Source organism: Mus musculus, chromosome 17, assembly GCF_000001635.26.
Source record: "Mus musculus strain C57BL/6J chromosome 17, GRCm38.p6 C57BL/6J".
NCBI lineage: Eukaryota > Metazoa > Chordata > Mammalia > Rodentia > Muridae > Mus > Mus musculus.
This window is the reverse complement of record NC_000083.6, coordinates 92,423,011-92,495,099: the sequence shown is the minus strand read 5'-3', so window position 1 is coordinate 92,495,099 and position 72,089 is coordinate 92,423,011.

Genomic DNA, 72,089 nt, shown 5'->3' with positions numbered 1-72,089 from the left:
GAGTGGAAAGAAGACAGCATCTTCAACAAAGGGTGCTGGCACAACTGGCAGATAGCATGTAGAAGAATAGGAATTGATTCATTCTTATCTCTTTGTACAAAGCTCAAATTTAAGTGGATTTAAAAGAACTCCACATAAAACCAGAGACAGTGAAACTTATAGAGGAGAAACTGGGGAAGAGCCTGGAAGATATGGGCACAGGGGAAAGATTCCCGAACAGAGCACTAACACTAATGGCTTGTGCTGTAAGAGCAAGAATCAACAAATGGGCCTCATAAAATTGCAAAGCTTCTGTAAGGCAAAGGACACTGTCAATAAGACCAAAAGGCAACCAACTGATTGAGAAAAGATCTTTACCAATCATAAATCTAATATGAGGTTAATATCCAATATATATAAAGAAATTGAGAAGCTGGACTCCAGAAAAAAAATAACCCTATTTAAAAAATGGGGTACAGAGTGAAACAAAGAATTCTTAACTGAGGAATATCAAATGGCTGAGAAGCACCTAAAAAATGTTCAGCATCCTTAATCATCAGGGAAATGAGTGTCAAGACAACCCTGAGATTCTACCTAACACCAGTCGGAATGGCTAAGATCAAAAACTCAGGTGACAGCAGATGCTGGTGAGGATGTGGAGAAAGAGGAACACTCCTCTATTGTTGGTGGAATTGCAAGCTTGTACAACCACTCTGGAAATCCATTTGGTTGTTCCTCAGAAAATTGGACATAGTTCTACTGGAAGATCCAGCAATGCCACTCCTTGGCATATAACCAGAAGACGCTCTAACATGTAATAAGGACACATGCTCCACTATGTTCATAACAGCCTTATTTATAATAGCCAGAAGCTTGAAAGAACACAGATGTCCCTCAACAGAGGAATGGATACAGAAAACCTGGTACATTTACACAATGGAGTGTTACTCAGCTATTAAAAAGAATGAATTTATGAAATTCTTAGACAAGTGAATGGATTTGGAGAATATCATCTTTTTTTTTTTTTTTTTTTTGGTTTTTCGAGACAGGGTTTCTCTGTATAGCCCTGGCTATCCTGGAACGCACTTTGTAGACCAGGCTGGACTCGAACTCAGAAATCTGCCTGCCTCCCCGAGTGCTGGGATTAAAGGTGTGAGCCACCACGCCCGGCCCGGAATATCATCTTGATTGAGGTAACCCAATAACAAAAGAACACACATGATATACACTCACTGGTAAGTGGATATTAGCCCAGAAGCTCATAATCATTCTTAGAAGGGGGCACAAAATAACCATGGAAGTATTTACAGAGACAAAGTTCAGAGCAGAGACTGAAGAAATGACCATCTAAAGACTGCCCCACTTGGGGATCCAACCCATAAACAACCACCAAACCCAGAGACTATAGCAGATGCCAACAAGAGCCTGCTGACAGAAGCCTTATATTGCTGTCTTCTGAGGACCTTTATCAGTGCCTGGCAAATACAGAAGTGGATGCTCACAATCATTCATTGGACAGAGCACAAGGTCCCCAATGAAGGAGCTAGAGAAAGCACCCAAGGAGCTGAACGGGTCTGAAACCCCATAGGAGGAAAATCAATATGAACTAACCAGTACCCCCAGAGCTCCTTGGAACTAAACCACCAATCAAAGAAAACACATAGTGGGACATGTGACTCTAGCTGTATATGTAGCTGAGGATGGCCTAGTCCATCATCAATGGGAGGAGAGGCCATAGGTCCCATGAAGTTTCTATGCCCCAGTATAGGGGAATGCCAGGACTGGGAATAGGAGTGAGTGGGTTGAGAAGCAGGGGGAGGGGGGAGGAGATAGGGAATTTTCAGAGGAAATTTTCATAGGAAAGGAGATAGCATTTGAAAATTAATAAAAGAAAATATCTAATAGAAAAAGAAATTATTGGATTTGTGCAATACTGTCAAAATTCAAACATCCAATGTTTCAATAAAAATTTCTCAAATAAAAAAAGAAATGTAATTGAGTAAGATCAATGTGGCTAATGCACAAACTTTTATCTCCAAGTGTTTGGAGAATAATATAATAATATTGCTTTAAACCATTACTAGCTTCTTGAAACTTATACAGGCAAGAACTAAACAAGGGTCAATTCAGATTCTCTTTTGAATTGAATGTACAACTGATAGCTGTGGACCTGGCTTCCGTTGGCAGTAACACCTTAGCCTATCAGTCAAGTTACCAATAATTTCCTGCCACAACCACAGAAGTGGAGAAACCCATCAAAATCATAACAGAACATAACCAAACCACAAATTAGTTTCTTTCCCATACCTCAGTTAACTGCCTGGAAATAGCATCGACTGAAACTTTGCATTATATTGATATTATTACTGTTTTCCCCTTTTTGCATCCCACTGGAGTTGCTTCTAATTGTTCAAACTGCACCTCATTAAAATCTGCTAGGATCTAGTTTACATACTCACTGCTATTTCTGGAATCTTCAGGGATCATTTCCAAGTACTAGATGACAGTAAGCAAATTAGTGATTTGATTATGATGAACTGAGTTCAGCATAACATCTGTTTGTCTCAACTTTCATATCACCAGTATGTGCATCATGTTCCTTGTGCCTGTGATTCAATCTTTCATGCAAGAGCATTCACAGTGACCTGGTACCTCTTGTTCCATGTCACTGTCCCTTTGAGGTGTTGACTTGGCACAAACTAATCAGAAATCTATAACTGTCTGGAGAGTTATTAAAATACTCTTTTAGTTCTACTACTTCAAACTTTGGAATAAAGAAAAAAAAAGCCAAGCAAAGACATTTGACAGAGTGAAAATAAACACTTTTATTAGCAGTCTGAGAAAAATATGTCAAAAATTTTGGCTATCCAGGTACTCTTGAAATATCTGCTGGTTGTTTATTCTTGAAATGTTTGTTGTTCAAGAGCTGATAAAGTTAGAAAAATTAGATATTTAGCGATAGCCATTAACTATATCTTTTTCAACAATCTTTATCATTTGTTTTTGTTTTCTACGCTAGGAGTGGAACCAGAGGCTTTTATAATGCAAGTGTGCTCACCCATTTACCAAGTGATCATCTAGCTAATGCAAAGTACTTTGGCTCATATGTTCATCCACATAGACATAGGAAATTTTCATTGTCATGTATTAAAAGGAAATTCAATAGAATTATGAGTGTAAACATAGTCTAGAAAGAGAATGGATATCATAAATAAAGATAATAACAAGAATCAGTTTCAATATGTAAGTAGGGATGACAAAATTCAAGATAACAAAAGCAACAAGGTGAACAGGACTTACAAGTGGAATCAATTTTAGCAACTATTCTATTGCTTCAAAGGAATGTAATCACTATGTCAGGTCCATTTCATGTTATGTTTGTAATCCCATTGAGAATCTAATTCTTAAGAGACTTTAACATGAATTAATATCTTATTTACCAGTTTTCTTCATTACATATTTTTTTGTTTTTATTCGTTGTTGTTATTATGCTGTGTTTTTATTTTGCATACATGCCTATATGGATGTGTAGAGGCCAGAAGTTGACATTGGGTGGCTTGTATCACTCTTTAATATATGTTCCAAGACAGAGTCTCTTAGTGAACCTGAAACTCATTTTTTTTTCAACTAGACTGGCTTACCAGAGTGCTCTGGGGACCATCTTTTCTCCATGTGTCTGGCAGTCTCCATGTCTCCAATGTCTTCCAGGAAGTGGGGTGAGAGTAGTTCATTGCCATGACTACCATGAAGGTTTCATATGGAGCCATCATTTCTGATCTTAATTTCTTATGTTTGCATATCTAGCACTATACACATAGCACCATCTATCAACATCTTATAAATCACTCTACAGTGAGTTGCTTGTTTACATGATAAAGGTAATGCTTTTCTTGTTAAACTTTTCTTTCCATTTTTCTCTTACTAAGGTTTGTAAAATCTAATGTTGCTTTCATTTTATCCGGCTTTGTTTTTTCATTTTAGAACCACATGCTTAACGATCTCACTTCATGATTCTTGAGCAAAACTTGACTTCCTTCTCTTAGGTATATAAGGTTATTTCCATCACAGGAATGAAATTCTTCTCAAATTCTGGGAATAAATGACATTAGTATTTTTCAGACCACTGATAAACCCAGGACAAGGGTAAGGGACAAGAAGGTAAAAATGCTTGTATCCTGTGACTCTCCACATGTCTCTCTGTCTCTCTCTCTGTATCTCTGTCTCTGTCTCTCTCTGTCTCTTTCTCTATGTCTCTCTCTGTCTGTCTCTCTGTTGCACGCGCCCGCGCGCGCGGGCGCGCACACACACACACACACACACACATACACACACACACACACACACACACACACACACACACACACACACACACACAAGGGAGCTGGGAGACAGAAAGACAGGAACAGATAAAGAACTCTTAGTTGTATATTATAATAAACAGTATGCTTCTATCTTCTATCACTGATAGATTTTCTTTTTTCTTTTCTTTTTTCTATACCATTTTGTTATCTTCTTATATCATTGACCTCCATTTATGATGTACAGTGTGTTAAATGCAGTTATGGGTCTACTCAGTCACTCAGCCTCCACCAGCCCACTCTCTCTGTTGCCTACTGAGGAGTAAACATTGAAAAGATGAAATCACATATCCCACTCTTGCCTAGTAGGATTCCAGATTAACATTAAATTATAAGGATTATTTTGAAAAGAAAAAGTGAATCCAAGACTAACTTTTTTTCTTTTATCTCTAGCAATTAAGTTTGAACAAAGGCTTTGTGATTCTGTATAGTCTCTATGAGTATGGACATCTGAAGCAATTGTGTGTACCAGGTACATGAGCCCAACTGGTGTCTTGGATATAAGAATACCAAGGACATTACTTTCACTTTCAAATCTGCAAACTCTGACCCATTATCTATGACCTTTCACTTACTTTGTTTTTAAATTGCTCTGTTTAATATATTTATAGTTTTTCCTGCATATCACAGAATACTGACCTACTATAGTATTGTTATTATCTGTGTCTTCTCTGTTGTTATTTATTGTTTTACCCATTAGAAGATAAACCCAGGGAGGAAAGGAATAGGGTTTCTTCAGCACAAGACCATATTTATTACAACAGTTCTTATCCAAAAATAAGGCCAATGAAGACTCAAAGGTTTAGTAAAATTTAGTACAGAGACTAACTTTCATTGAGCCTGGAAATAAGCTAAAGGTATAGAGACAACAATATGTATTGTGCCAATAATTCTGTGTTTATTTTGGCCTTATGTAGCATTAGGAAAATGAACCATTTTAGAGTGGAGTAGCATGCCTGTATTTTTGCTTTAGGATATATAAAGGTTAACAGTTGTCTTGTATTATGTTTTCATCTGTGTCAATAATTACCTGGGGCTAAGATCAGAATTGCTTTCAATAAAGTTATTGCTGCTCACACATTATGTATATTTATCCTGGTGAAGAAAATGTTTTTCTAACTTGTGTTTTGCATGAAGAATCTGGAAATATGTGGCATACTTAGCAATGTAGTATCTGACTTAGTTGCTCTATCTCAGGCATGCTATTTCCTTGGTTTCCTATGCATCTTTCTTCTCACATCTTGTGTTTTATCCTATTACATTTCAAAATACAAAGTGCTATCATATAATGAAGTAACTAATAAAGTCTTCAGTATTAATCATCTAGAAATGAGTTGGCACTTCTTTTCATTCTGCCAAGAAGCTTCAAAGAAATACTTCAATCAAGTATTGTGAAACACCTGACCTTCAGATGGAAAGAAGCCCCTTGAATCCAATGTATGATTTTCCTGTTTCTCATATGTAGCACTTAGTCATATCCCCGAGGACCTGCTGGTATTGAATATTATTGTGGTTCCTCTTTTTCATATAGATTATGAAAGGATAGGAACTTCTATTGCTAATGGATGCACAATAGAGTCTTTGGTATTGTTTCTTTTTATTTCTTTACTTTATCTCTAACAACTATAAAATATTTGTGAATCTCTCTCTCTCTCTCTCTCTCTCTCTCTCTCTCTCTCTCTCTGTGTGTGTGTGTGTGTGTGTGTGTGTATTTCTGTATAAAAGAGTTCACTTCCATTAAAGAAATCATAAAAGAAAAAAAAATAGCCAAGTCAGGCTATTCTACAAACTCTGAAAACAAGAAAAACTGTGAAGCCACATTTTCCATCTCATCAAGAAAGTTTGTAAGCTCTACAGGAAAGAAAAATTTTAGTCAATTAAATAAAAGACAAATGAAAACAACAACAAAACAGTTTCTCTCAAAGGCCAAAGGCAAATGTGACTCCTTGCAATAGTGGAGGAATCGAGAAATCAGAGGATTGATGATGCCTACCTCACAGGATTCTGTGAGTTTATTTTATGACCATGTGGTGTGTGTGTATATATATATATATATATATATATATATATATATATATTGAGAGAAGGAGGGGTGGAGAGGGAGTGGATAGATTTTAATGTGTAAAGTGTTAAAGAAGGATGTGTACAAAACCACTCCTCATCCTCCAAACACTGCCAGTTCTCTTACATCCTTCTTCATGTTGGGAGAAGAATGAACTTAGAATATCCGTTTAAAAGTTCTCTTTCTTTTATGTTGGAAGAAACAGAGAAAGGATATAGTGAGTAGGGAATTTTTGCAAACTAACAAGCCAAGGAGCAAAAGGAGAAAGCAGAAGAGCCCAAGGCAATACATTTCTCAAACACTGATGGAATTCTCACTTCATGTTCTTTATTCAAGGGAAGCAAATTTATTTATAGAGCTGATTTACTATTGCTGGGATGAAAAAAGTAATGTAAGAAAAAAGTGATTCTTGAAGATGACTAATTCTGAATACACAGCAACTGGAAAAATGACTTGATTAATTCTACTAATTTCCATTTAAATATTTTTTTCTCTCTCACCTGCTACTGGTTGAAATCTATAGATTATTGTTCATCCCATTCTATCCTCTTCCTTAACATATAAAGTATCAATTTATAAAAAAAATGATATAACCTTTTATGTTGTTAATTTGTGCATGAGTTGTATATAAATTCAAAGTAGGCTCCTAGATTTGTTTGCTCATTTGTTTGTTTTTCTTTGTCTGCTATACTACCAGAAAACATTATCATGCAAATATTCATATTCAAGTTTCTTTTTGGCACTAAAGTATCTCTAAGCATTAACTACCTTAATAGTTTCTTAACATAACTGATGATGACACAGTATTTTAAAGAAGCTTAAAATCCACGCTGATTTACAATGAGAAATCACACAGTCATATTTTTCTTTAGAAAACATAGATGGGCCACCTGCCACCAAGACCAGTTAGCAAAATAATTTATCATTTTAATTAAAATGTATTCTATGTCTGATATTTATGAAGTATAAAAACATAGAAGGTGAGTTCAACAACACATTAAATTTGCTGACTAGTGACCAGGATTGATGAGGAATGAAGGATGGGGTAGTGATCTGGAAGATCTTGTACTGTATATCTGTACTGGTAAATGTCTGTTCATGTGACAAAATGCCACAACTGAAAGTATCTTAAGTAAAAATCGTTTACATTGACTTATGGTGCCAGCAAACTATGGTCAACAACAACAGTGTAGACACTATAGTGTCTTAGTATTTTATTGATGTGAAGAGACACCATGACCATGTTTAACTCTTGAACTAGGATTGTTTTATATTTCAGAGGTTTAGTCCATTATCAACTAAGTGAGATCATAGGAGTATTTTAGAAAGTATGGAGGGAAGCATGTTGGAATGCAGGCAGACATGATGCTGGAGAAGTAACTGAGAGTTCTACATCTCTATGCTTAGGAAGCTGTAAGAACAAATGACACTGGACATGACTTAAGCATCTGAAATCTCAAAGCAATCCCCCTGACACATATCTGGCCGTAATAGCTTTCCTTGTTTATGGAGGGAGATTCTGTGTCCTTGATTCTAAAGCAGAACCATTGATTCTAAAGTCAGAACAATATGGCTGAAGCATCTAAATTATGCTGCTTGCTGGGAAACGAACATTTCTCCTTTGTAAAATACATTTTCACCAGCTTTCTGTTTTCTATGGTCTTTCACTGCCTAAGTTAGCAGTCTTGGAACTTACTTTGTAGAACAGGTTGACCCTGAACTCTGGCAGCTTCTGCCTTCCGTTGTACTGGGATTAAAGGTCCAGCAGTGGGGGGTGGATGGGGGTGGGAGGGATAAAGGTGGTGGGAGAGAACTTTGGATGCACCAGAGCTCCAGTGCTCTGGGCAGGCAGACACAAGGTCCTGCTGCATGCTCTCTATGCTGCCCGGGTGGGCATCTGGTTGTGGGAAGCCATGGAGCTCCAGTCGACAGGGATAGAGAGAGAACAGTCCAGAGTCTCTGGACTTCACAGAGCCCAGAGATGACAGGTTCTCGTTCTCAGACATCCCAGATGTCACTGTATGAAGTAGAAGAGCTGAGAACAAAGTGAGGGCCCCAGGGGCAACTCGGTTAGCCCCACAGCCAAAGGGAAAAGAGGGCAGGGGGAAGAGGAGCAGTGGGGCAGTTCTTATGAGGGCAAGAGTCCTTGGTCAGGCACGGCAACTTGAAACACTGGAAGGCCTTCTCCTGGGAGATTAGACTAACTCTTTAGGGGAAGGCCTATTCCATCTTTCAAATACTGCTGGTCTTGATGAGCAGAGACAATCCATGGTTTTAGAGCTTTATTGTAGAGAGGCAGAGAGAAAGAGAAGGTAGGAAAAGAGAGACTGACCCTGGCCATGTGGAGGGAAGGAGAAGGGGGAGAAGGAGAGCAGAAAAAGGAGAGTAGGAGAACAAGAGCTTAAGAGAGAAGAGGGGCCAAACAAACCCTTTTATGGTGGGATGAACTACATTGCTGTTGCCAGGTAACTGTGGGGAGGAGCAGACCTGGCTATTGCCAGGTTAACTGTGGGGCTGGAGTCTAGCCAGAATACCAGGAACTTGGGACATTGTCTATGTGACAGATAGTCCTAGGATTATTATAGTATTATACCAGTCACTGGTATCAGACACCTGTGTCTGGGAACATGGCTTACTGTTCTGTCCCTTGTAAAGTTTTCTACTGGGTCTCTGGAGTAAGCTTTGCTCAACAAAAAGACAGGCTGTCTTTCATGGTCCCACATTGACCAACATAAACCCCTATTTTAAAAAAAATGTTTATTAGACATTTTCTTTATTTATATTTAAAATGTTATACCCTTTCCTGGTTTCCTGTCAGAAAGCCCCCTATGACCTCCCCCCCTTCTCCTACTCACAAATCCACCCACCCCCCTTCGTGGCCCTGGCATTCCCCTATACTGGGGCATAGAACCGTCACAGGACCAAGAGCCTCTCCTCTCACTGATGACCAACTAGGCAATACTCTGCTACATATGCAGCTAGAGCCATGAGTCTCACCATGTGATTTCTTTGGTTGGTGCTTTATTTCCAGGGAGCTCTGGGGGTGCTAGTTAGTTCATATTGTTGCTCCTCCTATGGGGCTACAAACCCCTTCAGATCCTTGGGCGCTTTCTAAAGCTCTATTATTGGGGACCCTATGCTCCATCCAATGGATGGCTGTGTATATTCATCTTTATATTTTTCAGGCACTGGCAGAGCCTCTCAGGAGACAGCTATATCAGGCTCCTGTCAAGCTCTTGTTGGCATCTACAATAGTGTCTGGGTTTTGTGGTTGTATGTGGAATAGATCCCCAGGTGGGGCAGTCAATGGATGGTCTTTCCTTCAGACTCTATTCCATACTTTGACTCTGTATATCCTCCCATGGGCATTCTGTTCCCTCTTTTAAGAAGGATCAATGTATCTGAATGGCTGAGAAGCACCTAAAAATTTGTCAACATCCTTAGTCATCAGAAGAATGGAAATCAAAGCAACCCTGAGATTCTACCTCCCACAAGTCAGAATGGCTAAGATCAAAAACTCCGGTAACAGCAGATGCTGACAAGGATGTGGCAAAAGAGGAACACTAATCCATTGCTGGTGGGATTGCAAACTGGTACAACCACTCTGGAAATCAGTTTTGCAGTAACTCCGAGAATAGAACAAAAACCCTTTTTATTCCTATTTAGATGATGGAAATTGCGCTGCGTGGGAAAGTGCTTTGGAGCCACCACTCCCCTTATTCCACTCAGTATTGGGTTTTACTTTAATCTGGTTAGAGTTCCTGGTGCTCTTTTTCTTCTCCAACTTTACATTTTGTATTTTTCCATACTTAACTTGCTCCTTTTCATTATTGATATATGTAAGACTGGCCACTGATACCCATAAAACAGAGTTGGTATTAAGTTGTTTGGAAATGTAGTCTACCATAGCTAATAATGCATAATTAACTGAATTTACTCCCAGGCAGATTTCTTATACGTAGGCATATAGTAGCCACATTCTTTACCAAAATATGAGGAGACTTGTCTTTAGAACACATAATAACATTCTTTTCTAATACTTTTGGAACCATGTCCCTGTTATGCCAGATTTTGGAGACAACCAATAAGACAACCAAGGACTCAGTATCCTATGTAAACCCAAAAGGATTTATTTGCAAGTTAAAGCTTGGATCACAAACTGCCATGAGACAGCAGCAGCAAGGCCAGTGTAACAGGGTTTGTAAAGGAAAAAAGCTGCAAGTGGGGGTGTTTGTTCATTGACATTACCTGATTGGGAAAGAGTGCATGGAGGAATGGGCCAAACTGTCAGGGGTGTTTATACATTGAAAAAAAGAGAATAAAAAGGCCACAGATGTGGTAGAGCAGCACCAAAGGTAAAATCTAACAAGATGAACTCCCAATTCTGAATATCTATGCTCCAAATGCAATGACACCCACATTCATAAAAGAAACTCAAAGCACACATTGCACTTCACCAAAGAGAAGAGGCTTCAACATCACACTCTCAGCAATGGACAGATCATGGAAACAAAAACTGAATAGAGACACAGTGAAATTAACAGAAGTTATGAACCAAATGAACTTAACAGATATCTATAGGACATTTTATCCTAAAACAAAAGAATAAACCTTCTCAGCACATCAAAACATAATACAAAATTGACCATATATTAAGTCACAAAACAGGCCTCAACATATACAAGAAGATTGAAATCCTCCCATGCATACGATCAGTTCATCACAGACTAAGGCTAGTCTTCAATAAAAACTTAAAAAATAGAAAGCACACATACACATGGAAGCTGAACAACACTCTTCTCAATGATAACTTGGTCAAGGTAGAAATAAAGAAAGAAACTAAAGACTTTTTAGAGTTTAATGAAAATGAGGCCACAACATACCCAAACTTATTGGACATAATGAAAGCAGTCCTAAGATGAAAACTCATACCTCTGAGTGCCTCCAAAAAGAAGCTGGAGCGAGCATACACTAGCAGCTTGACAGAACAACTGAAAGCTCTAGAACAAAAAGAAGCAAATATAACCAAGAGGCGTAGAAGGCAGGACATAATCAAATTCAGGGCTGAAATCAACCAAGTAAAAACTGAGAGCTATACAAAGAATCAACCAAACCAGGAGCTGGATCTTTGAAAAACTTCAACAAGATAAACCCTTAGCCAAACTAACCAGAGGACACAGAGACAGTATACAAATAATAATAATAAAAAAATCAGACATGAAAAGGAAGACATAACAAAGGAAAATGAGAAAATCCAAAAAAAATCATCAGATTCTACTACAAAAGCCTATACTCAAGAAAACTGGAAAATCTGAATGAAATGGACAATTTTCTAGACAGATACCAGGTACCAAAGTTAAATCAGTCTCAGATAAAGGATCTAGTCAGTTCCATAAACTCAATAGAAAAATAAAGTCATTAATAGTCTCCAAACCAAAAAAAATCCCAGATCAGATGGGTTTAGTGCAAAGTTCTATCAGATCTTCAAAGAAGACCAAACTATTCCACAAAATAGAAACAGAAGAAACACTACCAAATTCATTCTACAAAGCCACAGTTATGCTTATACCTAAACCACACAAAGACCCAACAAAGAAATAGAACTTCAGACCAATTTACCTAATGAATATCAATGCAAAATACTCATTAAAATTCTTGCAAAATGGATGCAAGAATACATAAAAATGATCACCCACCATGATCAAATAGGCTTCATCCCAGGGATGCAGGGATGGTTCACTATACAGAAATCCATCAATGAAATCCACAACTAAAACAAACACAAAGGAAAAAGAAAAACATATGATCATTTCATTGGATGCTGAGAAAGCACTTGAAAAAATCTAAAACCACTTCATGATAAAAGTTGGAAAGATCAAGAATTCAAGGCCCATACCTAAACATAGTAAAGTAGCCAACATCAAAATAAATGGAGAGAACGTTGAATCAATCCCTCTAAAATCAGTGACTAGATATGGCTGTCCATTCTCTCCCTACCTGTTTAATATAATACTCAAAGTACTAGCCAGAGCAATTAGACAACAAAAGGAGATCAAAGGGATACACATTGGAAAGGAAGAAGTCAAAATATCACTATTTGCAGATGATACAAATAAATATTCCCCCAGAGAACTCCTAAAGCTGATGAACAACTGGATCAATGTAGTTGGATATAAAATTCACTCAAACAAATTGGTGGCCTTTCTCTGCACAAAGAATAAACAGGCTGAGAAAGAAATTAGGGAAACAACACCCTTCACAATAGTCACAAATAAGATAAAATACCTTGAGTTGACTCTAAGGAAGTGAAAGATCTGTATGATAAGAAATTCAAGTCTCTGAAGAAAAGAATAAAAAGATCTCAAAAGATGGAAATATTTCCCATGCTTGTGGATTGGCAGAATTCATATAGTAAAAATGCCCAACTTGCAGAAAGCAATCTTCAGATTCAAAGCAATCCCCATCAAAATTCTAACTAAATTCTTTACAGAGTTAGAAACAGTAATTTACAAATTTATCTGCAATAACAACAACAACAAAAATAAATCCTAGGAAAGCAAAATCTATTCTCAACAATAAAAGAACATCTGGTGGAATCACCATCCCTGACCTTATTTATAATAGTGAGAAGCTGGAAAGGACCCAGATGTCCTTCAACAGAGGAATGGGTACAGAAAATACGGTAAATTTACACAATTGAGTACTACTCAGGTATTAAAAATGATTAATTCATGAAGTTCTTAGGCAAATGGATGAAACTAGAAAATATCATCCTGAGTGAGGTATCCCAATCACAAAAGAACACACATGGTATGAACTCACTGATAAGTGTATATTAACTCAGAAGTTCTGAATACCCAAGATACAATTCACAGACCACTTGAAGCTCAAGAAGAAAGAAAACCACAGTGTGGATACATCAGTCCTTTTCAGGAGGTTGATCAAAATACCCATGGGACAAGTTACAGAGACAATGTTTGGAACAGAAACTGAAAGAAAGGCCATCCAGTGACTGTCCTATTTGGGGATCCATTCCATATACAGTTACCAAACTCAAACACTATTGTGTATGCCAACAAGTGCTTAGTGACAGTAGCCTGACTATATGAACCAACTAGTACCCCCAGATCTCCCAGGGACTAAACCACCAACCAAAGAGTACACATGGAGGGACCCCTGACTACAGCCACATATGTAGCAAAGGATGGCTTTGTGGGACATCATTGAGAGGAGAGGCCCTTGGTCTTGTGAAGGGCCTCAGTGTGTTACTAGGATAGGGAAGTGGGTGTGGGTGGTTTATTGAGCAGGGGGAGGGGAGATGGAGTAATGGAGTTGTCATAGGGGAAATGACGAAAGGGTATAAAATTTGAAATGGAAATAAAGAAAATATCTAATAAAAATTAAAAAAATAAAAATATAAAATGAGAATAAAAGAATCAAGTATTGATTTTCCAGCTAATTGATAGGCTACAGGTTAATTCAATTGGGGATATACATAGTGTGGTTGATCTTTGAACTTGGGTTTCACTGTACCTGAGATGTTGGGAAACAGCAGGGCCATGACAACCATCAATTTCCTCTTTCACCCTCATAGTTCAAAAAACCCTCAGCTTCACTGTTTTCTATGATCTGTTAAGGGTCCACATAAAGTGTTTAACAGTTTTTCTATATCAAAGATTCAACATCTACATTTCCTCCCCCCCAAAAAAAAAATCATAGTCTAGCCTATAACAGCAATATACCAGACCCTGGTACCAAATTTGGTTTAGTTACAGTTTCTATTGTTGTGAATTGACATCATGACCACAGCAACCCTTATCAAGGAAAACATTTAAAAATTAGGGTTGGTTAATAGTTCAGACTTAGCCCTATAATGTCTTGGCAGGAAGTATGATGGTAAGAGACCCTAAAGGCTTTTCTCGTCACACACCCTCCTTATAGACTCCCTTCCTGTCAAGAGTAGGCCAAGTTCCATTCTCCACCCATAAAAACATTCTTTTTTTTTAATTAGATATTTTCTTTTTTACATTTCAAATGCTATCCAAAAAGTCCCCTATACCCTCCCCCACCCTCCTCCCCTACCCACTAACTCCAACTCCCACTTCTTGTCCCTGGCGTTCCCCTGTACTGGGGCATATAAAGTTTGCAAGACCAAGGGGCCTCTCTTTCCAATGATGGCCAGCTTCATTCCAGGAATGCAGGGATGGTTTAATATATGGAAATCCATCAACGTAATCCCCTATATAAACAAACTCAAAGACAAAAATCACATGACCATCTCATCAGATGCTGAGAAAGCATTTGACAAAATCCAACACCCTTTCAGGATAAAAGTCATGGAAAGATCAGGAATTCAAGGCCCATACCTAAACATAATAAAAGCAATATACAGCAAACCAGTAGCCAACATCAAAGTAAATGGAGAGAAGCTGGAATCAATCCCACTAAAATCAGGGACTAGACAAGGCTGCCCACTTTCTCCCTACTTATTCAGTATAGTACTTGAGGTCGTAGCCAGAGAACTAGACAACAAAAGTAGATCAAGGGGATACAAATTGGAAAGGAAGAAGTCAAAATATCACTATTTGTAGATGACATGATATATAAGTGACCCTAAAAATTCCACCAGAAAACTCCTAAACCTGATAAACAGCTTCAGTGCAGTAGTTGGATATAAAATTAACTCAAACAAATCAGTGACCTTTCTCTACATAAAGGTTAAACAGGATGAGAAAGAAAGTAGGGAAACAACACCCTTCACAATAGTTACAAATTATATATATATTATACCTTGGTGTGACTATAATCAAAAAAGTGAAAGATCTGCATGACAAGAACTTCAAGTCTCTGAAGAAAGAAATTGAAGAAGATCTCAGAAGGTGGAAAGATCTCCCATGCTCATGGATTGGCAGGATTAATATAGTAAAAATGTCTATCCTGCTGAAAGTAATCTACAGATTCAATGCAATCCCCATCAAAATTCCAACTCAATTCTTCACTGAGTTAGAAAGGGCAATTTGGAAATTCATCTGGAATAACAATAACCGTAGGATAGCAAAATCTATTCTCAAAATAAAAGAACCTCTGGGGGAATCACTATGCCTGACCTCAAGCTGGACTACAGAGCAATTGTGATAAAAACTGCATGGTACTGGTCCAAGGACAGAAAGGTAGATCAATGGAATAGAACTGAAGACCCAGAAATGAACCCACACACATATAGTTACTTGATCTTTGACAAGGGAGCTAAAATCATCCAGTTGAAAAAAAGACAGCATTTTCAACAAATGGTGTTAGCACAACTGGTGGTTATCGTGTTGAAGAATGCAAATTAATCCATTCTTATCTCCTTTTACAAAGCTCAAGTCCAAGTGGATCACAGAACTCCACATAAAACCAGAGACACTGAAATTTATAGAAGAGAAAGTGGGGGAAAGCCTCGAAGATATGGGTACAGGGGAAAAATTCCTAAACAGAACAGCAATGGCCTGTGCTGTAAGATCAAGAATCGACAAATTAGACCATATAAATTGCAAAGCTTCTGTAAGGCAAAGGGCACTATCAATAAGACAAAAAGGCCAACAGATTGGGAAAGAATTTTTACCAATCCTAAATCTGATACGGGATTAATATCCATTATATACAAGGAACATTCTTTAGTAAAATATTCTCAGAATACACTGACTTGATCCTCTGGAAAATCCCAGGTTGAGTTCAAATGTGTGTCATGCTTGCTAGCCAATACATTTAAAAGTCAATATGCTTAGCCAGTAAGTTTGAACTGTAACACTGCTGATGTAACCTGAGCCCCTAAAAGGCATAAAAACTGCTTCTAATAGCCATTCAGGGCCACTGTCTAGTCACTCTTCTTGAGGGACTAATTGAAGGTCAACTCCGAACTCAGGAAGAAAACTACTTGATTTCCCATTGATTTGTGTTTTGATGTCTCATGGGAGGTGTCTCAAAGTAAGTACCACTGACTGAAAGTTGGGTTCTTACAATGGAAAACATGGCAATTTGGAGAGAGATGTTGCTGTAGAGGTACCTCAGAATTTTATATTTGACTCAGAAGGCAGCAGGAAAAACAGAGTGACCCTGGGCCTGGATTGTGCATCTGAAACCTCAAAGCCAGTTCTCACTGACATGCTTCCTTCAACAAGGCCATACCACCTAACAGTGCTACTTACTAGGTAAAACAGTGATTTTACTTATGATATATTAACAATTAAACTGAATTATAATTTTCTTTAGGTATTCATTGATCTGAAGATGGGTTAAGCCTGAATTCTTCAATGTGCTATAGCAGGAAAAATATTTATACATTGAAATTTAGAAAAATGGAATACTATATCAAAATAAAGTGATAGAAATGATCAGGAAAACCTTGTAATCCCACCCCTTGCCTCATAAGAAAAGAAAATATATAAATAAAAAGCCTAGAGGGAGTATCAAAAACATAAAGTCTAAAAACAGTTAATTTTAATATTTTGTTTGAAAATCAATTTTTTGTTGTCTCATTGATCTAAGATACCAAACAGTAGGCCAAACAATAAAAATAAATAAATAAATAAATAAATAAATAAATAAATAAAAGTTGAGTTAAGTGGACTATTATTCTGTAACTGTAGCAATATTTATTGGTAGATCTAAGTAAAACCAGGTTATTTCTTAGATATTTAAAGATTCTAACGTATTCCGTGTTACATTGTACAGCCCAGTTCATGAGAACCCCAAAAGATCATCAGAGACCACAACTTTGATTGTTACACGAGAGTCTTTATTCAAGCTTGAGCTTGAGGTACAAACCTTACTGATGGAACAGGAAGCAAAGTGACCCCAAGCTCTAGGTGAAGGGGATTTATAAGGGGAAAAAATGAAATCAGGGGCTTCTATGCCTTGGTATTACATGAGAGGGTAAAGGAATGTTGGTCTCTTGCCCAGAGCCCAAGGGTGGGGGCCTCTGTCTCTTCAAAGACAGCAGGTAGTAGATTTCTAGACAGCAGCTTTCTCCAAGGACAGCAGCTTAAAATAGAGTTTGGAGGAAATAATGGAATCTGTATGGCTGTTTTGGTTGATTGGTTATTTGTTTGTTTGTTTGGTTGGTTGGTTGGTGTTTTGTTTTGTTTTGTTTTGTTTCGTTTCGTTTTGTTTCATTTCGTTTTGTTTTGTGTTTTCATTGGCTGTGTCTCTAAGGGCAAGTTAACTTAGAATAGAGTCTAAGAACAAAATGGAACTTATGCTGCTACCTCAGTCCCTTCAATGTAATTTTACAGTAATTATTGTCTAAACTGCTATTTTCCTGATGTTGTATTTGAAAACCATAAGAGATCAATACATTTACTAAGTTAAGATTCAATTGCCATATAGATGCCTCTCAATAGTTTAAGATGACTCACATATTTTATTACTTTAAAAGCAAAAAAATAAATAAAGTCCCTACTGTATGAATTAATTATTTTTAGCAAGGCAGAATTTAATATTAGAATTTATTCTGAAGTTGTGACTCAGAAATACAATGATGAAGCTGTTTCTGTATTGAATCATAATATTTTGGTATTATGTTGATATCTAACTAATTTCATTGTTTCTAATTCATCAAAACACCCAGGCCTAGTGGCCAAATCTTGTACATTTATCTTCCAGAAAACCCCTGGAACCAGAGTATGATAATCCAATTTAAAATTATCCAAGATTAAGTCTCCAAAATCCTTCCTTGTATATACTTAACTCAGTCAGCAATAATGACTATCCAAATATATTCCAAAATTTCTAAGAATTTTAGTCAAAAATGAGAAGAGAACAAATCTGAACCAATCCAATCAACCAACCAACCAATCAAACAAACAAACAAACAAACAAAAACAAAAGTCAAACAAACAAACAAACAAACAAACAAAAACAAAAGTCAAACAAGCAAACAAACAAAGCCTATAAGGATTTTAAAAGTTAAAGTTTATGGAACTCCTGAATGGAATAGTTCTACGGATTTAAAGATGCTGAATCTCCATGAAACAGTGCAATGACAGATTATTCAAGAGGATTTCCCATGAGGATCCAGTATTGATAATATAGCAGAAGCCAGAGTCCTTGAACAAGACTCTATAATATCAATGAACATTTGCAAATAAGGATGTTTGTGTAAAAGGGTATACTGTGTGACAAACCAAACCTTCTACAGTGAAATGTTTGTTGTTTATTAGTTTGTTCTGTTTTTTGTTTGTTTGTTTGATTTTTTTTTAAAATAATTTTTATCAGGGGAGAGCATTTGCCAGGGCAGAGAATAGATATGAAAGAATGAGAGATGAGTGGATTGGAATGAATGATATGAAGTTCACAAAGAATTAATAATTTTTTTAAGTTAATGCTTATACTAGAGAAATGGATTACTGGTAAGGATAACAGGCTGTTCTTTCAGTAGACACAAATTCAATTCTCAAAATAGATATGGCAGTTCACAACAATCCCTAATCCCATTTCAGGGAAACCAAAGCCTTCTTAGTTTTTGTTTTGTTTTGTTTTGTTTTGTTTTGTTTTGTTTTGTTTTTTGTTTGTTTGTTTTTCTCCAGGAATGCATGGTACATAGGTACACAGGAAACAAAACACACATAAACTTTCAAATGTAATGACTTCTAATGGACCAACACTCTACTTACTCTGATTTCACAGTGAAACTAAAATCACTTCAAAGAGGATTATCAAAAGCCTTCTTTGACAAGAATGAGAAGATGTTCAAATAATTTTGTTCACCTCAATTAACCAAACCACAGGGATTCAAACTAAAGCAATTAGCAGACTTAACACAGTATAGAGGGTGCAATCATTTCTAAGACTCAGACAATTTTTTAAAGAATTGGTTAAGAACAAAATACTACTTCAGCCAATTTATGTGTAAAGAGATCCACTGTAATATAAAGTTATGTGTAGAGAGCCTGCTGAAATTCTGACATGTCTCTTTTTGTTATAATATTTTAATCATCTACTTATGCATTTTTATTTAAGTGCTGACCAAAAGAATGATGTTGATATAATAAGGAAGAATATATAATAAGGTTATAGAGCATTGGATGATAGAGATCAGGAGATACACTCATAAATATGACATCTTGACATTTAAGGACAAAAAAAAGGAAGCATGAAGGCCACATTTCCCCCAACCCTAAACACACACACACACACACACACACACACACACACACACACACACACACTTTTTCCAAATACAAACTCTAAGACAATTCTAAACTGTCATTTAAATTTCTTCACAAAGCAAGTATTTCATAAGTGTCCTCCCTCACCTGTAGAACATGAATGTTTTTCAGACACCAGATTGCCCCATAATAAATCTAAATAACCTTTGCTAAGAGTCCCATAGTTTAATATTCTATCACTTTTCTCTCTGATTAGACTTCTGCAGGACAATCCATGAAAACAGAATTTTCTTTGCTTCTCTAGATTATCTTTTTTTTTGGAAGCTGACTATATAAAGTAAAACCCTATTAAATAATTGTAAGTGTTTTCTCCTTTTAATCTACCTTCTGTTGAAGGAGCTTTATCCACTAACCTTAAAATGAATGGGATATCAATAGACTTTTTTGTAAAAATTTTTGGCTTTGTTTCTTTCAGTTTTGTTTTGTTGATGCATATATGCATTACTTTATGTGGGGTGCGTGTGTGTGTGTGTGTGTGTGTGTGTGTAATAGTTCTATTTTGTCACCTTAACACAAGTTAGCGGTATCTAGGAACAGAGTTCCTAAACTCAGAAAAAGTCTCCATCAGACTGAGCTATATGTAAGTCTATAAAGATTTGTTTTTCGATAAACGATTATTGTGGGAAGTCCCAGCCCATGTGCTGGATCATCAAAAGATAATCTTTGTTTCTAAAAGATAGATGACCGAGCAAGCCAGAAAGCAGAGATCCTCCACAACTTCTGTTTCAGTTTATGGTTCTAGCTTCTTGCCTAGAAATCCTGCTCTGATCTTGTTATACCCAGATCTTGAAACCTCAAATACTACTAGGACTTGACTCACATGCAATTTACAGGATGATATATTGGAGCTCCGGATACAAACCTTCTCTGATGCAGCAGGTTAGGTGAGCAACCATGAGGGTTTAGGGGAAGGAGTTTTTAAAGAAATACAGAAACAAAAACAAAAACAAAAGACTGTAAGTAGAGGTCTCTGAGTCTTGGCATTATATGATTGGGTAAGAAGTTTATGGACAAGTTGACTTTTGAAGTGATTGGTTCATTTTAGGCACCAAGGCCTCAACAGCTCTGACTTGGCCATCCGGAGAGCATCTTGCCATTGATTAAGAGCTGCAATTAGCAATTAACACATTCTGGTTTCACTGGGAGGTGTTGTTAGAGTTGCTAGAAAGGCTATCTGCTGAGAGGAAAACATGCAGGAGAGTGAGGGTTGCTAGAGAATGTTGTCTCCTTTAGTGCTGGAAAGAATGGAGTTGGGCCTCTAACTCTCAGCAGCTGCAGCTGTCCAGATATGTCTCACATTGGGACCTATTTTTTTTAATCTAAACTTAAGTCTTCAGGCCCCCACCTAGGTTTCTCATTTCTCAATCTAACTTTCCTAGGTGATGAAGTTTGTGCCATGGTATTTTCAATTCAAATAAACCCTCTCCTTACCAAGTTTCTTTTGGCTATGCTCACTATCATAGCAAGAGTGAAATAAACAGAGAACCGGACACCTTCTGGGACAGGCGGAAGCACAGAGCCTCTGAGGCAGCACCCTTGGCAGGCCGCAGACAGCCGGCCACCATCCGGACCAGAGGACAGGTGTCCGCCTGGCTTGGGAGGCGGCCTCAGCCTCAGTAGCAGCGGTCGCCATCTTCATTCCAGGTCTCCCTGGAACTTAGGAATTTAGTCTGCACAGGTGAGAGTCTGCACCACAGAAGCTGACAGCTTCTGGGAACTGCCAAAGCAACACAGCTTCTGAGAAAGTCCCTATTTTGGGCCTTCTTCTTCGGCCAGGAGGAGGTCCAAAAACAAGATATCTGCGCATCTTCCCTGTAAGAGAGCTTGCCAGCAGAGAGTGCTCTGAGCACTGAAACTCAGAGGAGAGAATCTGTCTCCCAGGTCTGCTGATAGAGGGTAACAGAATCACCAGAAGAACAATCTCTAAACAGAGTCAACTATAACTACTAACTCCAGAGATTACCAGATGGCGAAAGGTAAACGTAGGAATCTTACTAACAGGAACCAAGACCACTCACCATCATCAGAACCCAGCACTCCCACTTCGTCTAGTCCAGGACACCCCAACACACCCGAAAACCTAGACCTAGATTTAAAAGCATATCTCATGATGATGGTAGAGGACATCAAGAAGGACTTTAATAAATCACTTAAAGAAATACAGGAGAACACTGCTAAAGAGTTACAAGTCCTTAGAGAAAAACAGGAAAACACAATCAAACAGGTAGAAGTCCTTACAGAAAAAGAGGAAAAAACATACAAACAGGTGATGGAAATGAACAAAACCATACTAGACCTAAAAAGGGAAGTAGACACAATAAAGAAAACTCAAAGTGAGGCAACACTGGAGATAGAAACCCTAGGAAAGAAATCTGGAACCATAGATGTGAGCATCAGCAACAGAATACAAGAGATGGAAGAGAGAATCTCAGGTGCAGAAGATTCCATAGAGAACATCGGCACAACAATCAAAGAAAATGGAAAATGCAAAAAGATCCTAACTCAAAATATCCAGGAAATCCAGGACACAATGAGAAGACCAAACCTACGGATAATAGGAGTGGATGAGAATGAAGATTTTCAACTCAAAGGACCAGCAAACATCTTCAACAAAATTATTGAAGAAAACTACCCAAATCTAAAGAAAGAGATGCCTATGAACATACAAGAAGCCTACAGAACTCCAAATAGACTGGACCAGAAAAGAAATTCCTCCCGACACATAATAATCAGAACAACAAATGCACTAAATAAAGATAGAATACTAAAAGCAGTAAGGGAAAAAGGTCAAGTAACATATAAAGGCAAGCCTATCAGAATTACACCATATTTTTCACCAGAGCCTATGAAAGCCAGAAGAGCCTGGACAGATGTTATACAGACACTAAGAGAACACAAATTCCAGCCCAGGCTACTATACCCAGCCAAACTCTCAATTACCATAGATGGAGAAACCAAAGTATTCCACGACAAAACCAAATTCACACATTATCTCTCCACGAATCCAGCCCTTCAAAGGATAATAACAGAAAAAAACCAATACAAGAACGGGAACAACGCCCTAGAAAAAACAGGAAGGTAATCCCTCAACAAACCTAAAAGAAGACAGCCACAAGAACAGAATGCCAACTTTAACAACAAAAATAACAGGAAGCAACAATTACTTTTCCTTAATATCTCTTAACATCAATGGTCTCAACTCCCCAATAAAAAGACATAGACTAACAAACTGGCTACACAAACAAGACCCAACATTTTGCTGCTTACATGAAACACATCTCAGAGAAAAAGATAGACACTACCTCAGAATGAAAGGCTGGAAAACAATTTTCCAAGCAAATGGTATGAAGAAACAAGCTGGAGTAGCCATTCTAATATCTGATAAGATTGACTTCGAACCCAAAGTCATCAAAAAAGACAAGGAGGGGCACTTCTTTCTCATCAAAGGTAAAATCCTCCAAGAGGAAGTCTCAATTCTGAATATCTATGCTCCAAATACAAGGGCAGCTACATTCATTAAAGAAACTTTAGTAAAGCTCAAAGCACACATTGCACCTCACACAATAATAGTGGGAGACTTCAACACACCACTTTCACCAATGGACAGATCATGGAAACAGAAACTAAACAGGGACACACTGAAACTAACAGAAGGGATGAAACAAATGGATCTGACAGATATCTACAGAACATTTTATCCTAAAACAAAAGGATATACCTTCTTCTCAGCACCTCATGGTACCTTCTCCAAAATTGACCACATAATAGGTCACAAAACAGGCCTCAACAGATTCAAAAATATTGAAATTGTCCCATGTATCCTATCAGATCACCATGCACTAAGGCTGATCTTCAATAACAAAAAAAATAATAGAAAGCCAACACTCACGTGGAAACTGAACAACACTCTTCTCAATGATACCTTGGTCAAGGAAGGAATAAAGAAAGAAATTAAAGACTTTTTAGAGTTTAATGAAAATGAAGCCACAATGTACCCAAACCTTTGGGACACAATGAAAGCATTTCTAAGAGGGAAACTCATAGCTCTGAGTGCCTCCAAGAAGAAACGGGAGAGAGCACATACTAGCAGCTTGACAACACATCTAAAAGCTCTAGAAAAAAAGGAAGCAAATTCACCCAAGAGGAGTAGATGGCAGGAAATAATCAAACTCAGGGGTGAAATCAACCAAGTGGAAACAAGAAGAACTATTCAAAGAATTAACCAAACGAGGAGTTGGTTCTTTGAGAAAAATCAACAAGATAGATAAAACATTAGCTAGACTCACTAGAGGGCACAGGGACAAAATCCTAATTAACAAAATCAGAACTGAAAAGGGAGACATAACAACAGATCCTGAAGAAATCCAAAACACCATCAGATCCTTCTACAAAAGGCTATACTCAACAAAACTGGAAAACCTGGACGAAATGGACAAATTTCTGGACAGATACCAGGTACCAAAGTTGAATCAGGATCAAGTTGAACTTCCAAACAGTCCCATATCCCCTAAAGAAATAGAAGCAGTTATAAATAGTCTCCCAGCCAAAAAAAGCCCAGGACCAGACGGGTTTAGTGCAGAGTTCTATCAGACCTTCAAAGAAGATCTAATTCCAGTTCTGCACAAACATTTTCACAAGATAGAAGTAGAAGGTACTCTACCCAACTCATTTTATGAAGCCACTATTACTCTGATACCTAAACCACAGAAAGATCCAACAAAGATAGAGAACTTCAGACCAATTTCTCTTATGAATATCGATGCAAAAATCCTCAATAATATTCTCGCTAACCGAATCCAAGAACACATTAAAGCAATCATCCATCCTGACCAAGTAGGTTTTATTCCAGGGATGCAGGGATGGTTTAATATACGAAAATCCATCAATGTAATCCATTATGTAAACAAACTCAAAGACAAAAACCACATGATCATCTCGTTAGATGCAGAAAAAGCATTTGACAAGATCCAACACCCATTCATGATAAAAGTTCTGGAAAGATCAGGAATTCAAGGCCCATACCTAAACATGATAAAAGCAATCTACAGCAAACCAGTAGCCAACATCAAAGTAAATGGAGAGAAGCTGGAAGCAATCCCACTAAAATCAGGGACTAGACAAGGCTGCCCACTTTCTCCCTACTTATTCAGTATAGTACTTGAGGTCGTAGCCAGAGAACTAGACAACAAAAGTAGATCAAGGGGATACAAATTGGAAAAGAGGAAGTCAAAATATCACTTTTTGCAGATGATATGATAGTATATATAAGTGACCCCAAAAATTCCACCAGAGAACTCCTAAACCTGATAAACAGCTTCAGTGAAGTAGCTGGATATAAAATAAACTCAAACAAGGCAATGGCTTTTCTCTATACAAAGAATAAACAGGCTGGGAAAGAAAATAGGGAAACAACACCCTTCTCATTAGTCACAAATAATATAAAATATCTCGGCGTGACTCTAACTAAGGAAGTGAAAGATCTGTATGATAAAAACTTCAAGTCTCTGAAGAAAGAAATTAAAGAAGATCTCAGAAGATGGAAGGATCTCCCATGCTCATGGATTAGCAGGATCAACATTGTAAAAATGGCTATCTTGCGAAAAGCAATCTACAGATTCAATGCAATCCCCATCAAAATTCCAACTCAATTCTTCAACGAATTAGAAGGAGCAATTTGCAAATTCATCTGGAATAACAAAAAACCTAGGTTAGCAAAAACTCTTCTCAAGGATAAAAGAACCTCTGGTGGAATCACCATGCCTGACCTAAAGCTTTACTACAGAGCAATTGTGATAAAAACTGCATGGTACTGGTATAGAGACAGACAAGTAGACCAATGGAATAGAATTGAAGACCCAGAAATGAACCCACACACCTATGGTCACTTGATCTTCAACAAGGGAGCTAAAACCATCCAGTGGAAGAAAGACAGCATTTTCAACAATTGGTGCTGGCACAACTGGTTGTTATCATGTAGAAGAATGCGAATTGATCCAAACTTATCTCCTTGTACTAAGGTCAAATCTAAGTGGATCAAGGAACTTCACTTAAAACCAGAGACACTGAAACTTATAGAGGAGAAAGTGGGGAAAAGCCTTGAAGATATGGGCACAGGGGAAAAATTCCTGAACAGAAGAACAGCAATGGCTTGTGCTGTAAGATCGAGAATTGACAAATGGGACCTAATGAAACTCCAAAGTTTCTTCAAGGCAAAAGACACCGTCAATAAGACAAAAAGACCACCAACAGATTGGGAAAGGATCTTTACCTATCGTAAATCAGATAGGGGACTAACATCCAACATATATAAAGAACTCAAGAAGGTGGACTTCAGAAAATCAAATAACCCCATTAAAAAATGGGGCTCAGAACTGAACAAAGAATTCTCACCTGAGGAATACCGAATGGCAGAGAAGCACCTGAAAAAATGTTCAACATCCTTAATCATCAGGGAAATGCAAATCAAAACAACCCTGAGATTCCACCTCACACCAGTCAGAATGGCTAAGATCAAAAATTCAGGTGACAGCAGATGCTGGCAAGGATGTAGAGAAAGAGGAACACTCCTCCATTGTTGGTGGGATTGCAAGCTTGTACAACCACTCTGGAAATCAGTCTGGCAGTTCCTCAGAAAATTGGACATAGTACTACCGGAGGATCCAGCAATACCTCTCCTGGGCATATATCCAGAAGATGCCCCAACTGGTAAGAAGGACACATGCTCCACTATGTTCATAGCAGCCTTATTTATAATAGCCAGAAGCTTGAAAGAACCCAGATGCCCCTCAACAGAGGAATGGATACAGAAAATGTGGTACATCTACACAATGCAGTACTACTCAGCTATTAAAAAGAATGAATTTATGAAATTCCTAGCCAAATGGATGGACCTGGAGGGCATCATCCTGAGTGAGGTAACACATTCACAAAGGAACTCACACAATATGTACTCACTGATAAGTGGATATTAGCCCAAAACCTAGGATACACAAGATATAAGATACAATTTCCTAAACACATGAAACTCAAGAAAAATGAAGACTGAAGTGTGGACACTATGCCCCTCCTTAGAAGTGGGAACAAAACACCTTTGGAAGGAGTAACAGAGACAAAGTTTGGAGCTGAGATGAAAGGATGGACCATGTAGAGACTGCCATATCCAGGGATCCACCCCATAATCAGCATCCAAACGCTGACACCATTGCATACACTAGCAATATTTTATCGAAAGGACCCAGATGTAGCTGTCTCTTGTGAGACTATGCCGGGGCCTAGCAAACACAGAAGTGGATGCTCACAGTCAGCTAATGGATGGATCACAGGGCTCCCAATGGAGGAACTAGAGAAAGTAGCCAAGGAGCTAAAGGGATCTGCAACCCTATAGGTGGAACAACATTATGAACTAACCAGTACCCTGGAGCTCTTGACTCTAGCTGCATATGTATCAAAAGATGGCCTAGTTCGCCATCACTGGAAAGAGAGGCCCATTGGACACGCAAAATTTATATGCCCCAGTACAGGGGAACGCCAGGGCCAAAAAGGAGGAGTGGGTGGGTAGGGGAGTGGGGGTGGGTGGGTATGGGGGACTTTTGGTATAGCATTGGAAATCTAAATGTGTAAATGAGCTAAATACCTAATAAAAATTAAAAAAAAAGAGTGAAATAAACGAAACACAAAACATATTTTTAGGAGCTTGCTGAGGTCAAAAAAGGTCATCGGATCTCCAGGAAAAGGAGTTACATATGCTTGTTAGTCACCATATGGATGATGGAAACTGATACCAGGTCCTCTGCAAGAGCAGCCAGTGCTCTTACCCACTAAGCTATTTCTCCACCCTATTTTTAATTAATGTATACATGTTAGAGTTGTTTTGAGTAACAGAACTTATAGAAGATTGATGCATCTATATATACATGTACATACATACATAAAGATATGTAAATTTTCAGAATGATTTACACTCTGCAGTCTTGCTAATCTAACAATGGCTGGCTGTAAATGGAGAGTCCAAGAATTTAGTAGTTGCTCAGACTCACAAAGCTGGTCTTCAGTGTATTCTGGAATCATAAAAATGTAGGTTCTAATACCAGTGAGGGAATGGACTTGCTAGCAAGCTGAGAACAGGTAAGCAAATAGCAAAAGCTTATTTCTTCCAGCAGATTGTGTGGCCCAGATTATTAAAAGGTGTGTCTTCCCATCTAAAGACCCATATTACAGGTCCTTGTCTTCCTAATTTATAGGTCCAGACTAGGAATAGAAGTGGATCTACCTATTTCAAATTATGAAAAATAAATGCATGTATGCCCTTCATTTTTGGATTTTAGTTAATTCCTGATGTAATCAGTTTGCCAAAAAAAAAACAAACAAACAACAAAACAAAACAAAAAACAAAACACATTACGTTATATTTTGCTAAAAATAGTTTTGTGTTTGAATTCTAGGAAAAAGAAAGACGATGATAAAGTTGCCTTAGATACTGTTTATATACTATGTTTGTATTAAATTCTGACATTTTGTGTTGTTTTCTTGGGTTTTTATTTTAGTATAAATGTAAAATTAGTTTTCATTTTGATGTCTATTATTAGTTGTAGAAACAGAGGCTGTGTCTTGAGTAGGATGCCATAGTCTGAAAGAATGTTATGTTGTGTTATTTTGTTAATTTGTTTATTTTTTAGTACTACCATAGTAGCTCTGTCAATGGCACTATTAAAATAATAAATAAACAAATAGACTAAATTTAATTTAAATGGTCTTCTTTCTCCCTTTTAAAATCCCCCAAAGGAGGAAACCTATGATGCTTACTATTGATTTTTAACTCGGTGTGTTCTAGAATCACCTAGGATACTATTTATTGGCATTTTTGCAGCATATTCATAATACATTGAAGCAGAAACAGGAAAAATCTTTGAGACTGGAAAAATAGGAGATATCTATTCATAAAATGAAATATTATTCATCAAGAAAATGTTTTAAGTCTAATGTGCATACACTATGGAAGACTTTCAAAAGCATGTTACAGGAAAAAATTAAATAAGACAGTGACAAACGATGGTATACTAAACAATATCAATTATATTACGTCACTAAAATAGATCTACTAGAGAATGAAAATAATTGATTACAGGTTGCTTAAGGCTTAAGAGGAAAAATAGAAGTGATAGGGAAAGTATACATTACATGAGCACTCTGAGTTTTGACGGAAATAGTATTAGGAAGATAATATGACTAAAAGATATGGTATGAGGAATATTTTAATTAAAACAAAGAAAATTCATTTAATGTGATAGTGACAGTTGCACAACTCTTTGAATACAATAAAAGGATTTTATTGTAGATATTAAATGGAAAAAATTTGTGATATGAGAATCTTGGAACAACTGTTAAGAGTATAATACCACGACTACATCAAAGTTAAACTTCTTCAGTTGGGAGGGAGTTCAGAAAGTCTGGAACCTGTCACATATGTAATGAGGTGTTTGGTAAACAGTCTGTGGCAGGTACATGTCTAACATTATTGGGCCCTGGTATAAACATATTTACCTTATTATTTCATCAAGCACTAATTAAGTGTTGCTGTAAAAGGATTTCAATGATGTAATTAAAATCTCTAATTAGTTGGCTTTGAGTAAATTTGAAAGATTGTCTTGGGTATACCTGAACTAGTCAGGTCAGCCTTTGGAAGAAGTCAAATTCATAAAGGCAGATATTTTTTTCTGTTCACCTTAAAGAAACAAGCTATCAGTAACTGCGCAGCCTGCACTCTTGGTCACAGGGCAGAGGCCTGAAACTTTATGCTACTGACTACTATGAACTGAATGAGTTAGCAATTAAATGGCTACTTGCAGTTTGTTTTCCCTGGGACTAAATTCTAGCAGCCAGTGAGCTGGGAAAATGCATACTTACTTCATCTGACATCATAGCTTCTGCTTTTCTACAGATCTTACCTGTGAAATGAGTGGGTATATGCCTAAACCTCTGCATAAACAGTGAAGTAATTCTATAAAACCAAGGTGTTGATAGAACTAAATTTTTCTAGAAATTGAAGAGTTGCCTCCTTTATTTTATTCTAGCTTGTCTAGACAATCTGTATTCCCTGACTAGTGGTTCCCTCTCTTCTCGAAAACCAGCAATGTAGAAGCTATCAACTTACTTAGATTCCAACACTGGCTGTCAAGCTAACACTTTTGTTTATATAGACTTTTATAAAAGCATTAGTTTTATATTAGCTCATGCTTTATTATGGTGGCAAAGTACCTAGCAAAATAACTTATACAAAGAATAACTTTTGCCCTTAGTTTCAAATTGTCTATTCATAAAGGAGACAGATTAGAAAATGTTTCACTGTACAGTAATCATATCTGTGGCTCATTATTTATTGTATGCCATGACACATAATTCAAAAAAAATCTTCTTTTTATCATCTATCATTATGATTGTTGTGAAAATTGAATTTAAAGATTGCTGTAGAGTACTTAAAAGACTGTCCTATAATGTAGGAAAACCAGTACTTACCATTTAAGATGGCTCATAATGTTCATGGCATACTGGAAAACAAAATACTCATGATCATTTTGTTAAATATAAAATCAACTGAACTTCTTGAATATAAAATCATTTATGTCCAAAGGACAGACCCCTAACCACAGAATTTAAAATAATTATTAAGTAAATTAAGAAATATTTGCTTTTCTTTTGGTCACAACTTTAAATAGAGAAATTATATGACCTTTCCAGTATAGTTCAATTGAGTTCCTTTGACTCATAAGCTTGTATAAACATAACATTGTTGAAGTCATATTTGTCTCATGCATTCATATGTTGATTCTAAGTGAGTAAGAAGGATTCCATGTACCTCTATTTTGAAACTTTATTAATAGTTGATTGTGGAAAATGAAAATATTGCTTTTGAAAATGTTTATGAAAATAAAACTCCTGATAAAAGTATTACTAAAAGTATTTTAGTTAAGAAAATAATCTAAGTTAAATACCTAGATGCAAAATTACTCATCATTACACGATTTTTGATCAACAATTCTTTATAGTCTGTATACTAAGAAATACTTTTTTTGTTGTTGTTGTTGCAGTATATATGGTTATATTCAACAAATCTAACAAGTGCAATGTAGCTTCTCGTATGATCATATTATATAAAAAAGTCTGAAAGATGGATAAGTGCTGAGGACAAAGAGAGGAGACAGAACTGGGCAGAGGAGAATGTTTATAAAGAGAGAACATGATTCAGGTCTAAAAATAAACTTTTTAGGACAGAACTGAGGATATGTTTTTCAGTCAGGACACAAGGGAACTTTTGAGTCCGAACTGAAATCACAAAGAACTTAGAAGTAAAGGCAATAGCACTGGATGAAAAGGCATTGAGAGTAACAGCAGCATTGTGATATAAGAGCAGGTTGAGAGAGTAAGTTTAGAAGAATGCAGAATGGAATGACTTACAAACTATAAGGTAACAAAAAAAAAAAAAAAAAAAAAAAACTAAGAGAGCAATATGTTGAATGCAGAGGGAAAGACAAATAAAGAATCTGCAGATAGAGTAAAAGGAGCAGGCAGACAGGCAGACTTGTCCTTACCATGGGATAGAACAGGTTTTGTTTCTGTTTTTGTTGTTGTTGTTTTGACAAGGAAGGTTTAGTTTTTGTTTTTGTTGTTGTTGTTTTGACAAAGAAGGTTTAGTCTTATTAAAAGAAACAAAGCTGTCTTCTTACAAATCTGCATTTATTCATTTAGCATTGAAAGGGTATAAGCTTTTTCTTTCTCTATGCAATAAAGATTGGAGCTCATTTTTTCATCCAAAATGAGTGAGTTCTTTCTGCACTGGGCTTAATCTTTTGCTCCAAATTCATATGTAAGTATGGATGTGTGTGTGTGTGTGTGTGTGTGTGTGTGTGTGTGTGTGTGTGTGTAAATATGTAATTATGAAAATGTATGGTTTGAATGGAAATGTATAAGTATGCAGGTGTGAATCTGTATATGAATTTATGTGAGTTTATGCATATCTGCTAATGTAAAAGTTTCTCCTTGTGTGACCGTGATTCTCTTCTGGTTTAATAGACGTTCATTGCTTTCCCCTAGGCTGACAAGCAAGAGACATCTGGAAAAAAGGAAAGAGATTCTAGCCTTTACTTAATCTCCTGCTGTTTTAGTATGAGATGCTAAATGCAGTTTTGGCCTCAGAGGAACAAAGAATGCAGGTCAGTTACAGTAACATAGTGATCTAGACTTGGATAAGTAAATTTTTATTATTATACAGTGACCCTAAATATCTCAGAAAATAAAAGTCTTACCCTCTTTTCATGCTCTTGCCCCTCCACTGCCTCAAGGAGAACTGACAAAAAGAGATCACAGTGGGGCTGGCCCTCAGCAGCATACAACTTTAATATGATAGGATTTGCTTTATTGTGCATTTTATTTTGCTATCTTTGGTAGTTATCTCTTAAAAATGTGTTGTTTTCTAATAAAAGACAGAAGAAGAGTTGATCTGAAGGGTAGGGGATGGGGGGAACAACTGGGAGGATCAGAGGGAGGGGAAATTCTAATTAGGATAAACTTTCAATACAAGAAACAATGTATTGAAAGAATCTACTTTCAATACAAGAAACAATGAAAAATATATATGCAAGTCTCAGTCATGCTTTTTATATTCATTCAATGATTTGGGAAACCAACAAGAGATGACCCCTGAGACAGTTTATAGCCTACTAATTTTTTTTTTCCCAGCTGGCTATTCCACCAGGTATTTCATGACATGGAGGGACCCAAATGTCTAGAACATGTGGTTTTTAAAGACCAAAACCTTTCCAAATATCTCATTTAGTAACTGCAGTAAGACTTTACAAAAATAAGAAGTTTGAAGCAAACAGACAGTGTAAGAGAATCTAACTTAGCTAGGGCATGCTGATTTATGGCTGCTAGAACTGAGCAGGGTAATTTTGCATGGGATTCTTCATCAAGAACATCACATTCTAGTTAAACTTAAAATGGCCTCAGCAAGAATACAAATGGAAGAAACTTTATCTAGTTTTATCCTTCCATATCACTGATAACTTTTGGATCACTTTGTTTCATTCAAAACAAAATATTTTATAATGATTATTTTTATTGTCTTCTCAATATGGTGGTTGTAGAATTCACAATATTTACTTGTATATACTTTGGACCATTGTTTTCTACATTATCAAATGCACTGAAGAAAGATTGTAAGGAACATAATCTATATTCTTTTTCCTGTTACTCATGTGATTTGATGAGGTTTGTTCAGAGGAAAATATGGTGATTTTGATATAGCAGACGTTGTTACACGTATCAATGTGTACAAAAATACTATTCATTAATCTATATTTTCCCAACAATTTCTTTTTTTTTAAAGATTTATTTATTTATTATATGTAAGTATACTGCAGCTGTCTTCAGACATACCAGAAGAGGGAGTCAGATCTCCTTAAGGATGGTTGTGAGCTACCATGTGGTTGCTGGGACTTGAACTCAGTACCTTCAGAAGAACAGTCAGTGCTCTTACCAGCTGAGCCATCTCACCAGCCTGTCCCAACCATTTCTTAAGCTGCTCCTTTAGTAGAGGTAATATTCTATCTATCCCTCAGAAAGGTTAAAAAAGCCGGCATGGTGGCACACGCCTTTAATCCCAGCACTTGGGAGGCAGAGGCAGGCAGATTTCTGAGTTCGAGGCCAGCCTGGTCTACAGAGTGAGTTCCAGGACAGCTGAGGGCAACACAGAGAAACCCTGTCTTGGAAAAAAAAAGAAAAAGAAAGAAAGGTTAAAAAATGGAAACAACTTCTCTTACTGAAGAAGTTTTCAGTGCAGTTATTTGAGGCAGCAGACAATGTGATGTATTATTTGTTGCATTTATTATGTCCATATTAATGTGTAAAGACACAAAGTACAAGTGGCATGAGGATGAAAATGGGGTAAGAGATCTGACAGTAATGTTTCTCAACATAATATTAGAACCATAAATGTATACTCAGCAATAAACGCATTTAAAAAAATAAATTATTATATATCTAATAATATATTAGATTATATTATATATTGATAATATATTAGAGCATGGATGATTTTAGGGACAAAACTCTTCCTGTACATATAGAAAATTGTAATATGAAAGCATCCTTGAAATTTCTTTCTTTAGACACATCAGCCTTGACTCACACTAAATGGGACTGTTGCTGCTTCTGCTGCTTCCTCCTCCTTCTTCTCATCTGCTTCTATTCTGTCTTTCTCTAGTGATTCTGAGGAACAAACACAGGACCATGCATACAGTTGAAAGGTTCCATACTGTTGAATTACATCTCTTTAGGCAGCCGACGCCTAAAAGATGGTGCCGGTTTCCAGTACACCATGGCCATAAACAACCTTACTGAACCTGCGCTAGTCACCACTTGACACCAACCCCTCCCAAGCAGTGCATGCTAATGAAGTGTCAACAGGCCGACCAATCCCAGGAGGACTCATAGCCCTCCCCAGTGCTGGGTTGTATATAAGCAGTCCTCCCTGGGTTCCCGGGGTCCCTGTAGCAGCATCGAGGCGTTCCTGCAATAAAGCTGTTGAGAAGAATCCTACCATGTTGTGTCATCCTTGCTGGACCAGGTGGGCACGACAAATTGGTGGCCCTTATGGGGACCGAAGGATCTCGTGGATTCAGAACTCTTCAGCTGAGGAACAGCAATACTGGTAAGTCTCCCAAATTGGTCCCCAGGTTTAAGGGGGATATGTTTTTCTCGCCCATAGATCCAGTGTGGGTAGCTCTTGCCATTGTTGCTTTGTTTTTTGTAAAACACAGTGTGAAACCGCTTTGGCACATTTTATGAGCTTGTTTAGAAGATAAGAGGTGTGTCGAAGTGGTAAAGGCAGGTCAAAAAATTCTTACAGAACAACAAAAAAGTATGTTAGAGGAAGATAAGGAACGAATGAGCAGAAAAATGAAAAAGGGCAAAAGGGGTGAGTAGGAAAAAGGAAAAGAAAAGGGAGGAAAAATAAAAATAACTAGCGATAAAGAAAAGGAAATAGTGAAGATATATCCCTCTCTAAAGAATTTAAATTTATTAAGCTCCACTTCCAGTGACTTAGAACTTAGTAAAGATGATGAAGCTGACCTAGAAGAAGAGGCAGCTTGGTATGAGAGGGATAGGTATGATCAGGATTGGCCATATAGAGCCAACCCAATGAAAAAAGTATTATTGGTCAACAAAAGGACAAAACCAAAAGTGTGACAGCTCCACCTTACAACCCTGATTACACAGGAAAAAAGGAGTCCACTAGGGCTGTTAGATCAGGTACCTCCTGCCCAGAAAGAAATAGGATTAACCTTTCCAGTTTTTGTTGATGGACAAGGGCAGTGGTATCATAAGCCAGTGGATTTTAAAACTATCAAGCAACTGGCTGAGTCAGTCTACCTACTGGGTGAGTGCAGCCTTTGTAGTTGCACAGGTTGAGGCGCTTGCTAGATATTGCCTCACCCCCAGCGACTGGAACAATATAGCTTGGGTGTGCCTATCATCCGGACAGTATTTAGATTGGAGGTCTTTGTCATATGAACATGCTAACAGACAGGCAGCAGCTAATTTAGCTTCAGGACAAGACCCTTAGAGGCATTGGGATGTAGACATGCTCCTAGGCTTAGGGCGTTTTGCCTTAGATCAAACAAATTATCCTGAGGCAGTCTATGCCCAAATAAATGAGGTAGCTACCAAAGCCTGGAAGGCATTGCTGAACAGAGGCACCGTCTTGGGCAACCTTACCAAAATTTTGCAGGGCCCCACCGAACCATTCTCAGACTTTGTAGCATGGCTCCTTGAGGCAGCTACTAGAATCTTTGTAGCACCTGATAAAGTTCAAATGGGAAAATTAGGAGAATTTTTGGGCACCCGAGTTACTCCGCATTCCATCACACCTCAAAAGGTGGAATTGTACAAAATTCATTTGAAAACATTAAATGATTTCCAGAAATTGTTAGGTGATATAAATTGGATTCACCCATATATGAGGCTATCAAATTCTGAATTAACTCCACTCTTTGATATGCTGAAAGGTGACCCTCAATTGTCATCCCCCCCTCCCCGTGCCCTCACTCCTGAGGCCTGAGTTGCCTTAGGAAAGGTAGAGAGGTGCTTAGAAAAAGCTAAATTATATGGATGGAAAGAAGGAGAGGACATACATTTGTATGTCCTGAAGACGTTTCGCCAACTGACTGGAGTATTGTTGTAATCAGGTCCACTATTGTGGATTTACCCTCATGTATCTCCTAATTATACCCTTGAATATTATCCCACTGCTGTAGCTCAATAAGTGACTCTGGGCTTTAAATCGTGTATTCAACATTTTGGAGCACCCCCTCAGAATATCATTACACCTTATAATGCTAATCAAATACAGATCCTAAGTTCTTTGATAGATGATGGGGCCCTATTGCACTGTACTTTTGATGAGGAATTAGATAATCATTATCCCAAAGATCCTTTGCTACAATTTTTTACTGAACATCCAGTGATTTTTCCAAAAATCACAGCATCAAAACCCATATCGGATGCACTGGATATTTATACTAATGGTTCTAAAACAGGTGTTGTTGCCTATGTAGTTAATTCTCAAAAACTCGTTCTTTTTCAATACACTCCTGGCACCCTGCAGCTTACTGAATGTAAAACTGTGTTGGAAGTATTCAAAGCTTTTAAGGAATCTTTTAATCTAGTCTCTGATTCAGCTTATGTAGTAAATGCAGTGCGTGCATTAGAAATTGCAGGACCCATTAGACCCACCAGCCCTGTGTGCACCATCTTATTAGAGTTACAAATATTGATTTGGAAAAGAACACATAAATAATTTTTCAACTTATTCAAGCTCACTCTACCTTGCCAGGCCCTATGGCTGAAAGAGATGCCTTAGTGGACGCTAGTACTCTATAGAATTTATTTTCCATGCCACCCCATTCGAGCTTGCAAAAAATTTTCATCAATTGTATCGTGTTCCTGCTGCCACACTTCAGCAGAAATATGATATCTCTTGAGCCTCAGCTCGAGATGTGGTGTTATAATTCCCACAGTGTGTACAATTTCACCACCCTCCTCATGTTGGTATTAACCTTCGTGGACTGCTTCCTCTAAAACTCTGGCAAATGGATGTTACTCATGTCTTAGCATTTGGAAAATTAAAATATGTTCATGTTTCAATTGACACCTGTTCAATTTTTGCCTCCCCCATGTCCGGTGAGAAATCCCGCAATGTGGTTGGCCATTGCCTAGAATCCTGGGCAGCTTGGGGAAAGCCAGATAGTTTAAAAACTGATAATGGCCCTGCATATACATCAAAATCATTTCAAACCTTTTGCAAAATAATGCAGGTTAGTCACTCTACTGGTCTTCCCTACAATCCACAGGGCCAAGAAAGAGCACATCGAACCTTAAAAGAACTCTTACAAAAACAAAAAGGGGGAATCGCTGATGGCCAGCCACCCAAAGAACAATTATCTTTAGCCCTCTTTACTCTAAATTTTTAAATTCTGGACAAACATGGTCGTTTGGCTACAGATAGGCATGACAGGATGTCAAATGGAAAGATGTCTTAACTGGAAAATGGTATGGCCCAGATCCCGGGAAGCTGTTTGTGTTTTTCCACGGGGTCAAGAACACCCGATTTGGGTACCAGAGAGGCTGACGTGAAAATTGCTGCCCCCCGCCCCCCAACAGAGATATAGATTGTAATAGTTCTGGAAGGGCATGTTTTTTAGCAGAGTGTTGGCAGGGTAATAATAATAATGCTATGGTTGTGAAACTTCCCACCTTTGTGCCTATACCAGTGGAGGCAGATCCAGAAACCTTTCTCATTTTTAATCTAATAAGACATAAGAGTGATTTTGGCATTACAGCCGCCATTATTACACCCATTGTCGCATCTACTGCGGAAGCTACTACTGCGTCTATAGCTATGACCAATCAAGTACAAACTGCTGAAGCTGTAAATAATATAGTAGAACAAACAGCTACTGCATTGACTACAGAAGAAGAGTTTAATGTCCATCCGGTATCAGGTTTATTGATTGCTAGTCAAAGAATAGACTTACTTCAAGAACAGGTTGAAGAATTGTATAAAGTTGTCCAAATGTCCTGTGTCTCATCTCTTAAAGGTTTGCGTATTACCCCTCGACAAGCTAATTTCTCTCAGTCTCTTGAACAGAGTCGCCTCTTATCTGAGTACCTTAAAGGAAATTGGTCGGCTAAAGCGGAGCAGTTGTCCAGAAAGCTGCTCCTCCAGATTGCCAAACTCAATGAACTCGACTGGACCCCATCACCTTGGGGGACTTCACCTCCTGGATAACCAATGCCTTCTCATTTTTTTAAGGAATGGGCGGGAATGTTGGCCTGGGGGGCAGTGGTCCTCCTAGGTTGTGTCTTTTGTATCTGGCTATTGTGTCGACTAAAATGAGAGCATGCTCAGCATAAGGCAGTGGTGTACCAAGCATTGATGGTGATTGAAAATGGCACATCTCCCAATGTTTGCTGGCCTCTTTAAAAAATTAAGAGTTTGCCCTAGGTCGTCTGACAGTTGTAGTCACACAGATCCATGGTATCCAGTGATGGGCAACTTTCCTTATGCACAGACCAACCTAAGACATGGGGCCCTGACGCAATAGGGTAACCCTATGACAGGTAAGGCTATGACATGAAAGGATAGACCTAAGACAGGAGCCATGGCAGATGGACAGACTTGCCCAGACCTAGTCCAGCATCATATTATTAAACAAAAGAGGGGGAGATGTAGGCAGCCTAGGCCTAAATGATGGCGCTGGTTTCCGGTACACTGTGGCATAAACCACCTTACTGAGCCTGTGCTAGTCACCAAATGGTGCCAACCCCTCCTGAGCGGGTGCTTGTTGATGAAGTGTCGTGTCGACAGGCCGATCAATCCCAGGAGGACACATAGACCTCCCCAGTGCTCGAGTGTACATAAGCAGTCCTCCCTGGGTTCCCGGGGTCCCTGTAGCAGCATCGAGGTGTTCCTGCAATAAAGCGGTTGAGAAGAACCCTACTGTGTTGTGTCCTCCTTGCCGGATGAGGTGGGAGCGACACATCTCTACTCCTGGTTTCCAAATTTATAGTTTGCTTTTGTTAAATGAGAATTGAAACCATTTTTCAAGTTTTACAACTTTGAACTTAGTTCGTTCGGATGATCCAATATTCTCTCAGGAGATACAAAACAAGCTGTTTTGGAAGTCTATTATTCATTTAGAATTTCTGTATTTTTTACTAAATTTGGTTAACATGTGTGTGCCTTAGGCAGGAAAAACTCAGAACTGTCTGATTGGAATATATATATATATATATATATATATATATATATATATATATATATAGTCTAGCAAAGTGTTTACTTTAAGGTTTCCCAAATATCATTTCTTCTGTATTTGCTAATGACCATTTAAACTTTATTAGCTAACAGGAATAATGTTACATTAGATATATTCTAGAACTAGACAAATTTTAGAGAGCTACACATTCATTCACACAATATACAGAAAACATTAAATCAAATACTTTTTATTCTGGAATAAATAATTCCACATTATCTCTGAATTAGTAGGCTCTTGAAGCACCGCAGATTATGCTACACAGGACATCTATGGTCTCAGTGGCAGAGTGGTCTTAGTCATAATCAAGGATTAATTCAAGGGAGTGGTGAGACATCAGCCTAGGGGGATAAATGTCACTGAAAATAGATTTTTATTTGCACATTAAATAAGACAAGTTTTAAATTTGTATGAGGTATAAAGATATACAATATGGGCATATGTTCAATCACACAAGGTCAGAAAAAATTATTTCAATTGTAATTTAAGTTTATTTTTTGTTGTAGTCATACTATATTCAGATTTCATTGGTTTGTATACTTTTATTTTGAGACAAGATCTCAGCATATAACTTAGATCTGTTTTAATCTTGAAGTTTTCTTGACTCCGTATCTTAATTATCATGGTTACAGACCTGTGCCAACATATCCAGCAAGATGTGATTTTTAAGCTGGTACAGTGACAACAGGAAGCATTTTAATATAAGAAAAAAAATTAGTGTGAGCAAAATATATTTCCCTCACTCCTGGTTTGTGACAAGAACAGCAAATGATATTGGCTTCTTCCCACTGCTTAGCCTTGGAGATGACACAAAAGCATGAGGAAAGTTGACAGACCTCAAAATAATAAAAACTTGAGGACACCCTGGGGAGAAAGGTGATACCCCTCCCCCACCATCAGCTATACTCAATAAGAAGAGGACTAGAGACATGCACAGAGGACAAACAGATGAAGGACATTAGTGATGAGTTTTTGTCATGTACTGATTATGTAATATTATAGTTGCCTACCTGTCCCACACAAAGAATAACCAAGATAATAGAGAGCAGAAGAAATTACTAGATGACTAGCTGTGTTGTTAGGTATAAATATGAAATTAGCTTAGAACATGAAAATTGAGTCATTTCTGTATTTATCTTCCTGTGTTCTTGCTTATCTACATTTTAGAACACATAGAAGTAAAATTTTATTAGAATTAATAAATGAACTCATCAAAGAAGCAAAACAAAAAAAATCAACATACTGTAAGGTAGAAAATTTGTTTGACCCCCAAGACCAGGTTGGAGCTGTAAGACCCCCAAAGCTGGGCCTCTGCTCAAGTCCTGGGATGATCTGGCCAGCACCCAAATGAATCCAGAGAAAAACACACCTGATGCAAACTGCAAGAGGTTTTATTATCAGCTAGCTGAGGACAAACTCCTCAGGGGAGTTCTACCCCAGCGGTGACAGTAGGGGGCTTCTATCAGCTAGCTGAGGAATTGGGAGGAGTTGGGAGGAGGGTTGGGAGGAGGGTTGGGAGGAGGGTTGGGAGGAGTTGGGCGGAGTTGGGAGGAGTTGAGAGGAGTTCTCTTCCTGGTGTCCTTGGTGAAATTTACAAGGCAGCAGGATTGGGGAGTGAGTTCTTTCTGAATTTTTATCTCCTTGTCCTGGGCACAGGAAGCCAAGCAAGTGCCTGGCTGGGTCTTTTACAATTATCGCATCTCTGGTTATAAAGTATAGAAATAAAAAGGCTTTTTACTTGCTATAGAGAACAAAGAGCTTCTTTCTGGCATTTTTAGAGATCAGGGAAAATAAGCTTGGGGAACGTCCAGGGGCTTTACCTTCCAGGGAGAAGCACTCTTAAGTCCGGGTCTCACAGAACCAAGAAAGAAAAAAATAGTTGATCCTTGAAGGAGCCTATTCCAGGAGCAGCTTGGCTGACCACACCCTGTTCCAGGACCTGGCTGACCACAAAAGTTAGATTAAAATCTTGAGAACAATCTTGAGAAGTGGGGATTTTCCTCTTGTGATTTTTAGTTTTCCCTTGGGATTTTTTACTGGTGTTTTTGGTATTTTCTGATAACGCCCTCCCTACCCCCTTGGGCTGTTTTTTTTTTTTTTTTTGCTTTAAATACCCCCTTTCTCAGCTACTCGGGGTCGAACTCCTCTACCCCTGCGTGGGATATGAGTCAGTCCCAGCGTGCTGGTTCCTGTCAATAAAGCTCGTGTGATGGCAGCAAGGACGGTCTCTCATGAGTTCTTGGTGGGGGGGGGGGTTATGTCATCCTGAGACTTGAGAGAGAGTCTTGCCTCTTTGGGGTCTTTCAATACAAAAATCATTAGCAACTAGCATGGTGATGGAAAAATTTAAAATAGGAAGAAAAAAATCATGTTTGATAATAGAAAAAGGGATGATCCTTTAAAATGAAGAGTGATGAAATAAAGAGAACACTAAAGTATATTGTGGAATAATATGCTTGTAATTGGATTGTAAGACTGACAATCTATAAACATGTTATGCCTCTCAAGACAATCTAAAGATATAACCAAAGTCTATAAAAAATACCAAATAACTACAAAAAAATCAAAATTTGTATAAAACTAAAACCAAAACAAAAATAAAACCAAAAACCAAAAAAAAAAAAAACCAAAAAGAACAAAACAAACAAACATAAATCCAAACCAAACCAACAAACCAAACAAAAAAATCAAAGAACCAAACAAAAGCAAAAATATCAAGAGGAAATATTATACTGAATAAAATGTAAAGTAAGGAATGCTATGCTGCCTAACTTCAAAATATATTCTCAAACTATGCTGAGCATAGTGTGACCTTGATGAGGACTAAGGGACATGGGTCATGCCTCTGTGACATGGTCCCAGAGTGAGTCCCCATGAGAGTTGATGGCTGCTGTGGACATGAGACTCTTTTTTTTTTTTTCATAGTAATGTACATACTTTCTAGACCCAGGAGCAGTGGAGGACTCTTTCCTTCCCAGGAATGTCCTCCCTGTTATCATTAATGACTCCAATACAATTAGAAACAGCATGAATCCAGGAGTTGAGGGTGAGGCTATATCTCTACAAATGGTAAATGCTGGGACTTTCAAGACAGCCCTTATATGCTATGGGAAAGAGCTCTAAATACATGAGTTCAAAAATATATATTTCCAAATATTCAAAATATAAGGATACAATATGAATTATATGAGGGGCTTCACAAATCTAAGGGAAGGAAAGCAGATGCTCTGTGAGCCACTGTATTAGAAAATGACTAAAGAAGGAGATAAAAATATTTAGGAAGTGATGACTTCAAAAGATCCTATCCAGCTAAGTTATTTTGTTTATGTTTACAAAGGAAGAGAGATTGATGAGTCCTGGATCAACCTAGGACAGAACAAAGTTAGGTGCAAGCATAGTGGAAATGGTAATTTCAGGACAGGGTCCCACTCATCTAACTTATTGGCAGGGCTATTTTTAACAAAGGCAGACAGATTTCTGATTTTTTTTTTTTTTGCAATGTTAAGAAAAACTAACGTATGCTGCTGTCTGCTAAGAATGAAAGAGCTGGGCATCATAGGGTGCTGATTCATAAGATAATCAAAAGGACAACCTGGAGTAAATGACCAGATTGATATGTAAAATAAAAGGCTGGACCTGTGTTCTGCAGGATTCTGAGAATTTTTTAGGATAAAAAGAGACAATTGCTTGGAGAACACACACACAGACACACACACACACACACACACACACACACACACACGCAAGCACACAGGACACGGACAGAAAGATATCTTAGAATAGCAAGCAAGGAGAATATAGACAGAGAAATCTCCAGAAAGAAAGCAGAACATAGAGACAAGTAGACTGGAAAAGCTGTATTAAGTAGAGCACAGAAGGCCAGCTTGGGCCCATGATTTGACTTCGAGTAGTTTTGCTGCTCCCAGACACCCCTTCTCTTAGCACCCTTCTCCAAGCTAAGACTGAGACTTCCCAATAAGAAAGAAAATGGAATAGCAATTTAATCAGTTTAAGGACAGACTCATATCTATGACAGCACTATTATGTGTAAGCACAACTCTACACCCACATGATGGATGGACAATAAAGCTGCTACAATTGTGTCTTACAAAAGGAGACTCTTTTTAACAGTAGCGAGGAAACAAAATATTTACAAGCACAAAAAGAAACTAGATCATACTTCCCACCCTTCACCACCTTTACCATTACAAACCCTTAAAATTGGTAGAGTTAAATGTGAAGCTTTTAGCTATGAAACATCAAAGATAAATGTAAAAGAGATGTAAAGCATTCGATATATATACAAAAAAAATCACATTAGTAAGGTAATGTAGAACATTTTTTTCTTTTTATGTCAGTTTTATAGAATGGATATAGAAGTAATATCTCTATTTTTAGTATTGCATAGAATACAATGCTAATGAATATGTAAAGTTCTAGGAATATTTTTAAGGATATTTTTCAAATACTCAAGAAAGATAAAATAAGAACTGAAACATATACTACAGGTTGCAACTCAAAGCTACCCATCACTTATCTATGTATGAATGCATGTATGCCTTTGCATATGTTCTGTTCAAATTTTGGCTGACATTCATTTTTTTGGCATCAACAGATCTAAATAATATGAATGTCTTCTTATGTATTATTCATTTTAAAACTGAAATAGAAATTATATAATTTAGTATTGAGCCTATACAGTGTTTCTGAATAATGGAGATTGAAATGTGTGAATAGTCAGTATAATCATAAAAGCAAAGTAATATTTGTGAAATTTCTATGACATATTAATTTAAATGAGAAAGTTCTCAAAGGGAAAAAAAACAATGAGGAGAGAGACAGAAAAAGAGAGAGAGGGACAGAGAGAGAGACAGAGAAAGAGAGAGAGAGACAGAGAGAGAGAAAGAGACAGAGACAGAGAGAGACAGAAAGAGACAAAGAGAGAGAGAGAGACAGAGAGAGACACAGAGACAGAGAGAGAAGCCGAGAGAGACAGAGAGGATAGAGAAAGGAAGAAAAAGAACCCCAGAAAATTAAATCATAATAATCTAATGTTACAGTACCTTTGGGGATACTCTTTTTACTTAAGCAAAATTATTAACTTAAAACAGGATATCAAAACAATTTTATACAGATAAGATAATAAGTCAGACCAAGAAATGTTTATAAAGATAAAATTGGCATTAAAAGACTAGAAAAAGACTCAAAGGGGATTTCTCTCTAGCTGACATTGGCAAGCATACAGAAGACTGAGCCAGCTTTAGCATCTAAAGAACAATTTCTTTCTATGTAAAATTCTGTAAATAAACAAAAGAGAAAAAATTAAATCTGAAACAGCTTCATTTTCTTAGGAAAGCAGTTATGTCACCTTTTTTAGAAGCTCTGAGTTGTGATTTCACAGAGCCATGGAATGTTTCCCCTTTGCAAACTCACTTGAACAACTACACCTGATAAATGTTCACTCTGTGAGTTCAATTACTTTCTTCAAAATCCTGAGGATTAAGAAACAGATGGGGCTGGCGAGATGGCTCAGTGTTTAAGAGCAGTGACTGCTCTTTCAAAGGTTCTGAGTTCAATTCCCAGCAACCGCATGGTGGCTCACAACCATCAGTAATGGAATCTGATCGCTTCTTCTGGTGTGTCTGAAGGAAGCTTCACTGTACTCATATAAATAATAAATAAATAAAACTTAAAAAAATAAAGAACCAGGTATGCATTAGCCTTCTTATATGTATTGAAATATAAGAAAGAAAAAATTAAAAGACAATTTAAGAAAGATCATAATTTTTCCTAACTTCCTAGTTCACCTATGTTGATAGACTACATGAGAGTATAAAGTAAAACTATATATTTTAGTTATGTAATGTTTCCATTTAAGATCATGATAACTTTCCCCAGGTTGTATATACAGTTTTAAGTATTACAGACCATTATAATATCTGTGTAAATTCTCGTTTTATTTCCCCATTTATACCAAATATCAATGATATAGCATAATTAAAAAATGTACTCAAATGTGTATTTTGTTATACTAATTTATTGTAGCTATACTTTGCTTAATATCTATATGTCTTAAGCTCTATTAAAGCCACTATAGCTTAATAAGAAAACTTGCCACAAAAAACTTGATCTAGCACTTCTGGGAAGGAAGTTTAAGCACTTATTTTCTATTTCCTCCATATTTAAAAAAGTTAAATTTCTAAAGGCAGTATAAGCTGGTAAAATATGTCTGTGTTTTGCGTCAAACCATTCTTTGGTTGTATAAATATAGATACATTAGAGCAAAGATTTGACTATCCCATCAGTTTTATGTGCCTTAAAGCTACATTAACTAGATAAGTAATTATAAAAGAGTAATTACATCTTTGAACCTAAGTACTTTTAAGTCTTTTTCCTTTTACAGAAAATATTTTCTGTGGCCTGCTCCAGAGACACTCTCAATACGACCACAAGGAGAAATATTTAGAAATCTGATCCATGTTCAGAGTTGTAATTCCTAGACTCTTATTTTATTAATGAATAAAGCTTCTATGAATATTGTTGGACAAGTGTCTTTGTGGGATTGTGGAGCATCTTTTGGGTATGTGCCCAGGAGTGGTATAGGTGAGTCTTGAGGTAGAACTATTCCCACTTTTCTGAAAAAACTGCCAAATTCATTTGCCAAGTGATTGTTTCCCAACAGCAATGAAGGAGTGTGCTCCTTGCTCCATATGTCCCATCTCTTGAGTTTTCGATTTCAGCTATTCTTATGAATGTGCGATGGACCCTCAGAGATGTTTTGATGACTAAGGACTTTGAATATTGTTTAAGTCTTGGATATTGAAGATTCCTATGTTGAGAATTCTCTGTCTAGCTCAGTAGTCCGTAATTTTTTAAATTGGGTTATTTGGGATCTTGGTGTCTAACTTACTGTGTTCTTTATAAATTTTGGATATTTGCCGTCTGTCAGATGTAGTTTTGGGATGATATTTTCTCTATCTTTAGGCTGCTGTCTTGTCTTAATGACAGTGTCCTTTGCCTTACAGCATCATCTTGAGTGAGGTATCCCAATCCCAAAAGCTCTGCAGTTTCATTAAGTTCTGTTTATCAATTGTTTTTCTCAATCCCTAGTCAATGGTATTTAGTTCAGGATATTTTCTCCTGTACCAATGCATTTGAGGCTATTTCCCTCTTTCTCTTCTATTAGATTTAGTGTATCTTGTTTTATATTGAGTTCCTTGATGCACTTAGACTTGAGTTTTTGTAGAGTGTTAAATATTGATCTATTTATAATCCTTTACATGTAGACATCATTACCAGCAACAGTTTTGTAGATGATTTCTTCTTGCTATTGTATGAGTTTATCATCTTAATCAAAATACAAGTGTCTATAAGTGTGCAGTTTTATTTCTGTGACTTTAATTTGATTCTAGTGATCAGCTTGCACATCTACTCTATCAGTACCATGAAGTTTTATCAATATTGCTCTGTAATACAGCTTGAAGTCAGGTATGGTGATAAGTCCCAAATTCTTTTATTGTTCGTCATTGTTTTGCTTAATTTGGGTGTTTTGCTTTTCATATAAAGTTGAGAATTTCTCTTTGAAGATGAATTCTAAAAAAAAAAAGAAACTGTTGGAATTTGGATGTTGGATCTGTAGATTGATTTTAGTAAGATGGCCATGTTCACTAAGTTAATCCTGCCATTCCATGAGCATAGGAGATATTTCAATCTTTCAAGGACTTGAAGTTTGTGTCATATAGACTTTTCACTTGATTGGTAAGAGTTACACCAAGATACTTTATATTATTTGTGCCTATTTTAAAGGGTGTTGTTTCCCTAATTTCTTTCTCTGTAATTTATCATTTGTATAAAGAAAGACAACTGCTTTCTTTGAGTTATTTTTGTATCCAGCCACTTTGCTGAATGTATTTATCAAATTTGGAATTTTTGGTTTTTGCCTTTTTAATTGGTTATTTTATTTAATTACATTTCAAATGATATCTCCCTTTCTGTTTACCCTCTGCAAACCCCTAACCCTCCTCCCCCTGATTCTATGAGGGTGGTCCTCAACCAACCCCACCCCATTCCTGCCTCATTTCCCTAGGATTCTCCTATGCTGAGGAATCAAGCCTTGAAAGGACCAAGGGACTCCCCTCCCATTGATGCCTGACAAGGTCATCCTCTGCTACATGTGCATCCTGAGGCATGAGTCCCTCCATGTGTACTATTAGGTTGGTAGTCCAGTCCCTGTGAGCTCCAGGGGTTCTGGAGAGTCAACACTGTTGCTCTTCCCATGGGACTGCAAACCCCCTCAGCTCCTTCAGTCTCTTCTCCAACTCCTCCATAGGGGTCCAGTGATTGGCTTCCTTCCTTTTTTTTCTTTTTTCTTTTTCTTTTTCCTTTTCTTTTTCCTTTTCCTTTTCCTTTTTCTTTTTCTTTTTCTTTTTTTTCTCTTTTTAAGAATTGAATTAATTAGTGAACAGTACTATTGCCTAATGACTGTTATTTTGATGTTGGTGATGGTAGTTTGGTTGTGTGTGTGTGTGTGTGTGTGTGTGTGTGTGTGTGTGTGTGTGTGTGTGTATGTGTGCCTTATTTTGGTTTTGGTTCTTTGGTTTTATTAATTTCCTGTGTTTTCTGGGGTGTGGTTAATCTCTTTGGATGGGATTTTTTTTCTTTTATTATCTTCTGTAAGACTGAATTTATGGATTGATTTTTTTTAATTTTGTTTTTTCTTACAGTTTCTATTTGATTCATCTGAACTTCTTTAAAATTATGCTTGATATAGTAATCTGGCCTGATATATATGATCTTTTAGAGATTGCAAGATATATGCCCAGGTCCATCTGCGTTCTAGAGGCTCTATTGAGAAATCAAGTGTGAATTTGATAGGACTGCCTTTATATGCAGCTTTTAACATTCTTTCTTTGTTTTCTAGATTTATTGTTTTGATTATTAAGTGGCAGTAGAATTTGTTTTTCTGTTCCAATCTATTTGGTTTTCTGTAAGCTTCTTGTGTTTTTATAAATATCTCTTCTTTAGTATGGGGAGATTTTCTTCTGTGCTTTTGTTGAGAATATTTTCTGAGCCTTAGAGTTATGAATCTTCTTCTTCTTCTATTCCTATTATTCTTAGGCTTGGTGTTTTCATAGTGTTCCATGATTTCTGGATTGTTTTGGTCAGAATTCTTTTAGATTTAACAGTTTTGTTGCATTGATTTCTTCTATCATATTTTCTTTGCTTAATATTATTTCTTCCATCTATTGTATTCTGTTGGTGATGATTGTGTCTATAGTTCTTCTCTTATTTTGATTTTTGTATCTACAGTATTATCTCTGTTTGTATTTACTTTGTTGCCCCTATTTTCATTTTCAGGTCTTGAACATATCTGTTCATTCCCTTCACCTTTTTTATTGTATTTTTCTATATTTCTTTAAGGGATTTTTTCATTATTTCTTTATATGCCTCTATAATTTTTATAAGATAGAATGTAAGGACTTTTTTGTGGTTTAGATGTGTTTGGATATCCATGGTTTGTTGTAGTAGGATACTTGCACTTTGGTGATGCAATATCCACCTGGCTTTTGTTGATTGTTTCTCATAATGGCTTTTAGCCATATTGACATCCCTGGTGCTGGCAGTTCCCTGGGAAGAAAGACAGAGTTCAGGACTAGAAAAGGAGTACAGTGTAGAGGGAACAATTCACAGATGTTAGGTGTCAGATAGGATTTCTATACAATTGCTTTATATGTCTCATAGAATACGGTAGTTCAGTTAAGACCATTGAACATACAACTCTCACCTATTTGTAGAAAGTAAGTTTGTGTATTGTGAAAATTTAAGTGTTAAGCAAAACTTGAGGGTTTTAGATTAAAATACCAATTAAATATGAAAAGCCATTGTCTTAACATTTAGAAAAGTTCTTATTCTCACTGGAGTAGTGCTATTTGTGTTAAAGGTCTTATTCATGATAAAAATCCACTTATATTTAATGAAAATATTTAAGTCAAAGCTAATATTTATTCACTACTTCCATTTATGAAACTCTGTAAGTTTTCGATAATAGGTTTTGTTGTGTTGAAGTGACATTGGCTGAAATCTCTTCTTTACCATTCACAGTTTTATATCATGTTTTAAACCACTAATATTACTGCAAACTCCAGGATATGCAACCCTAATGTTGCTAGCTCTTTTAACAACTGTATTAAATAATCTTATGCTCCATAAATGAGTCTAGTATTTTGTGACTCTATAAACGTTCATTTATGGATACATGAAATGATTTCATGAGACTAAGGAAAATAATGAAACTTACAAGGCTTAGGAACCTCACAAAAGTTATATATATTTTAATTATAATTACAACCACAGTGTGCTCTGTTTATGCTTTGGTAATACAGATTTTTTTAAGTCATACATTTTCTTTTAGCTATGCCCATTTGAGTAATCTCCATAAACTTAAAGGATTACAAGTGAGATTTTAGTGGAATTATTTTGCACTGCTGTGATATTCTTGTTTTTAATTGGTGACTATTATTTCATTGTGTAAATGAACCACATTTTTCTCCTTCTATTCTTCTGTTGAGTGACATCTAGGCTTTTTTCCCATTTCTGGCTATTAGGGATAAAGCTGAACAACCATGAGAAAGTGTCCTTATAGTACTGTAGAGCATATTTTGGGTATGCGTCCAGGAGTAGCATAAGTGAGCCTTGAGGTAGAACGATTTCCATTGTCTTGAGAAACTACCAAATTGATTTCCAGAGTGGTTTTACAAGTTTGTATTCTCACCAGCAATGGAGGACTGTTTCCCTTGCTCCACATCCTTGCCATCATGAGCTGTCAGTTTAGTTTTTGATATTAGCCATTCTTACAAGTGTAAAATAGAATCTCAGAATCATTTTGATTTGTACTTCCTGATGACTAAGTATGTTGAACATTTCTTAAGTACTTTACCTAAATGGGCTGCCTTGCCTATGCTCAATATGTAAAGATGCATCAATTCAAGATTCTTCTACCCAAGCAGTAGATGGAGCCCAGGAAATCTTTAGGAAGAAGAGAAGGAAGGATTGGAGCATCCAGAGGGGTCAAGGACTCTACAAAAAAAAAAAAAAAAAAAAAAAAAAACTATGGAATCAACTAATCTGGGTTGATATGGGCTGACAGACTGAAACACCAACCAAAAAAGCATGCATGGGATGGAACTAGGCTCACCACACATATTGAACAGATATACAGTTTGATTTTCATGTGTCTTTGTAGCCTTCATTTGGACCAATTTCCTGCAACTGGGCTACCTTGTTTAGGCTAAATAGGTAAAGACACACTAAATTGTATTGCATCTTGATATTCCAATGTGGCTTGATAACAATAGGAGGCCTCACCTTCTCTGAGGTAAAGGAGAGACAGTATGGCTGTAGAGAAGGAGAGATATAGAGAGTGGCAAGAGATGAGGGAATGTAAACCATGATTGACATATACAGTAAATAAATAATTTAATAAGCAGTACAAATCAAAGTATAATTCACTCCAGTTGTAGAGCCTAAGTCTTTAAGCTTTCCAGAGTTCATGAAAATAATATACCAGGTACAGAATTACAAGTCATACAAGTTAATGCTAAGAATGTACTCAGAATCTCTGGGTCCTTTTCCTGATTTTGATTCTCAGAATGCCTAGTTTCTCCTCTTTCATACACTTCTTTTCCTTCAAGTGCCATCTTTCCTGTCACCAAAAATATCTTACTGCAACTGTACCTTTACACTAAGTGTTTTATAGTAAACTTACTCCTCCTTTCTAATGAGCATTTCATCCTTTAACAATCCCTTTATCAATTAAAGGGCCACAGAATTCATAATACTGCTTCACTTAAGTCAGTATCTCACAAACTAGCTTTTAATTCTATGGTTCTTTGGGAAGTCCTGCATTTTCCTAAAAGAAAAGGACTCATAAGCTTAGTTTAAGACTTAAAAACATTTTTATATTGTTCCTTATAGAACTTGTGCTATTTATTATAGTTTTCAAAGAGAATCTCCTTAAAACTCAACACTGAAAAATGCAATGTCTCTCTGACAATGTAATTAAGGTCAATTTTACCAGCCTGCCAAATTGTAATAATATCTAATTTTGTGACTGTGATAAAAGATTGAAATATTGAGGTAAGAGTAATTTTGACTGGTGCAGATGATCATGAACAATGTGTGTAATAATTCTTCCAGGAGCCTCAACTATGTAAGCTATTAAATAATTTCATAGAACCTCTCCATCTTACAGTAAATTTTCAATATTATGCATAATATCACAGAAATGATTAATATCACTGGTAAAGAAATATATCACTATGCATATACCTACCGTACTTCCACAAATACATAGATAATACTTTTGTGTTGTCAAGTAAATCAATTAGATCCATTTATTTTAAAAATGTTTTACTTGGAGTGATTAGGATAATCTTTTTGTATGCAAGAACATGATTGACTTCTCTTCCCAAATGAATGGTACAGCACCAAGATCAGAATAGCTCATAAGAATTCTAAGAAGCAAGCATGGTGTGATTATCTCTATGTCCCTGGATAGTCTCTAATGAGACATAACTTATTTGTGCCAGCTATGTCTATTGCTATCTGTCTTATTCTTGAACTGGGACCTTTCATCTCACAAATCTAATTAGCTCTCATCAAACCTTTAACCAGACTGCATTCTATTCCCTCTTGATTTCTCTATTACATTTGTATTAAATTTTCAGATACTAGATGAGATGAAAGGTCTACAAAAGCATGTTAGGACAACAAATTACCCATCTAATAGCAGCTTCCAAATGAAGCTTTGAATTTTTTCTTTCCCTTTTCTCAAAAAGCCTAAGGATAAAAGAATAAAATATTGAAATAAGACAAATCTTGACTGCTGTTGATAATAAAGAACAGTTTGGATAATGATTCTGTCAGGTGCCTCAATTACATAAGCTACTAAAGAATTTAATAGAACATCCCAATCTTAAAGGATATATCCAATATTGTCCATAATATAACTAAAATGATAATTATTGGTGATTGAGAAATATAGATACGCCAGCCAAATTTCAGTCCTCCATAATCGTTTGGAATTGTAAATGATTCTTGATTATTTGAAGACAGTTGAAGGCTGGGATTATGGGACTGCTGCAATGTATCTCTAGTATCAACTCCAATGGTTATTGCAGAGTCAAAATTATCCAAAGTGCAATTTGGAAGCAGTGTCACATGGTTAGCTATGTTTTCTCTATTCCATTTTAGTTAAAACAACTGAAGATCAACTGTTACATATTTCATTTGTCAATCTGCTGACTCCAATCTTAGTTTCAATCACTTATTCACCTTTTAACATCAGTATTGTAATTTTATTATTAAAATGTTTACTATTATCTTTACATTCCTGATCACAGCTGTTTTAGGATCCAAAGTGGGTACAGGGAGGATACCCATTCCTGAGAGCCACTTATAACAGCAGGAACCTGGCAGAGACTTCTACTTTAACAGTAATTAATTCAAAAGACTTTGTCTTATAAATACAGAAAATACTGATCAAATGTTCACAATTGTCATATATAAATGTGCTTTACTCTCATCAAACATTAACTTTATCTCCTATTTTTTGACAATTCCATAAAAATTTATTTGAAAATCAATAAAAATATTAATATTACTGGTGTAATCCTAAGAATGGACAGAGGATGAAATTTACAAAGTCTGGGTAAATTGTAGCTTAACATACATGTTAACTTTAAAATAAAGGAAGCTAAAACAATTCTTTTATTCTCTTCAAATATTTATTTATTTATTTATTTATTTATTTATATTGGATATTTTCTTTATATACATTTCAAATATTATCTCCTTTCCAGGTTCTCCCATTCTCCCATGCTGGTAAGTTCATATACAATCCCCCCTCTGCCTGTTTCAATGAGAGGGCACCCCACACACATACACACCCTCCAGTCTCCCTACCCTTGAATTCACTTACACTGGAGGATCAAGCCATCACAGGACCAAGGGATTCTTCTCCCATTGACACCAAAAAATGTCATCTTCTGCTACATATGTGGTCGGAGCTATGGATCCCTGCATGTGTACACCTTGGTTGGTGTTTTAGTCCTTGGGAGCTCTGGGTGTGTGTGTCTGGTTGTTTGATACTGTTGTTCTTCGCAAACCCCTTCAGCTCCTTCAGTCCTTATTCTAACTACTTCATTGGGAATCCCTTGATCAGTCCAATGCATAGCTGCAAGCATAAGCATCTGGATTTGTTAGACTCTGACAGAGCCTCTCAGGAGGCAGCTATAGAGACAGCTATCAGGCTCTGTCAGCATGCACTTCTTGGCATCAACAATAACGTGTGCCTCCAGTGCCTCTATAAGGGATGGATCCCCAGGAGGGGCAGTCTCCGGATAGTCTTTCATTCAGTCTCTGCTCCACACTTTGATATTTCCTCCCATGAACATTTTGTTCCCCCTTCTAAGCATTAAAGCAACCTTATTTTTGTGTCCTTTCTTCTTGAGAACCATGTTGCCTATGAATTGTATCTTGGGTATTCTGTGCTTCTGGGCTAAAATCTACTTATCAGTGAATACATAACTTGTGTTCTTTGTGAAAGGGTATTTTCTACTTACACCCATTTGCCTAAGAATTTCGTAACTTCATTGTTTTTAATAGCTGAGTAGTACTCCATTGTGTAAATATACCACATTATCTGTATCCATTTCTCTGTTAAAGGACATCTGGGTTCTTTCCAGCTTCTTGCTATTATAGATAAGGCTGCTATTATAAATAAGGCTTGCTATTATAAATAGTGGAACATGTGTCCTTATTACAAGTTGAAGCATCTTCTGGGTATATGCCCAGGAGTGGTATTGCTGGATCTTCCAATAGTACTATGTCCAAAGGTCTGAAGAACCACAAAACTGATTTTCAGAGTGGTTGTACCAGCTTGCAATCTGACCAGCAATGGAGGAGTGTTCCTCTTTCTCCACATCCCTGTCAGAATCCGATTTCACCTGAGTTTTGAGCTAAGCCGTTCTGACTGGAGGGAGGAGAATCTTTGGGATGTTTTGATTTGCATTTCCCTGAAGACTACGGATGTTGATATTTCTTTAGTTGTTTCTCAGCAAATAGATATTCCTTAGTTAAGAATTATTTGCTTATCTCTGTAGTCCATTTTTAACAGAGTTATTTGATTCTCTGGAGTTTAACCTCTCGAGTTCTTTGTAAATATTGGATATTAGCCCTCTATAAGATGTAGGGTTTGTAAAGATATTTTCCCAATATGTTGATTATCATTTTGTCCTAGGGACAGTGTCCATTGTCTTACAGAAACTTTGCAATTTTATGAGGTCCCATTTGTCAAATCTTGATCTTAGAGCATAAGACATCGTTCTGTTCAGGAAATTTTCCCCTGTTCCCATGTGTTCAAGGTTCTTCTGCACTTTCTCCTCTATTAGTTTCACTGTATGTTGTTTTATGTGGATATCCTTGATCCACTTAGACTTGAGCATTGTACAGGGAGATAAGAATGGATCTATGTGCATTCTTCTACATGCTGACCACCAGTAGATCCAGCACCATTTGTTGAAAATGCTGTCTGTTCTCCACCGGATGGTTTTAGCTCTTTTCTCAAAGATCAAGTGACCATAATCTGTTTATCTCTAGTACTACATGTCCTCACTGTCCCCAACTGGAGCCTGTCCCTCCTGTGATCCTGGTTGTCTCAGAACTCCTCAGAGTCTACTTGTTTCTGTGATCTTGTGATTTTGTGACCCTGTAATCCTGAGTTCCTGGGTATGTCTGAAATCAAGCTCCTGGAATTCAAGCTTCCTCTGGATGTTGTAGGAGTGGTTATGAAGGCAGCACTCTCTGTCTGCTCAGGTCATCGGCTCAGACCAGAAGGCTATCTCCTTTTATCATGCCCTGGAGTTTGTCATGTTTCTGAGAATGAACAAAGCAAATTAACAAACAAAGAAACTTATAAACAAAAAATATACTGGTTTCCATGATAAATTATTTCTAAGAATAGATTGGGCAAAAGAAGATTTCTTTTTTTCTCAAGAATTTATTCTGAGAATGTAAGTTCCTTTTAAAAGTTAAAGCTTATTTTTTAAACTACAGATGGAAAAATAAATGTTGGATTTTGTGACATAAGTACTTTTCATAGATAACGTGTTAGTTTTATTGTAATAAAATTCACTCTAAAAAAAGTTTTACACTCTATATTTTGATGCTTATGTTTGAGAGTTATTTTCCCACAATTTTTAAACATAAAACCAAATGATAAAAAATGGTATTATGAAGTTAACATCAAATTCTTATGAAGAAAAGAAAAATTAAGTCATGTTTTATTTATCCATGTGAGTGAATGATAAAATGATACTTGAACCAATTCCACAGCAAAGTATTAAAACATGTATTGTTATGAGAACATAATCAAGGCAAAAATAGCAATGTATAATATAATTTGTTCAAAATGTAAAACTGTTGCAAGGCTTCTCTTATTTCACATGTATTTAAGCATGAATTTATGAATTAAAACTTTAACATTACTAAACATCGTGAAGCTGTAGTTTGTATGTTTTGTATATTTCACATGTTTCATAATAAATCAAACAAGAAAAGGAAGACAATCCTAGAAGACCAGAAAATGCTCACTACTAAGAAGAATCCTGGAATACAGTAGTCTAGAAAATACTTATGTTGTAATTTCCATTCTGTGTCAGGACAAATGATACAAAGAAGCATTCCCAGTACCATGTAGTTAGGTCTCTGATGAAATACAGAGCATTTTCACTATCTCATTGACTTCTTTATTAAAGTCTCAAATTATACATCAATGGAATTTTTCTATCAAACAGATAAGTTAGTAATCTATTATTTTAATTCAAATGCCAATTTTCATAGGGAAATTACTGTATATTTATTATTTCCAAACAATGTATATTGCATAGATAGTCACAGATTTTTAATTCCAATTTCTTCCCTTGAGCAGAAAAAATATGTATGAATAATGTTGAAATGAAGCTATCATTCAAGTTTTTAATTTCAGACACTTTAGGCAAATTTATAAAAATAATTAATCTTCCACAGATTTTAATATTTGCATGTAAGTTTTTAAAATAATATAAATTTAATTAGATGCCAAGAATGTATTTTGTAAGCCACAGAATTCTGGAACTGTTGGATTTGCTTGATGTTTAGTCAGCATATATAAATGATTTCAAAACTTTCATATGATGTTAGCTTTAGCTCATGATAGCCTAAATATACTACCTTGCTTTGCTATGAATTTTGAGTTGAAGAATGCATACAACATAGGCCTAAGAAGATCTTCATAACCTTCCTTGCTCTTTCTTATATATATATATTTATTAGGTATTTTCCTCATTTACATTTCCAATGCTATCCCAAAAGTCCCCCATACGCTCCCACCCACCCATCCCACTTTTTGGCCCTGGTGTTCCCCTGTACTGGGGCATATAAAGTTTGCAAGTCCAATGGGCCTCTCTTTCCAGTGATGACCGACTAGGCCATCTGGGGTACTGGTTAGTTCATAATGTTGTTCCACCTATAGGGTTGCAGATCCCTTTAGCTCCTGGAGTACTTTCTCTAGCTCCTCCATTGGGGCCCTGTGATCCATCCAATAGCTGACTGTGAGCATCCACTTCAGTATTTGCTAGGCCTTGGCATAGTCTCACAAGAGACAGCTATACCTGGGTCCTTTCAGCAAAATCTTGCTAGTGTATGCAATGGTGTCAGCATTTGGAAGCTGATAATGGGATGGATCCCTGGATATGGCAGTCTCTAGATGGTCCATCCTTTTGTCACAGCTCCAAATTTTGTCTCTGTAACTCCTTCCATGGGTGTTTTGTTCCCAATTCTAAGAAGGGGCACAGTGTCCACACTTTGGTCTTCGTTCTTCTTGAGTTTCATACATTTAGCAAATTGTATCTTATATCTTCGGTATCCTAAGTTTTGGGGCTAATATTCACTTATCAGTGAGTACTTATTGTGTGAGTTCTTTTGTGATTGTGTTACCTCACTCAGGATGATGCCCTCCAGGTCCATCCATTTGCTTAGGAATTTCATAAATTCATTCTTATTAATAGCTGAGTAGTACTCCATTGTGTAAATGTACCACATTTTCTGTATCCATTCCTCTGTTGAGGGGCATCTGGGTTCTTTCCAGCTTCTGGCTATTATAAATAAGGCTGCTATGAACATAGTGGAGCATGTGTCCTTCTTACCGGTTGGGACATCTTCTGGATATATGCCCAGGAGAGGTATTGCTGGATCCTCTGGTAATACTATGTCCAATTTTCTGAGGAACTGCCAGACTGATTTCTGGAGGGGTTGTACAAGCTTGCAATCCCACCAACACTGGAGGAGCGTTCCTCTTTCTCCACATCCTTGCCAGCATCTGCTGTCACCTGAATTTTTGATCTTAGCCATTCTGACTGGTGTGAGGTGGAATTTCAGGGTTGTTTTGATTTGCATTTCCCTGATGATTAAGGATGATGAACATTTTTTCAGGTGCTTCTCTGCCATTCGGTGAGAATTCTTTGTTCAGTTCTGAGCCCCATTTTTTAATGGGGTTATTTGATTTTCTGGAGTCCACCTTCTTGAGTTCTTTATATTTATTGGATATTAGTCTGCTATCTGATTTAGGATAGGTAAAGATCCTTTCCCAATCTGTTGGTGGTCTTTTTGTCTTATTGACTGTGTCTTTTGCCTTGCAGAAGGCAAAACTTTATGAGGTCCCATTTATCGATTCTCGATCTTACAGCACAAACCATTGCTGTTCTATTCAGGAATTTTCCCCCTGTACCCATATCTTAGAGGCTTTTCCCTACTTTCTCCTTGCTCTTTCTACCTTAAAAGTATCCATGGAAGCAAAAACGTATTCTTCTCTTTCTTGAAAGTGGCTGTAACACATCGTTGACTTTCCTTTCAGTGAGGCCATATGACATAATTTTAAGGGCCATGCAGGAGGACCAACAAGTGGCTTTATAATTCATGGAATTCTGCCAACCATGAAATTAGCACAATCATGAAGGTTGTGACTTGGAAAGGCACAGCCCCAAAGACTTTACATGTTGAGGATTTCATGCTATTTTGGAGTTTTGCTTTTCCTGTTGCCTTCACATTCCTCTGTATTTTTTTTAAATTAGGTATTTTCTTCATTTACATTTCAAATGCTATCCCAAAAGTCCCCCATACCCTCCCCCCCCCCACTCTCATACCCACCCACTCCCACTTCATGGTCCTGGTGTTCCCTGTACTGAGGCATATAAGTTTTCAAGACCAAGGAACTTTTCTTCCCAAGGATGGAAGACTAGGCCATCTTCTGCTACATATGCAGCTAGAGACACGAGCTCTGGGGGTACTGGTTAGTTCATAGTGTTGGTCCACCTATAGGGTTGCAAATCCCTTTAGATCCTTGGGTACTTTCTCTAGCTCCTCCATTGGGGGCCCTGTGCTCCATCCAATATCTGACTGTGAGCATCCACTTCTGTGTTTGCCAGGACCCAGAATAGCCTCACAAGAGACAGCTATATCAGGGTCCTTTCAGCAAAATATTGCTGGCATATGCAATGGTGTCTGTGTTTGGAGGCTGATTATTGGATGGATCCCTGGGTGCAGCAGTTTCTAGATGGTCCATCCTTTCGTCTCAGCTCCAAACTCAGTCTTTGTAACTCCTTCCATGGGTGTTTTGTTCCCAATTCTAAGAAGGGGCAAAGTGACCACACTTTGGTTTTCGTTCTTCTTCTTTTTTTTTTTCCATTTTTTATTAGGTATTTAGCTCATTTACATTTCCAATGCTATACCAAAAGTCCCCCATACCCACCCACCCCCACTCCCCTACCCACCCACTCCCCCTTTTTGGCCCTGGCATTCCCCTGTACTGGGGCATATAAAGTTTGCATGTCCAATGGGCCTCTCTTTCCAGTGATGGCCGACTAGGCCATCTTTTGATACATATGCAGCTAGAGTCAAGAGCTCCGGGGTACTGGTTAGTTCATAATGTTGTTCCGCCTATAGGGTTGCAGATCCCTTTAGCTCCTTGGCTACTTTCTCTAGCTCCTCCATTGGGAGCCCTGTGATCCATCCATTAGCTGACTATGAGCATCAACTTCTGTGTTTGCTAGGCCCCGGCATAGTCTCACAAGAGACAGCTACATCTGGGTCCTTTCGATAAAATCTTGCTAGTGTATGCAATGGTGTCAGCGTTTGGATGCTGATTATGGGGTGGATCCCTGGATATGGAAGTCTCTACATGGACCATCCTTTCATCTCAGCTCCAAACTTTGTCTCTGTAACTCCTTCCAAGGGTGTTTTGTTCCCACTTCTAAGGAGAGGCATAGTGTCCACACTTCAGTCTTCATTTCTCTTGAGTTTCATGTGTTTAGGAAATTGTATCTTATATCTTGGGTATCCTAGGTTTTGGGCTAATATCCACTTATCAGTGAGTACATATTGTGTGAGTTTCTTTGTGAATGTGTTACCTCACTCAGGATGATGCCCTCCAGGTCCATCCATTTGGCTAGGAATTTCATAAATTCATTCTTTTTAATAGCTGAGTAGTACTCCATTGTGTAGATGTACCACATTTTCTGTATCCATTCCTTTGTTGAGGGGCATCTGGGTTCTTTCCAGCTTCTGGCTATTATAAATAAGGCTGCTATGAACATAGTGGAGCATGTGTCCTTCTTACCAGTTGGGGCATCTTCTGGATATATGCCCAGGAGAGGTATTGCTGGATCCTCCGGTAGTACTATGTCCAATTTTCTGAGGAACCGCCAGACTGATTTCCAGAGTGGTTGTACAAGCCTGCAATCCCCCCAACAATGGAGGAGTGTTCCTCTTTCTCCACATCCACGCCAGCATCTGCTGTCACCTGAATTTTTGATCTTAGCCATTCTGACTGGTGTGAGGTGGAATCTCAGGGTTGTTTTGATTTGCATTTCCCTGATGATTAAGGATGTTGACTTTCATCACATTCCTCTTAATCTAAGAACTCTATTATAAGCAGGATTCTAGTCCCTCACTGGGCAGTGCCATTGTCATTCAAAATAGTGGTGCTTGATCTTCTCAAGCATTGCAGATATAGCAGATTAACAATTCAATCACCATCCTTAGACAGAACATAGAGATATAGATTGTTAGCAATGATAACAACCCTTAGATAGCATTTGGAAAAATAAATTGTTAGTGAAGCCAAGTTAAGTGTTTTGTTAGTGGCTTTGACAAAGAAAATTTTAGGGAACAATTTGAAGTTCAGAAAAACACAGTTTATAGTTGAACAGGGCATTTCTGAGGTCAGGGATCAAGAACAATGGCGCCCTAATTAACATTGGCTGATATGACTCTTACTGAGGATGAACTGGTGATGGTTAATTTATCATACAAATTTTTTTCTGTCAGCTTGCTGATATGATTTAATAAAAAATTGCTGATAAGTGGATGTTCACTATGAGTACTTAAAACACAAATGGCAGATTAATTTTTTATTTAAAAGTTTGAAGAACCCTTAAGATAAAACTGTGAGAGTAGGGTGGAGAGCATGATATAGAAATGGGAACTCTGTGTACTAGCTAACATTTGGGTAGGGACTGACGCTTGTCATAGTTGTATCTTATTCTTTCTGGAGAAGAATTTAAGAATAATAATAAAAAAAGTTTTCACTAAAAAAAAAGTTTAGATTTGTGACACTTTTTTTCTTTTTTTTTATTAGGTATTTTCCTCATTTACATTTCCAATGCTATCCCAAAAGTCCCCCATACCCTCCCCCCCCCACTCCTCTACCCACCCACTCCCCCTTTTTGGCCCTGGCATTCCCCTGTACTGGGGCATATAAAGTTTGCAAGTCCAATGGGCCTCTCTTTGCAGTGATGGCCGACTAGGCCATCTTTTGATACATATGTAGCTAGAGTCAAGAGCTCTAGGGTACTGGTTAGTTCATAATATTGTTCAACCTATAGGGTTGCAGACCCCTTTAGCTCCTTGGGTACTTTCTCTAGCTCCTCCATTGGGGGTCCTGTGATCCATCCAATAGTTGACTGTGAGCATCCACTTCTGCATTTGCTAGGCCCCTGCCTAGTCTCACAAGGGACAGCTATATCACGGTCCTTGCAACAAAGGCTTGCTAGTGTATGCAATGGTGTCATCGCTTGGAGGCTAATTATGGGATGGATCCCTGGATATGGCAGTCTCTAGATGGTCCATCCTTTTGTCTCAGCTCCAAACTTTGTCTCTGTAACTCCTTCCATGGATGTTTTGTTCCCAATTCTAAGAAGAGGCAAAGTGTCCACACTTTGGTCTTCGTTCTTCTTGAGTTTATTGTGTTTTGCAAATTGTATCTTATATCTTGTGTATTCAAAGTTTCTGGGCTAATATCCACTTATCTGTGAGTACATATCATTTGAGTTCTTTTGTGATTGGTTACCTAGTTTTACTTTTAGGACAATCCAAAAACGTTCAGGGGTTATTCAAGTCTTCCTTCCCCAGAGTTGAAAGTTGGTTTATATTTCAGATTTTGATTGTTTGGTTTTGTTATTTTGTTTTTAAAATGAGCTGTTCTGTTTTCACTAGTGTCTTGGTTAGAATAGTTATTGCTGCAATGAAACATTATGACAAAAAGGCAAATTATGGATGAAATTGTTTATTTCTCACATCTTTTATCATCATATGAACATATTCACATGTTCATCACCAGAGGACATCAGGATAAAATCTCAAACAAAACAGGATCCTGGAGGCAAGCATGCATGCAGAGGCCACAGAAGGAGCTGTTTACAGGCTTTCTTCTCAGGGCTTGCTCATCCCTCTTCATGTAGAATCCAGGACCACAAGTCCAGGAATGGCATCAGTCACAAAATACTGGGACCTGCACCACTGATCACTAATTGAGAAAATACCGAACATACTGATTTCATAGAAGTATTTCTTCAACTGAGGCTTCTTCCACTGTGATGATTCTCTCTTTTGTTAGGTTGACAACTAACCAATTAGAAAAGCTTATCTGTCAATAAACAGAAAAATGGATAAAGAAAATGTGATACATTTATACAATTGAATATAACCTAACTTACAAAAAGATCATGAAATTAACGGATAAATTGATGTAGCTAGAGAAATTATGCTGAATTGAGTAATCCAGATCCAAAATACAAATATATTATATATTGTATTATTTGTGGATGTTAGCTCTTAAGTTCTTAGGTATAGTAGTAAACATATAAACAGAGAGAATAGGTTTACTGTAATGGACTAGGGGACAGAGAATGATATCCCTAGAAAGATAAATCAAATATAAATTAATAGATAGGCCTCTGTGTGTGTGTGTGTGTGTGTGTGTGTGTGTGTGTGTGTGTATGTGTGTGTGTGTTATATCTGTGTGTATGTGTGTGTGTGTGTATGTGTGTGTGTGTGTGTGTTTATATATTTGTTGGTGTGTATGTGTATGTTTGTGTATGTGTGTTTATGTGTGTGTGTGTGTTTATTTGTTTGCTGGTTTGTATGTGTGTGTGTGTGTGTGTGTGTGTGTGTGTGTGTGCATGTGTTTATATGTGTGCTGGTTTATATGTGTGCTGTAGTAGTGAATTGGAGAGGGCAAGAGAAAGAATATGAGTAAGAAGAACTATCACTAAGAGCCATTTGAGTGGTCATATGGAATCTTGCTATGAAATAGTTACAGCTGAGAGGGTTGTTGGACAATGGTCTCCCAATGATACCACATAAAGATGTCGACCTATTGTTCTATTTATTGGTAGCTCTACAAAGCCTTTAGTTGAAGACATGAAAATATATTCTTGAACATGAAGAAGTCAAACTGATGCATAATTAGAGGTGGGAAGGTGCTGAGCATGCTACCAGAAGGAAAAAGTAAACAACAAAGCCAGCTATAGATGAACCTTTCTGCAGTAAAAGGCTATATGCAAAATATGCTACTGCAGTAGTGGCACAAGACCTAGGGAGTAATCATCCAATATTTGGTAGGATTTAAAAGACAGAAACTGTCTATGACTAGGTAGTTCACATACCTAGAGGAAAACTAAGTACTATAGTTCTTAGAAGAAATAAAACTCTTTCTAATGAAATTATCCTATATTCATAGATTTTTGTCTTACACAGCCGTTATCAGCAAAGCTTCTTCCTGCAGCAGATGGCAACAAATAGAGATACATACAACTGGACAATTTACAAAGGTTAAGACATATTAAACATTTTGTTATAAATGTGGTGTATCCTTAAGTCCCTCCACTTGAAACTCATGGAATATTGCACAGAAGGTTTAATGATTATAAGCCAGTGGAAGCATAATACAACAATGAAGTAGGACCTTGTAGACACAACAGAACCAATGAACATATAAGTTCAAAAGAGTGTGACAGTACACATACAGCCTACACAGGACCGAGACAGATAGGGTCCCAGCATTGAGAGGAGAAGTAAACTTGAGTAAATCTAGAGTAAGATATGGCTAAACCCTCATTAAAGAAAAACTGATATTTATGTGCTAAATGAAAATAGTTATTTAAAAAACCAAAAATATACTATGGATAAAAGAAAGCATCTTCAGTAAATGGTGCTGGTATAACTGGCTGTCTCTATGTAGAAAATTAAAAATGATCTCTATTTGTCACCTTGCACAAAGCTCAAGTCAAAGTGGATCAAGGTCCTAAGCATAAAACTAGGTACACTGAATCTAATAGAAGAGGAAGTGGGCAAGTGCCTTGAACTCATTGGCACAGAGGGAAATTTCCTAAAAAAGAACTCCAATGATTCATGCTCTAAGATCAAAAATTGATAAATGGGATCTCATGAAACTGGAGAGCTTCTGTAAGGCAAAAAAACATAGTCAATAGAACAAAACAACAACTTACCAATCGGGAAAATATCTTCACTAACCTTACATCTGATAGAGGACTAATATCTAAAATATATAAGGAACTCAAGAAGCTAACCACCAAAATACCAAACAACCCAATCAAAATAGGGTATTTAGAACTAAACAGAGAATTCACAACCAAGGAATATGGAATGTCCAAGAAGCACTAAAAAAAAAAAAAAAGTTCAAAGTCCTTATTGATCAGGGAAATGCAAATCAAAATGAACCTGAGATTCTAACTTACACCAATCAGAATGGCTAAGATCACAACCTCAGATGATAGCACATGTTGGCGATGATGTGGAGAAATCCAGAACACTCCTCCATTCCTGTGGGATTGCAAACTGGTACAATGACTCTTAAAATCAATCTGGAGGTTCCTTAGATAATTGGAAATAGATCTACCTGAAGATCCAGCTATAACACTCAGGACCAGATACACCAAAAGATGTCCCACAATGCCACAGGGTCACTTGTTCCACTATGTTCATAGCATCCTTGTTTTTTATAGCCAGAAGATAGAAACAACCCAGATGTCTCACAACAGAAAAAAAAAAGATACAGAAAGTGTGGTTCATTTAGACAATGAAATACTACTCAGCTATTAAGAATGAGGACATCCTGAGTTTTGCAGGCAAATGGACAGATCTAGAAAATATCTTGAGTGAGATAACCCAGAACTGAAAGGACACACATGCTATGTATTCACTGATAAATGGATAATAGCCCAAAATTACAGAATACCTAGTATACAGACCACACACTATAAGAAGTGTATCAAGCAGAATGGTCCAAGTGAGGGTGCTTCTATCACACTTAACAAGGGGGAGAGAATAATCACATGAGGCAGAGGGATGGAGGAACTGTGGTGGGAGAGCATAGAGGAAGTTTTTGGACACAAATGGCATTCTGAAAGCATTCTGCAGCCACATAAAAATAATGATGAAACCTAAACATTTAAACACAGCTATGCCTTAACCCATTAGCAGGACTAGTAGAACTTGCTTATACAGAGATTTTTATTATGAAAATATTAAGATATATGTCAGAATATCTATTATAGGATGCAATCTAAAATATTAATTGCCTACACTGAAAACTGGCTCAATGATTTTGATATATCCTGTTTAACTTTGAATATATTGTTACTACAATAAATAACAAAGTATATTTTAATACTATATGGTATGAAGTCACATGTGAAATTACACAATACAAAGTGAATTTTTTAAAACAATGGTTACTATAAACTGTGAAAAAAGGAAAATATAGTAGTAATGGTGGAAGTAGAAAAAGATTATTTCCTTTTTTATTTAAATTAGAACTCTTATATTGAACAATTTAGCTAATTAAAAAATACTTAAAGCCAATTCATTCCAAATTTATGACCCATCCCATGTGCAGTCACCAAACCCTGACAAGATTAATGATACCATGTTGTACTTACAGACAGGAACCTTGTAGCATAGCTATCCTTTGAGAGATTCTACCAACAACTCATGTAGACAGATGAAGATATTAGAGCTAAGCATTGAACTGAGATCTGCGAGCCCTATGGAAGAGTTAGGGGAAGGACTGAAGAAGCTAATGGGTATGACAACTCCATAGGAAGAACAATCGTATCAACTAAACCAGACCCCTCAGAGCTCCCAGACACTAAGCTACTAATGAAAGAGCAAACATAGGCTGGTCTTTTGTCCTGTCACATATATAGCAGAGGACTGCTTTGATTGACCTCAGGGGAAAAGGATGAGCCTAATCCTGAAAATAACTGATGCCTCAAGGAAGGCAGATGTTGGGGGCATGAGGTCTGGTGGCTGGGTGGTTTGAGGAACACCCTCTAGAGGCAAATGGGATTGTTGGAGAACTTTGGGAGGGTGGCTTAGGAAGGGGGTTAATATTTGAAATGTAAAAAAAAAAATAATTTAATGAAAAAGAAAAAATATATGAAACATCAAAAATTACCTACCTATTAACTGAATCTTAATAAAAGCTATTATATTTGCAGGTTGCTTTGTGAGTGTGTGTGTGTGTGTGTGTGTGTGTGTGTGTGTGTGTTTCACAAATTGGTATACTTTCACTTTACATACTCTTGAATGTTTCTTTTCTAGTGTTTCATTCTTTTCATCCCAGAGTTGAAATGTAGAAGTAAAACAACTTTTTACCAGAAGAATATTGAAGGCCTTTGAAATATCACTAGAGATGTCAAACCCTGTTGTGGCCGGCCAGCGGCTCACATGTCCGGGTTCGAGCCTGGAAGGCATCTTGGAATCTGGAAGAAAAGAGGGAATCTAGGCTGCAAGAGAAAGGATGGAGATAAGACAAGATTCTGATCAAAGCTCAATTTTAATATTCGGAAACACGGGCTTATAAAGAAGGGGGAGGGGCCCATTCCCGCCAAATCATCTTCGGGGTCCAGCTGCAGGTGACCACGTGTATACTCTGGAACAGCTAGGCGGCAGGTGGCAGCAGTGGGAGTGGCAGAACGATAGAGTGGCAGGCTCCACCCCAGATGATCTCCTGGTGATAACAGTCAAGCCTGTTCAGCCTGATTTCAGACTGTGCAGAGGAGGTTATAAGACCCATTTTAGTATTTGATAGTTTTAATACCCATGGTTAAAGACCCTTTCTTGTTCAATTTGACAACAGGAGAATACACTGAGGCTGAGCAGCACTAAGTGCTGATGACTATTTACTTGGGCATTAGTCCATTTTTGTAGTGGAAGTTTACTATTATCATTAGGAATAGCAAGCACATAGCATCAAAATAAACTTTCTAGAGAAGCAGTAAAAATTATACACTGATTTTAATAAACCACAGATTTTTTTATCTATTATAGCCTTGGTTTGCATGTGGGTAAACTATGATATTCAGATTAGTGTTGAGCCAATGATGAGCAAGTACAGTCTGTGTTTATTTCTATACAAGCAACAGCAAAAATATTCCATCATTATCAATATATGTTATGCTTTATTAGTATCCTTTACTATTTTCTTTTATCTTTGAGATTATAATATAATCACATAATCTTCTCTCCTGTTTCCTCCTTCCTACACAGAGAAACCCTGTCTCAAAATTCCAAAAAACAAAACAATAACAACAAAAAGAAGTCTGCTAACTTGGCATGTTCACTTTAATATAAACTATGATTTTAGAAGCATTTTTATTTATTTGTTTTTCTCTTTTATTGTTGCTTTTGTCTAACGCCAATTCAAATGTGCCTCTATACCCATAATGCTTTATTTTTCATAGCTTTAAATACTTGCATTATTCATATTTAATAAACTAGAATTTGCCTACCAGTTTTGGGGATTGCAAACTGTTAAAACTACCCTGGAAATCAATCTGGAGGTTCATCAGAAAATTGGAAATAGTTCTACCTGAAGACCCTGCTATACACAAAAGATGCCCCACCATGCCACAGGGACTCCCACTGTGTTCATTGTAGCCTTATATGTTATAGGCAGAAGCTGGAAACAACCCAGATGTCCCACAACAGAAGAATGGATACAGAAAATGTGGTTCATTTACACAATGGAATAGTACTCAGCTCTTAAGAAAGAGGACATAATTAGTTTTGCAGGCAAATGGATTGAACTAGAAAATATCATCCTGAATGAGGTAGCTCAGACCCAAAAGGATATGCATGGTATACGCTAACTAATAAGTGTATATTAGCCAAAAAATACAGATGTCCCAGGATACAATCCACAGAACTCAAGAAGGCTAACGAGCAGAAGGGCCCAAGGCAGGATGCCTGAATCCCACTTGGCAAGGAAAAGAAAGCAATTACTGTAGGGAATAAGAAGGGAGGGACCATTAGAAATGAAAAGGGAGACATAACAACAGATCCTGAAGAAATCCAAAACACCATCAGATCCTTCTACAAAAGGCTATACTCAACAAAACTGGAAAACCTGGACGAAATGGACACATTTCTGGAAAGATACGGGGTACCAAAGTTGAATCAGGATCAAGTTGACCTTCTAAACAGTCCCATATACCCTAAAGAAATAGAAGCAGTTATTAATAGTCTCCCAGCCAAAAAAAGCACAGGACCAGACGGATTTAGTTCAGAGTTCTATCAGACCTTCAAAGAAGATCTAATTCCAGTTCTGCACAAACTATTTCACAAGATAGAAGTAGAAGGTACTCTACCCAACTCATTTTATGAAGCCACTATTACTCTGATACCTAAACCACAGAAAGATACAACAAAGATAGAGAACTTCAGACCAATTTCTCTTATGAATATCGATGCAAAAATCCTTAATAAAATTCTCGCTAACCGAATCCAAGAACACGTTAAAGCAGTCATCCATCCTGACCAAGTAGGTTTTATTCCAGGGATGCAGGGATGGTTTAATATACGAAAATCCATCAATGTAATCCATTATGTAAACAAACTCAAAGACAAAAACCACATGATCATCTCGTTAGATGCAGAAAAAGCATTTGACAAGATCCAACACCCATTCATGATAAAAGTTTTGGAAAGATCAGGAATTCAAGGCCCATACCTAAACATAATAAAAGCAATCTACAGCAAACCAGTAGCCAACATCAAAGTAAATGGAGAGAAGCTGGAAGCAATCCCACTAAAATCAGGGACTAGACAAGGCTGCCCACTTTCTCCCTACCTTTTCAACATAGTACTTGAAGTATTAGCCAGAGCAATTCGACAACAAAAGGAGTTCAAGGGGATACAAGTTGGAAAAGAGAAACTCAAAATATCACTTTTTGCAGATGATATGATAGTATATATAAGTGACCCTAAAAATTCCACCAGAGAACTTCTAAACCTGATAAACAGCTCCGGTGAAGTAGCTGGATATAAAATTAACTCAAACAAGTCAATGGCCTTTCTCTACACAAAGAATAAACAGGCTGAGAAAGAAATTAGGGAAACAACACCCTTTTCAATAGTCACAAATAATATAAAATATCTCGGCGTGACTCTAACTAAGGAAGTGAAAGATCTCTATGATAAAAACTTCAAGTCTCTGAAGAAAGAAATTAAAGAAGATCTCAGAAGATGGAAAGATCTCCCATGCTCATGGATTGGCAGGATCAACATTGTAAAAATGGCTATCTTGCCAAAAGCAATCTACAGATTCAATGCAATCCCCATCAAAATTCCAACTCAATACTTCAACGAATTGGAAGGAGCAATTTGCAAATTTGTCTGGAATAACAAAAAACCTAGGATAGCAAAAAGTCTTCTCAAGGATAAAAGAACTTCTGGCGGAATCACCATGCCAGACCTAAAGCTTTACTACAGAGCAATTGTGATAAAAACTGCATGGTACTGGTATAGAGACAGACAAGTAGACCAATGGAATAGAATTGAAGACCCAGAAATGAACCCACAAACCTATGGTCACTTGATCTTCGACAAGGGAGTTAAAACCATCCAGTGGAAGAATGACAGCATTTTCAACAATTGGTGCTGGCACAACTGGTTGTTATTGTGTAGAAGAATGCGAATCGATCCATACTTATCTCCTTGTACTAAGGTCAAATCTAAGTGGATCAAGGAACTTCACATAAAACCAGAGACACTGAAACTTATAGAGGAGAAAGTGGGGAAAAGCCTTGAAGATATGGGCACAGGGGAAAAAATCCTGAACAGAACAGCAATGGCTTGTGCTGTAAGATCGAGAATTGACAAATGGGACCTAATGAAACTCCAAAGTTTCTGCAAGGCAAAGGACACCGTCAATAAGACAAAAAGACCACCAACAGATTGGGAAAGGATCTTTACCTATCCTAAATCAGATAGGGGCCTAATATCCAACATATATAAAGAACTCAAGAAGGTGGACTTCAGAAAATCAAATAACCCCATTAAAAAATGGGGCTCAGAACTGAACAAAGAATTCTCACCTGAGGAATACCGAATGGCAGAGAAGCACCTGAAAAAATGTTCAACATCCTTAATCATCAGGGAAATGCAAATCAAAACAACCCTGAGATTCCACCTCACACCAGTCAGAATGGCTAAGATCAAAAATTCAGGTGACAGCAGATGCTGGCGTGGATGTGGAGAAAAAGGAACACTCCTCCATTGTTGGTGGGAGTGCAGGCTTGTACAACCACTCTGGAAATCAGTCTGGCGGTTCCTCAGAAAACTGGACATAGTACTACCGGAGGATCCAGCAATACCTCTCCTGGGCATATATCCAGAAGATGCCCCAACTGGTAAGAAGGATACATGCTCCACTATGTTCATAGCAGCCTTATTTATAATAGCCAGAAGCTGGAAAGAACCTAGATGCCCCTCAACAGAGGAATGGATACAGAAAATGTGGTACATCTACACAATGGAGTACTACTCAGCTATTATAAAGAATGAATTTATGAAATTCCTAGCCAAATGGATGGACCTGGAGGCCATCATCCTGAGTGAGGTAACACATTCACAAAGAAACTCACACAATATGTACTCACTGATAAGTGGATATTAGCCCCAAACCTAGGATACCCAAGATATAAGATATAATTTGCTAAACACATGAAACTCAAGAAGAATGAAGACTGAAGTGTGGGCACTATGCCCCTCCTTAGAATTGGGAACAAAACACCCATGGAAGGAGTTACAGAGACAAAGTTTGGAGCTGAGATGAAAGGATGGACCACGTAGAGACTGCCATATCCAGGGATCCACCCCATAATCAGCATCCAAACGCTGACACCATTGCATACACTAGCAAGATTTTATTGAAAGGACCCAGATGTAGCTGTCTCTTGTGAGACTATGCCGGGGCCTAGCAAACACAGAAGTGGATGCTCACAGTCAGCTAATGGATGGATCGTAGGGCTCCCAATGGAGGAGCTAGAGAAAGTAGCCAAGGAGCTAAAGGGATCTGCAACCCTATAGGTGGAACAACATTATGAACTAACCAGTACCCCGGAGCTCTTGACTCTAGCTGCATATATATCAAAAGATGGCCTAGTCGGCCATCACTGGAAAGAGAGGCCCATTGGACTTGCAAACTTTATATGCCCCAGTACAGGGGAACACCAGGGCCAAAAAGGGGGAGTGGGTGGGTAGGGGAGTGGGGGTGGGTGGATATGGGGGACTTTTGGTATAGCATTGGAAATGTAAATGAGCTAAATACCTAATAAAAAATGGCAAAAAAAAAAAAAAAACTGCATGGTACTGGTATAGAGACAGACAAGTAGACCAATGGAATAGAATTGAAGACCCAGAAATGAACCCACACACCTATGGTCACTTGATCTTCAACAAGGGAGCTAAAACCATCCAGTGGAAGAAAGACAGCATTTTCAACAATTGGTGCTGGCACAACTGGTTGTTATTGTGTAGAAGAATGCGAATTGATCCATACTTATCTCCTTGTACTAAGGTCAAATCTAAGTGGATCAAGGAACTTCACATAAAACCAGAGACACTGAAACTTATAGAGGAGAAAGTGGGGAAAAGCCTTGAAGATATGGGCACAGGGGAAAAATTCCTGAACAGAACAGCAATGGCTTGTGCTGTAAGATCGAGAATTGACAAATGGGACCTAATGAAACTCCAAAGTTTCTGCAAGGCAAAAGACACCGTCAATAAGACAAAAAGACCACCAACAGATTGGGAAAGGATCTTTACCTATCCTAAATCAGATAGGGGCCTAATATCCAACATATATAAAGAACTCAAGAAGGTGGACTTCAGAAAATCAAATAACCCCATTAAAAAATGGGGCTCAGAACTGAACAAAGAATTCTCACCTGAGGAATACCGAATGGCAGAGAAGCACCTGAAAAAATGTTCAACATCCTTAATCATCAGGGAAATGCAAATCAAAACAACCCTGAGATTCCACCTCACACCAGTCAGAATGGCTAAGATCAAAAATTCAGGTGACAGCAGATGCTGGCGTGGATGTGGAGAAAGAGGAACACTCCTCCATTGTTGGTGGGAGTGCAGGCTTGTACAACCACTCTGGAAATCAGTCTGGCGGTTCCTCAGAAAACTGGATATAGTACTACCGGAGGATCCAGCAATACCTCTCCTGGGCATATATCCAGAAGATGCCCCAACTGGTAAGAAGGACACATGCTCCACTATGTTCATAGCAGCCTTATTTATAATAGCCAGAAGCTGGAAGGAACCCAGATGCCCCTCAACAGAGGAATGGATACAGAAAATGTGGTACATCTACACAATGGAGTACTACTCAGCTATTAAAAAGAATGAATTTATGAAATTC